This window comes from Bubalus kerabau, chromosome 16 (assembly GCF_029407905.1).
Source record: "Bubalus kerabau isolate K-KA32 ecotype Philippines breed swamp buffalo chromosome 16, PCC_UOA_SB_1v2, whole genome shotgun sequence".
Classification (NCBI taxonomy): Eukaryota; Metazoa; Chordata; class Mammalia; order Artiodactyla; family Bovidae; genus Bubalus; species Bubalus kerabau.
This window is the reverse complement of record NC_073639.1, coordinates 50454093-50526181: the sequence shown is the minus strand read 5'-3', so window position 1 is coordinate 50526181 and position 72089 is coordinate 50454093. Positions and strand designations below refer to the sequence as shown.

The following is a 72089-nucleotide window of genomic DNA, read 5'->3' as shown; positions in this document are numbered from 1 at the left end:
ATCCTGTAGAGTAAGAATATCACATAGACGGGAAAATTTCTGGGTTTTAGGGGTAGATCAGTTGACAGTAGCATTAAGTGCAGACCAACAGAGTGCAGGCCCATAAATCTGGCCTACCTATTGTTTTTGTAAATAAAGTTTTATTAGAACTCTCATTTGTTTACATATGTCTATGGGTGCTTCCATGCTATAATAGCAGAGGTGAGGAATTGCAACAGAAACTATACAGTCCGCAGAACCTAAAATATTTACTGTCTGACCCTTCACAGAAAAAAAAAATCTGCATCTCCTGGTGAAAGTTTTCCAAACTTTTTGATCAGATACCCCTACTGATAAAAGAAAGTTATGGAGCTGTCACAGGAGTGGGGGAAGGAAAGAAGGTACAATCTGTTTGTAGGACATATGTTAAGTTACCCTTAAAAATGCATTCCAATATACATTAGATGCAGACACATACTGTTTGATTCCACTTATAGGAGGTACCTAGAATAGTCAAATTCACAGAGTCAGAAAGTACATTGGTAGATGCCCGGGCTGGGGAGTGGGGAGGGGGATTGGGGAGTTAGCATTTAATTGGGACAGAGTTTCAGATTCAGTTCAGTTCAGTTCAGTCGCTCAGTCGTGTCCAACTCTTTGCGACCCCATGAATCGCAGCACGCTAGGCCTCCCTTTCCATCACCAACTCCCGGAGTTCACTCAGACTCACGTCCATCGAGTCAGTGATGCCATCCAGCCATCTCATCCTCTGTAGTCCCCTTCTCCTCCTGCCCCCAATCCCGCCCAACATCAGAGTCTTTTCCAATGAGTCAACTCTTCGCATGAGGTGGCCAAAGTACTGAAGTTTCAGCTTTAGCATCAGTCCTTTCAAAGAAATCCCAGGGCTGATCTCCTTTAGAATGGACTGGTTGGATCTCCTTGCAGTCCAAGGGACTCTCAAGAGTCTTCTCCAACACCACAGTTCAAAAGCATCAATTCTTCGGCGCTCAGCCTTCTTCGAAGTCCAACTCTCACATCCATATATGACGACAGGAAAAACCATAGCCTTGACTAGATGGACCTTTGATGGCAAAGTAATGTCTCTGCTTTTGAATATGCTATCTAGGTTGGTCATAACTTTCCTTCCAAGGAGTAAGCATCTTTTAATTTTATGGCTGCAGTCACCATCTGCAGTGATTTTGGAGCCCCCCAAAATAAAGTCTGACACTGTTTCCACTGTTTCCCCATCTATTTCCCATGAAGTGATGGGAGTTTCAGATTAGGAAAGTGAAAAATTCGGGAGAGGGATGGGAGAAGTGAACACCAATGTGAATGGACTCAGTGCCACTGAACAGCACAGTTACATATGGTTAATGTAGTATGCTTTATGTGACTTTCACCAATGTCTTTAAAAGATTGTTTTAAGTTATGGAGCATGTCGCCCTATTATATGGATGAGTTATGGGATGTGTATATAGCTTCAAAGTGCATGCATGCTAAGTTGCTTCAGCTGTGTCTGACTCTTTGCCACTCCCTGGACCATAGCCTGCCAGGCTCCTCTGTCCACGGGATTCTTCATATAAGAATCCTGGAGTGGGTTGCCATAGCCTCCTACAGAGGATCTTCCTGAGCCAGGAACAGAACCATGCCTCTTGTCTCCTGCATTGGCAGGTGGGTTCTTTACCACCAGTGCCACCTGGGAAGCCCAGCTTCAAAGTATCTCTCCACAAATTATTTACTAACCATAAAGGGGAGGATATTAATAGTAACCTTAATGTGAAAAATCTCCAACAGATATTGCCTTATCCAGGCAACCAAATTAACATCACCAGAAGCAGGACAAGTCAAAACCACACGTGTCCTGGATGATGCCCTAAGAAACCACATCAGCATTATGTGAGCAGCAACCACACCAAGAACACAAAACTGAATAGAATCTCGAGGAAACATCAGCAAACCTGAATCGAGGGAGAGTCTTCAGGGTCTGTCTGTCAAGGTCATGCAAGGCTGGGAGGGACTGGGGACTGTTTCACATTAAAGGAAGATCAAAAGATGCAATGGCAACCTACAACATGTGATCCTGGACTGGATGCTGGGCCAGGAAAGAACGTGACTGTTTAGGGTATTATGGGGCAATTGATCAAATCTGCATAGGGGCTGTGGATTAGACACTAGTGATTCATCAATGTTAAATCTTCACACCATTGCACTGTGGTCTTGGAACAGGATGTCTTTGTTCTTAGGAAAACACGCGCTAAAATAGTTTAGGATAAATAGACAATATATCTGCAATTTACTGTCATTTAGATGGTTCTGGGGGAAACCTTTCTCCCTGTCCCACCGTGTGTGTGAGTGTGTGTGTGTGTGTGTGTGTGTGTGTGTCTAAACAGATGATTGGTAGATGATAGAGAAAGAGAAATAATGATGGATGGAGGATAGATGGACAGGTAGCTGGACAGATAGGTATATAAAATGATAAAGAAATGGGGCAAAATATAAACAATTGGTGAATCTGAGTAAAGGATATGGGGCTTTCCAGATTGCAGTAGTGGTAAAGAATCTGCCTGCCGATGCAGGAGATGCTAAGAGATGCAGGTTCAATTCCTGGTTCGGGAAGATCCCCTGGAGGAGGAAATGGCACCCCACTCCAGCATTCTTGCTGGTAGAATCTCATGGACAGAGGAGCCTGATGTGTATGTGTGTGTGTGTGTGTGTGTGTGTGTGTGCGTGCATAAATAGATGACTAATAGATGATAGAGAAAGAGATGATGATCGATGGATAGACAGATGGAGAAATAGATAAAATGATAAAGAAATGGGAGCAAAATATAAACAATTGATGAATCTGAGTAACGGATATAAAAGCATTCTTTATGCTATTCTTGCTGCTTTTCTACAAATGTTAATTATGTCAAAATAAGAATTTTTTTAAATGCAGAACAAAAATCCCCCAAAGCACCCCCAAGGACAGAGCTCTTATTTTTGACTCATTCCTGGCAGCTCAGGCCCTCTGGGTTCATTTATTTTCCGGCCAGTAATACAAAGTGGATTTACCCTGAGGTCTCCATGCTGTTCCCTCAGGCGCCCCCTTCTCATCCCCCAGTTACTGATTTCTGGGTCCCCGCCCAGGATGGCCTCCCTGGGCACCTGCTGCAGGGAATGAGTTTCTCCATGGAATTCATGACTTTTGGAGTGGGTGGAAAGCAGGCTTGTAGAGTGTGTTGTCCTTTTCCCAGATGAGACGCAGCACGGCAGTTCTTCTAAAACAAAGGAAGAGAGATACTGAATGTTGTGCAAATTTTGGTTTCACCAGTGTGGCTTATGCTGCTAATCCTTTCTAATATCCATTCATCCCTTTTTTCTATATAAACAGGATACTGATTAATTTAGGTTGCAATGTACCTAGACTCTGTTGGAGGTAACCATGTTATACTGCTCAGACCAACAAGCAGTGCTGATTGGGGTCAGGAGGGAAGAGTTCTGGAAAAAACATTTGCTTTCCTCTTAAAGGGGAGTAGATGAGATTAGTGTTATCCTTCATTCTATTTCTAGTCCTGAATACAGATGATGGCTGGAGCAGTGGCAGCCATTTTACAATCATGAGGAAACCCCCAGGAAACTCAGAATGACCGTCCTGATAGCCTTGAGTCATTAAATCATGGCCAACAACTATCTACTTCTCATGTGAGAAAAAAATAAAGCCTTATTTGTTTAAAACACTGTTAGTTGTGTATTCTATCACTTTTTTCAAACCAATTTTTAATTGTCATAAAAATAAATCTTATTTTCCTTTTTGTATCTTAGGCTCCAGAGAAGAGCTATGATAAAATATACTGCATTCTATTCTCTTGGGGGTCCCTTCCTGTTCTCCCTCCCACAGTAATTTTCAGTTAAACTGTGGGCTTAATTCTTCAGTCCTGATTCAAACAAAGCTCCCACGGGGAGCGTTCTCTGCATAAAGCTGACGATTCTTACTTTTCTTCTCCAAACTGAACATTTTCACTTCTGCTTAATTATTAATATGCTGCATATATATTTAAGATGCGACCCCAGCATAAAGTATATTTAAAACTCGAGCAAGGATTTCCATTACACTGATAAATAAAGGATGAGTTGCCCCAGCCTGCCTTCCCCTGACTGCTCAGCTGCTCCCACATGCTTCTCACCTTGCCAGCAGCTCTTCCGCCTGTTTGTCCAACCAGCTGACAGGATCATCATAAGGATCACGCTCAGAGGAGTTATGAGCCCAGGACTCCACAGGGAATGGCAAATGTAAACAATAGCCAAGAGGCTATGTGTGAAGATTCATTTATCAAGACAGATCCAAAGAGGAAGACTAGTTCTGGAAATAGATTTTCCCCAGCCTGACTCAGGACACAGAAGAGTGTCCAGCCTCTGTTCAGAAACACTAGCAACCAGACTCCATAGGCTGGTATAGGACAAGCCAACAGATTCGTGGGAGCAGAAACGGCAAAGAGACACCGAGCACCAGAATAAAACATCAATGTGAATGTTGCTCAGTCAATAGCTAATTTCTTGTAGATCAAATACAGCTGCAAAGTATTCATCTGGGTTAAGATATTATGATACAAACGAACCTATCTACAGGACAGAACACATGCACAGACATAGAGAAAAGACTTGTGATTGCCAAGGAGGAGGAGAGTAGGGAGAGGGATAAACTGGGAGTTAGGGGCAATGGCATCCCACTCCAGTACTCTTGCCTGGAAAATCCCATGCATGGAGGAGCCTGGTGGGCTGCAGTCCATGGGGTCGCTAAGAGTCAGACATGACTGAGCAACTTCACTTTCACTTTTCACTTTAATGCATTGGAGAAGGAAATGGCAACCCACTCCAGTGTTCTTGCCTGGAGAATCCCAGGGACGGGGGAGCCTGGTGGGCTGCCGTCTATGGGGTCGCACAGAGTCGGACACAACTGAAGCGACTTAGCAGCAGCAGCAGCAGCAGACACAAACTATTAGTATTACATTTAGAATGGATAGACAACAAGGTCCCACTGTATAGCACAGGGAACTATATCCAGCCTCCAGGAATAAACTACAAAGGAAAAGAACATACAATAAAAATGTATACATGTGTATAATTGAGTCACCTTGCTATACAGTGAAAATTAGCACAACATTGTAAATCAACTATTGTTGTTGTTGTTTAGTCATTAAGGTGTGTAAAACTCTTTTGTGACCCCATGGACTACAGCCCACCAGGCTCTTCTGTCCATGGGACTTTCCAGGAAAGAAGATTGAAGCAGGTTGCCATTTGTTCCTCCAAGGGATTTTCTCTATCCAGAGATCAAAGCCATGTCTCTTATGTCTCCTGCATTGCAGGTGGATTCTTTACCACTAGCACCACCTGGGAAGCCCCAAACTGTACTTCAATTTTAAAAAGAATATATATTCTTGATTCATATATATATATATATATGTATACACACACATATATATGTAAATCACTTTTCTGTACACCTAAAAGTAACACAACATTGTAAATCAACTATATTTCAATAAAATTAAAAAAACAAAAAAACATTATAATTCCAAAACACCCAAACAATTGGACATTTCTCTAGATAGATTACAGAGGACAAGATGCCCCTGAAGCTTTGTAATGCTTTTATCATAGATTGCACAGAGATGGCCATGGAAGAGTGGGGGACAGAATAGGTAGCTCCCAGTAAAAGCAGAAAAAGAGCCCAGTGCATCGGGTAGAGCAGGTAACATTGCACAGAGATTCCTGTGGCACCAGGGAATGGGCGTCTCCACAGAGGTCTGGTGGTGGATGATGGATTAGGAGGACAGGTCTCACTGAAAGAGATCCAGGGCCACCAGGAGACGGGGATCGCTTAGCAAAATCTTGAGGACCCCAAGGAACAGGCATCACTTAGGGGAATCCTGGGGACACCAGGGGAATGGGCATCACTTTATCAGATCCTTGGACACCAGGGGAAAGACATCACTGACAGCAATCCTGGGAGGATCAGGAGGTATAACTGCATCAGATGCATGAAAGATATTTACACAGTTGGCCTTGGCCTTGTACAGCCTCTGCTCCATTATAAGACAACCATGCCCTTGGCAGTATCCTTTCCTTCAGCCCAAACCCCAGAGTGAGACACCTGCAGAACACCCCCTGAACCCTGAGCCTGAAGCAAAACTGTCCACACATGCCCAGTCCACTCTGCTGGGCTTCACTTGACCTGCATGCCCCAATATGAGAAGCCACTTGCAATCTTCTGTGACTTGGAGACCTGGGAGTGTTTGTTACGCAGCGGTTGCTGACTGCTAGCTCCCACCTGAAGACAGGCTACCCATGTAGTGGAGGGGAACGGAGAAGTTTATGACCTGTGCTCAAGAACAACAGTCAATTTGTGCAGCCTATTAATTGTATCTGCCTTTGGAGAGAAAGAAAATCATTATACAGTAACTTGAGAGATTTTATGCTTCACATCAGAGGGTATCCCATTATACTTTCATAGACTTGAATATCCATGTTTATCAACAACATTTGTCTACAAATGCAAGTTAACATAATAATGTGCTGTGAGCTGGTTTATCACAACCAAGTCAGTGCACACCCCAGCCTGCCTTGGTTGTTTCTCAGGGGGCCTGGGGGGTCTCAGTCCCACACAGAGTCCTGGTTAGCCCTTGCTTTATAAAATCAGACAGACAACCTTCAAAACACAGAGATGTGTATATTTTATTTCCTTTATTTGATGTCAAGGACTCAAGGAATTATTTTTCAACTGTAATATATACTCCATTCCATTGTACAAGCATTTTTCACTTAAAGTCTCAACAATACTGAAAAAAAATCAGAAGCTCAGTGGGAAATTGCTTTTCCGAATCCTATTTTCTACTATTTCAAACTGGAGAAGTTATTACACGTTACACATCCACCCAAATGCTCCAACCAATTTTATAAGTGTAGCTTAAAAAAAAAAGTAAAATCCCTATATATACATAACAACCTGTCCTGGGAGCAGGTAAAAATCTTACAGCATCATTTGCTGACTATAAGACAATTCATACAATTGTCACAAACAGTTGTTCTGGATGCTGTACCCCCAGGATATCTGAGATTCATGGCTCTTTGGTGGGCAAAAGGAAGCCTTTCCAAATATCTTGACTTTGAGGCTCTGCTGCTGCTGCTGCTGCTGCTAAGTCGCTTCAGTCGTGTCCGACTCTGTGCGACCCCATAGATGGCAGCCCACCAGGCTCCCCCATCCCTGGGATTCTCCAGGCAAGAACACTGGAGTGGGTTGCCATTTCCTTCTCCAATGCATTAAAGTGAAAAGTGAAAGTGAAGTTGCTCAGTCATGTCTGACTCTTAGCGACCCCATGGACTGCAGCCTACCAGGCTCCTCCGTCCATGGGATTTTCCAGGCAAGAGTACTGGAGTGGGGTGCCATTGCCTTCTCCGTTGAAGCTCTACCACTTGTATTTTGAGAGAAAGTAGAAACTTTGTCCATTTAGCAATTTGTTTAAAATGTCATCTTGAATTGTGGGGTCAAAAATGTGTATTTCTCTTTAAATACATATCTGAGAAGAGATCTATTTAATATCATATATGTGTGTTAAGTTATACATTATATATTAATATATGCATTGTTCCTGTTCTTTAGTTGCTAAATCACGTCCAACTCTTTGCAACCCCATGGACCCTAGCCCACCAGGCTCCTCTGTCCATGGGATTTCCCAGCAAGAAGAACGGAGTGGGTTGCCAGGCCCTCCTCCAGGGAATCTGTCCGACCTAGGGATCAAACCCAAGTCTCTTGTGTCTCCTACACTGGCAGGATTCTTTACCACTGTACCACCAGGGAAGCCCAGTATATGCATATGCATATATAATGAAGTTTGATATTAAAAACCAACAAATGTACTTCCAGTACATGTATATGTACCACTTCTTTACCCATTCACCTGTTGATGGACATTTAGGTTGCTTTCATGTCTTGGCTATTGTAAATAGTGCTTGATGGCACCTGAGTTCTCCAAGTACCTGAGACTTTCCCGGGTCAGGCTGTCTCTACCAGCGCTTGCTGCAGCTCGAGACACTAGCTACCCTCTGGCGCCACCTACTGGTTCTCTTCCCCCTTCATCCCAGAATTTCCTTGCATTCAAAAACAAGAAGAGATTTTGAGCCGGTGACATTCTCTTTATATTGATTGTAGGAATGTAGGGGTGATGTTCTGATTCCTAAGGTGGTACATTTGTGCTTGGGCTTCCCTGGTGGCTCAGACGGTAAAGAATCTGCCTGCAATGTGGGAGATATGGGTTCGATCCCTGGGTTGGGAAGATCCCCTGGCGAAGGGCATGGCACCCACTCCAGTATTCTTGTCTGGAGAATTCCTCCGACAGAGGAGTCTGGCAGTCCATGGGGTCGCAAAGAGGTGGACACGACTGGGCGACTTTCACTTTCACACATTTTTGCTGGACATTTGTAGAAAATACAAAAATAGCCCAAAGACAAGCCCCAACTATAAACAAGCCTCTCCCACCCATAAAGCCCCACTTTGAAAGAACCATTGTTCATATTTTTAGTACCAACCTTTCCAGTTTATCTTGTGATATTATTTTATTATGTGTATTTTATGTATATTATATTTACTATATGTATCTTCTCTATACATGTTACATTAGGGGAAGATTATTGTTACTTTATTCTGTTTTCCCTAGAGTCTATTCTGTAACCTGGTTGGTTCTACTTAATTCACACTTTCCCTTAATCCATGATGTTTGAATATTGTCATCGTTATAACCATCTGTAACTTATGTATTATCTGCCTCCCATTATTTGATATTTCACTTAATTCTGCATGATTTTCTTGGATATAAAGCTGCTTGCTCATCTTTCATGCTTTCACAGCAATTTATTCCTGGGAACAAAACACCTAGATCCACCAACTGTAGGCTTTTTCATGGGTTTGGATTCTCTTTGTCTAATAGCCTTCTGTGTGTGTGTGTGTGTGTGTGTGTGTGTGTGTTGTGCTTAGTCGCTCAGTCTTGTACTACTCTTTTGTGACCCTATGGACTGTAGACCACCAGGCTCCTCTGTCCATGGGATTCTCCAGGCAGCAAGAATACTGGAGTGGGTTGCCATTCCCTTCTCCAGGGGATCTTCCCAAACCAGGGATCGAACCCATATCGCTTATGTCTCTTGCGTTGCAGGAGGATTTACTGTCTGAGCCACCATGGTAAGCCCAATTGCCTTCTGCTGCTGCTGCTGCTAAGTCGCTTCAGTCGTGTCTGACTCTGTGCGACCCCATAGACGGCAGCCCACTAGGCTCCCCCGTCCCTAGGATTCTCTAGGCAAGAATACTGGAGTGGGTTGCCATTTCCTTCTCCAATGTATGAAAGTGAAAAGTGAAAGCGAAATTGCTCAGTGGTGTCCGACTCTTAGCAACCCCATGGACTGCAGCCTACCAGGCTCCTCCGTCCATGGGATTTTCCAGGCAAGAGTACTGGAGCGGAGTGCCATTGCCTTCTCTGAATTGCCTTCTAGGAAGTACCAATTTGCATTCCCACAAACAGCGCCTCTTTCCCTACATCCTTACCAATGTTTGGCAGTATCATTTGTTAAAAATCATAGCCAACATGGTATGTAAAACAATGGTAACTCATTGCTTTAATTTGCTGGGGTCAGGGTTGGGGAGGTAGTGAGTGCTGCTCAGCCACAAACCAGCTGTTTGACCCCAGGCCAGTCAACTAATTTTTCTGTGCCTCAATTTCTTTGATTGTACGGTAAGAATCAGATTGTACACTGGGACACCTCCTGGCTTGTGTGAGCTTGGGATGAGCCCATATGTGGAAAGCCCAGAGGACAGCGGCTTATATACAGGACAGTGTAAATATCAATGGGAAAGGGTGCACCTCTCAGGAGTTTGTTCATTTGGACCCAGTTTCATTACCCTGAGCTCATAGCAGCTCTATTGAAACAATGTTATTTAATTGTGAGCAACTTTGGTTGCTATGACTTTTACCATTAGGAAGATTTGATCTACATTTCACATTTTACCCAAATGGGTGTTTCCCTGGTAGCTCAGATGGCAAAGAATCCCCCTGCAATGCAGGGATCCAGGTTTGATTCCTGGTCAGGAAGGTCCCCTGGAAAAGGAAATGCCACTCCAGTAATCTTGCCTAGGAAATTCCATGGACAGAGGAGCCTTGCAGGCTACAGTCCATGGGGTCCCAAAGAGTCAGACGTGACTGAGCTACTAACACTTTCACTTTATCCAACAGAGTAGAAAAGACTTTAGGAGACTAACATGAGTGGGTAATTTTCAATTGTATGGTCTTTTGGAGTTTGAAAAGCTGCTTCCAATTTTAAAATAATAATAAGATTAATTGATAGATGGATAGTATAATGGATAAAATTATGTTAAACCAAACACAGCAAAATGCTAATTTTAGAATCTAGATGGTGGGCAGACCTATACTGGTGACACAACTTTTTCACATTTCTATGTGTTTGAAAAAATGTTTTAAAAGTTGTTGATGGGGAGAACTGCTTTTTTGACATTATTTCATTTTTTTCACTCTCTGACCAAGCAGATTTCTGAGTCTCTTTGTCTTGATCTGTCTTTCTTGTCCAAGTTCTGAGTGTCGGCGTCATGGGGTCTTGCCTGCAACTCTTCCCCTTTGTACATTAGGTTCCTCAAGCAAGACTCGTGGCTCTGGGGCTCAGTTACCCCTTCTCCCCTGGCACCTCCCCTCACTTCTCCAGCACCCGCTCCTTCAGTGAGGGCCACCCTGACTCGGACAGCCATCCACAACTCTCCCCCCACACACCTGGGCGGTAACTCAAGTTCAACCATTCAAACCCAGGGGCACAGTTACCATCAAGAATCCCAAGTTTTATACACACACACACACACACATACACACAATGGAATACTACTCAGTCATAAAAAAATGAAATATTGCCATTTTCAGGAACATGGATGGGCCTAGAGATTATCATACTCAGGGAAGTCAGTCAGAAAGAGAAAGACAAATATCATATCATATCATTTATATGTGGAATCTAAAAAATTATACAAATCAACCTATTTATAAAACAAAAACAGTCTCATGGACACAGAGAACAGACTTGTGGTTACTGAATGGAAAGGGGGAGGAGGAATAAATTAGGGGTTTGGGATTAGCAGATACACACTACCATATATAAAATAGGGGATCTTCCCAATCCAGGGGATGAACTTGGGTCTCCTGCATTGCAAGCAGATTCTTTACTGTCTGAACCACTAGCGAAGACTGAGATAAACAACAAAGGAACCATATGCAGTATCTTGTAATAACCTATGAGGGGGAGGAATCTGAAAAAGAACATATTCATGTGTACAGGGCTTCCCCATTGGCTCAGTGGTAAAGAATTCACCGGCAATGCAGGAACTGCGAGGGGTGCAGTTTCGGTTCCTGGGTCAGGAAGATCCCCTGGAGGAGGGCCATGGCAACCCAGTTTCCAGTATTCCTGCCTGGAAAATCCCATGGACAGAGGATTCTGGTGGCCTACAGTCGATAGGATTGTAAAGAACCGGACACGACTAAAGCGATTTAGCAAGCACACACACGTATGTATGTAGGTGAAGTGAAGTGAAAGTCACTCAGTCATGTCTGACTCTTTGTGACCCCATGGACTATATAGTTCAAGGAATTCTCCAGGCCAGAAGACTGGAGTGGGTAGCCTTTCCCTTTTTCAGGGGAACTTCCCAACCCAGGGATCGAATCCAGGCCTCCCGCATTGCAGGCGCATTCTTTACAAGCTGAGCCACGAGGTATGTACGTATAACTGAATCACTTGGCTAACAAGTGAAACACCTGAAACTAACAAGATATTGTAAATCAAGTGTAGTTACATTTTTAAAAAGAGCCTCAAGTTCTCCCCCATCCAGCCCCACTCCAACCCTCTCCTGCAGCTCATGTGCTGGAGTTATTTTATTTAGGTGGGCTGAGGGGCATCCCAGCGCTAGCATGGTCTGCGCTGCTGCTTCCCCAGACTACTTCCCCTCAGTCCACAAGAATAACATAACCCCGTCACACATCAGCACTGCAAGCACTGGGTCCAGTCTCTCAGGACATGATATCACTGAAGAATCCAGGTCACCCTCTTTCACTACCTGGCTGACCTCAGCTTCCCCCGAGGGAGAATTATTAACAAGACAGTGGCCAGGGCAGAGTGAGTCCAGAGCACAGGTGGTTTGTTTGTGTGGCTTGAATGTTGGGAATTCCGCAGGGGCTCAGACCCCCTCAGGGCCTGCGGACAAGCTCATCACTAAATCACTGGCTCTGCTTTGGTCACCTAGGTATCCCTTTCCCCATGGCCCCCCTCCCCATCTCCAATAGGATTAGGAGAAGCCACTAAGCATTGTGGGAAACTCCCTCCCGTTGCCTTCTCAGGAGGCCGCGATTATGAAAGCCCTAGCCCAGCGTTTTATTCCACCTATTGACCAAAGAGTCCCCTGCTGTCTTGGGATCCTTCACAGGGCTGAATAGACTCCAGTTTACAAAAGCGGTCGCGGCGGGGATGTTTTCCACGGTGCAGTCCTACAGGTAACCATTGTCTGCGGATTATTCATGTACTGCGAGCTTTGGAGGCCTGAAGTCGGAAGGGGCCCGCCTTCACAAACGATGATAAACAGCTCTTAAAGGGTCGCACAGGTCAGCGAGAAATGGGATTTGATTGACACAGATTCTATTGACCCAGGGTTTTTAAGAAAACAGTTGCCAAGGAGAAAAAGAAGCCACATTCCACAGCTGGGCAAAGAGCCTGGACTCAGGGATTGTGACAGAGCGCCCTCTGCTGCTCAGTCAGGGCTCTGCAGACCATGAGAGCAAATCGCAGCGAAAACCCAGGAAGACCCAGAGGCTTATGCTATATAGTAGTTTCTCACTAGTTATCAATTTTATATATAGTAGTGAGTATATGTCGATTCCAGTCTTCCAATTTATTCCTGCTTCTTTCCCTCCTGTAACCATAAGTTTTGTTTTCTACATCTGTGACTCTGTTTGGTAAATTTAGTTTATTTGTGCCATTTTTTAAAAAGTCCACATATAAGCAGCATCATATGATATTAGTCCTTCTCTGCCTAAGTGCATTTTTAAGACCACATGAGCTGTGGCTGTTCGACATCCCTGGAAGAGAAGTTCCTCTTGTTATTTCCCAGGACAGCGTGATGGGCCTGCTCCCAGGGCATTGAAGGTTTGAACAGGTTTCCCAAGGGTAACTTTTAGTCAAAAAAGTTGATCTGCAGGTGTTGTCATGAAGCTTCAATACCTTCAGCTTTTGAGATAAGCAACAAACGTGGAGTGTGACATGTCCTCCTGGAATGGACCCCCTGCCCCCACAGAGGGTCAGCTCCATGTCCTCCATGGGTACAGTGTCAGCACCCTAGAAGTTTCCCCGACTCCACAGGCACTGGGTAACCCAACATCCTTCTTACCCATGGAGAGACTAAGGCCCAGAGAAGAGAGCAGAGTCAAGGAAAGATACCATGGTTGAAGTGACAATGATGGAATGAAACACGTCTCAGAATTTATGAAAACTAATCATTCAACTGAACTCAATCAAGCTTATTCATCAATGGAGAAGGTAGTAAAAGAAGCAGGTGATGTCATCTGGAAGTGTATTGTTCAAGACTTGTTTCTTTGAGAGAAAGCCAGGCAATTCCCTGTTCAAATGAAAATACATCCCCAGGAGGGTTTTCAGCTCCACCGTAGCCCGGACCCCATCCCAGCATCTCCCTCAATGGAGACACCTGGTCCTTCATCCCCGATACCCAGCTGGTCCCCTGGTTCTGCCCAGTGCCTCCTTGTAAACACATCTGTATCTCTCCTTTCCCTCCAAGCCCATGAATTCATCTTTGGCAAGACCCTCCACAGCCGCAGAGGACAGGTTCCAGTCTCTGCTTTTACAGATCATACACAGAGACCTCAAAGGGGAGAGCCATCACTGAGAAGGTCAGCGGCATTGTCTGGAAGAGGGCAACATGGTCCCCCCATAAGGACCCAGGCTCCTCGTCAGCTTCTGAGTGTTGCTTCTCTGTTCAGTGGCTTCCCACGACCTGTCATGTGCACATCTCAGCTCCTCCCTCTGGCTTCTCTGTGAAGTGTGGGGCTAAGTGTGAAATGGAAGTGCAGAACAGAAAAACTGGCTGTTAGAGGCACTAAATTATAACACTGCCCCACCTGTGTGGTGTCCCTCTCAACCCGTCATGGTGTCTTATTTTTTAGTCTTTTAATTCATGATTATTATTTTTTAATTAAGGCTTGACAATGCTGGAGCTGCAGGAGACACGGATTTGGTCCCTGGATAGATAGATAAAGTGATAAAGAAATGGAGGCAAAATATAAACAGTCAGTGAATCCGAGTAAAGGATATAGGGCTTCCCAGGTGGCACTAGTGGGTAAAGAACCCACCTGCCAATGCAGGAGACATAGAAGATTCAAGTTCAATCCCGGGTCAGGAAGATACCCTGGAGGAGGAAATGTCAACCTGCTCCAGTATTCTTGCCTGGGAAATTCCATGGACAGAAAAGCCTAGTGGGCTACAGTCCATGGGGTCACAAACAGACACGACTGAGCACATACATTGCTATACATTGTTGTGCTAATTACTGCTGTCCAGCAAAGTGATTCAGTTATACAACATATACACATTCTTTATTATATTCTTTTCCATTATGATTTATCACAGGATATTGAATATAGTTCTTGTGCTGTACAGGACCTTGTTGTTGATCAGGGCATCTTTATTTGCTATTTAAGGTCATGCTTCCTGGGACATGAAAATACTCTCACGGTGAGAACAGGTCTGCACAGGTTTGGGAGGTCTTGTCCTGTGACTCAGCACGCAGCCCACTTTCTACCAGCCTCTAGACCTGGCCAGGTGCAGGAAACTCAGTCCCCCTTTCCACGGACCCAATGACCCAGCCTACTCTGGACGGTGACCCCTTAAATGTTGGCATCCTCCATGTTGGAGTGCACTTGGTACCCAGACAGGGGGCAGGTGAGGGCTCACCTGCCAGCCACTGCCAGGCCCCCCTGAGACCCTGCAGTGTGTGTGTGCCTGACCCTGACACTCTGTGCACAGCCCAGCCCCCAGGGGGCCACAGGGCAGCAGGCTGGGCATCACAGAGTGGGGGTCGGTAGGGAGGGGCCAGGTGTGCAGGGGCTTCCCTGGTAGTTCAGTTGTTAAAGAATCTGCCTGCAGTGCAGGAGACCTGGCTTCGATCCCTGCGGTGGGAATATCCTCTGGAGAAGGGAGTGGCTACCCACTCCAGCATTCTTGCCTGGAGAATTCCATGGATAGAAGAGCCTGGCAGGCTACAGTCCATGGGGTTGCTAAGAGTCGGACACAACTGAACGCACAGGTGTGCAGGGTGTTGAGGGTGAGGCGTGGCCATCTGAGAACCCATCCAGGGAGGCAGAGGGACCACCTGAGGGCACAGCAAGCCTGCGGCACGCACTCCATTGTCCCATCAGACCCCACAAGACACCCACTCAAGGACAAAATGACTACGAATTATAAGATGGCAAACGTTGTGAGCTAGGTTGTCCTCCTAGATTTCATACGTCAAAGCCCTAAAACTCAGGGCCCCAAAAATCTGATATTATTTGCAAATAGGGTTCTTGTGGATGGAATTAGTTAAGATGAGGTCAATCTGGAGTAGGGTGAGCCCCTAACCCAACATGACTGCTGTCCTTATGAAAATGGGGGAATTTGGGCACAAATAGGGTGCAGGAAGGAAACGCATGAAGACATAGGGAACACGGGGGTGGGGAGGGAATGGGCCATCTGTAGGCAGGGGAGAGAAGCTCGGGACAGTCTCCCTCGTGGCCCCAGTAGGAGCCAGCCCTGCAGCACCTGCACTGTGAGATGATTCATTCCTGCTAGTTAAGCCGCCTAGTCGGCAATGCTTTGTCACGGCTGCCCCAGGACAGACAAAGAGACTGTGGCGTGTTGAACCCCTAGTGCGGGGCCTTCTGGGTTTGGGGCCTCTGGTGACCACATGAGTCTTACCCAGGAGGCTGCTGGCTTTTGAGATTCCACTAGTGAAGGTCTCCTGATTTTTCCTCCTGAGCATGCATTTCCCCTTTTCTACTAATGGCCTTCTGATTTGAGGGAGAAAGCACCCCCAATATGCTGTGTGCATTTTGTGGGGGTTTCCCCAGCTCTGGGCACCAGGATGCCCAAGTGGCATCACCATCCCATCTCTCTAGCCAGCTTAGCAGGCACAGAGATGGGAAAGCGACCCATGACCTGGACAGTGCATGAATTCCTGGGAGTTTCTCTCTCTTTTTAAAAAAACTTTATTCATTTATTTTTGGTTGTACTGGATCTTTTGTTACTGTACATGGGCTTTCTCTAGTTGCAATGAGCAGGGCTTACTCTCTACTTGTGGTGTGCGGGCTTCTCACTGGGGTAACTTCTCTTGTGGCAGAGCCCGGGCTCTAGAGGACAGGCTTCAGTAGTTGTGGCACACGGGCTTAGCTGCCCCTCAACATGTGGGACCTCCCTGGACCAGGTGGATAAGAATCCACCTGCCAATGCAGGGGACACAGGTTCGATCCCTGGGCCTGAAAGATCCTATATGCTGTGGAGCAACTAACTCCATACACGGCAACTGCTGAGCCCTTGAGCCCGAGCTCTGCAACAAGAGAAGCCACCGTAATGAGAAACCCGTGCACCACAACTAAAGAGTAAGCCCTGCTCGCCACAACTAGAGAAAAAAAAAAAAAAACCCTCATGCAGTCAAAAATAAATAAATAATTTTTAAAAAATAAATTAAAAATTAAAATAAAGAAAATTATTTTTTTTTAAGTTTGTGCAAGATGGAGAGGAACTTAAGTAGAGTGGAAAAGAGAACACTTGTTGGATGCTTACTATCTGCACCCTTCCAAAGGATTCATATTTTCAAAATCAATCCCTGCCCCCTCAAGGAAGGGACTATTATTAATATCATTAGCTCTGATTCATGGATGGGTCAGTCTAAGGAAGGTCCACTCTAGTGGACTCAGGCTGGCACGGGGTTGGAAAGGAACAGGTTATCAAGTTCTGCTAACACTCTTTGCTGGAAAGTTCCATTCAGATTGATATCTTAGCAGCTCCCTATTCCCCACCATGGGTCTCATCAATCCTGCCACCAATACAGTATCTATTTTATTACTTTGTCACAACACACTTCAACGTTATTTATGGGAAATCCTTCCCTTATATTTCTTTTTTTGGCAGAAATGTCCTTTTTAATCTTCCTAGATGAATTTGAGATACATTGGGCAACATTTTCAGAACTAATTGGAGGAAAATTTACTCTTGAAATATTGAGTCTTTCCACCCAGAATTATGATGTCTATCTTCATTTATTTAAAAGGCCTTTTACATCCCTTGTGAGACCTCAGTTTTCTTTAAAGAAGCAAACCTCTCCCCTTGCATATTCAAAAAAAAAAAAAAGAAAACCTGTCTTAATACCTGTTATAAAGTCAAAATTGAAGATATTAACCTGTTAGAAATGAGCAATAATGAAAATTGAGATGAAGAACAATCATACCTATAAATTTTGAGCCCCATAAGTATCAATCCTTTGATTAAAAGGATAAATAAATGAGTCATTTCTGTTTATCTTAGGTAAATATGTCATTTCTGATAGGTTTTTTAGCATTCTGAAAAGGACTCCTGACAATTCCACATGACCCCCTCCCCAGGCAGGGACCACTCCCCTGGGCTATGTGACGTCACTAAAATGTGGGACAAGCTGTGGCCTGACAGCAACCCAGCAACCAGGACCCTCAGCAAACTCACTCAGCTCCCAGGCTCTTCCTTGAGGCCATGATAGGCTTCCGTTCCTTTCTTAAGGGACAGAGGACCTGCACCCAAGCCTGGGGCTGTCTGCCATCCCCTACCATGGCCAACACTCAGTGTGCCCTGTAAGAAACTAGTAGACAGATGAATGGATAAAGAAGATGTGGTACATATATACAATGGAATATTACTCAGTCATTAAAAAGGAACAAAACTGGGTCATTTGTAGAGATGTGGATGGACCTAGAGACTGTCAAACAGAATGGAGTAAGACAGAAAGAGAAAAACAAATATCGTACATTAATGTATGTATGGGGCTTCCCAGATGGCTTAGTGATAAAGGATCCACCTGCTAGGCAGCAGACACCGGTTCAATCCCTGGGTCATGAAAATCCCCTGGAGAAGGAAATAGCAACCCACTCCAGTATTCTTTCGTGGGAAATTCCATGGACAGAGGAACCTGGTGGGCTACAGTCCATGGGGTCACAAAGAGTCAGAAACAACTGAAGCAACTGAGCACACACACACCACCATGTGTAAGATAGCTAGCTAGTGGGAAGCTTAGCACAGGGAGCTCAGCTCGGTGCTCTGTGATGACCGAGAGGGGTGAGTCATGTCCTCAGACAGCCCTGCCCTGGCGTCTGTGGCCTTGGCTCTGACCTTCAGCATACCTGGCCACTCTCCCTCCCAGCGCCAGGTTTCCATTTCCCTGCAGCCCCTGTCCCGCTCTGAAAGGGTGTTGCTCTGGCTGACTTGCCCACAGTCAGCCTCCCTCTCTGGACCCCCAGATCAAGGGCAGAAGCTCCGTCCACCTTGCCCGGGGCTACAGCCCTGCGTCCAGAGCCAGGGTTGGAAGTACTGCTGGCTGAGCACCACCAGCGAGCAGCCCCCTTGGTCATTTCAGTCCCGGAAGGGATGCACATTGTCTCTGCCGACAGCCTTCCTCTATCTGGGCTTGAAACCAGGGGTAATGATTCATCAAATCCACTTCACTTGCCTTCACCGATCAAGGTCATGCGTCTCCTCCAAACATCATGTAGCCTGAACAGTAAGATGCTGCCCTGAATGGTGCCCCAGGAATTTGGAGTCAGCTGTATCCAATTTCGAGCTGAATCTGGTTAAGACTGGCTGGAACCAACCACCCTCCAGCTGGGCATGTGTGAGTGTCGCTTTGTGACCTTTTGACATCGAGGGCTGAAAACTCTGTCCTCAGATTGTGCTATCTTGTTCAGTTGCTCAGTTGTGTCCAATTCTTTGTGACCCCATGGACTGTAGCCTGCCAGGGTCTTCTGTCCATGGGATTCTCTAGGCAAGAATACTGTGGTGGGTTTCCATTTCCTCCTCAAGGGGATCTTCCCGACCTAGAGATCAAACCCATGTCCCTGCTTGGCAGGCTGATCGTTTACCACTAAGCCACCTGGGCAGCCTGATGGTGCTAGGAGCATCTGTTTTTGAATGTTGCTTAGCTTTGCCTGCACAGAACCACGATAATGCCCATCTTTTCAATCACCTTTCCCCACACTCCCCACACCTGGTACCACCCAGCTGCTTTATTCTTCATTCCTTAAGGGCTCCAGTCCCTCACCTTCCGGGAGGAGGATCTGAGACTTGTTCTCTTGTCCCCTCATTTAGCTGCCTTGCAAACACACCCCTTCTTTGCCGCAAACCTCAGGGCTCGTGTTTTGACTGCTGCACATCGGGCGATGGGCTCTTTGCCATCAGGCAGCACATGTTTTGTTCCCGGCACAGTGCTGGGTGCTGGGTAATGGGAACTGGCGACATGACAATGGCCACAGAGAGAAGCAAAAGGGACTTGCCCCACGAAGGCCAGGACGGTGGCCCTGCAGGCAGGAGTGAGTGTGTGCGGACTCCTCCAAGTAGGGTCTGCGCCCATCCACTGGCCTCACCTGGGTCCCACTGCTCTCGGTGGTTTACAGCTCTCTCCCGAGGTCTTCAGGCCCATGTGCATCCCTAACCCAGAGTGAGGACGGGAGACGTGGCCTCTGAAAGGTGATTCCCAGAGAGACTGTGAGGGAATTTCAAGGTGCCTGGGAAAGATCTGGGAGGAGGTAAGGTCACTTCCAAATACCTCCAATTATGGTGAGACAGACCCGGGTGGTGCCTCCAGAAAGACTCAGGACAGGGGAAAATGTTGGGTGTCACGTGTAGCTACAAATATGTGGGAAGATTCAGAGACAAAGAAATTTTAAACCAGTTCCTACTGTAAGAAGAAAACATATATATATACACACACAAGCATATACATACATATAAACATATATATGCATATACATACATATAAATACACATGTATACATACACAAACATAATACCATACACATAAATGTGTACCTATACATATAAATACATATGCAATATGTATATACTATATGTAAAGAAAAGAGGTTGGGTTTTCACCAGTAATCCCATTCCTGGGCGTATATCCAGAGAAAACTCTTAATTTGAAAAGATACACACAACTTTATATTCATAGAAGCACTATTCACAATAGTAAAGATATGGAAGTAACCTAAGTGTCCATCAAAAGAGGAATGGATATTATGATGGAATATTACTCAGCCATAAAAAGGATGAAATAATGCAGCAACATGGGTGGACTAGAAACGATCATAGTATTTCAGATAAGACAAATATCATATGATATCATTTATATACAGAATCTAAATAAATGACACAAATTTATTTATTTATGAAAAACAAATAGATTCACAGACATAAAAAAAAATTATGGTTACCAAAAGGGACTTGGCAGGAGGGATAAATTAGGAGTTTAGGATTAGCAGATAGACACTACTATATATAAAATAGATAAACAAGGATCTTACTGTATAGTGTAGGGAACTGTGTGTTATAGTAAACTCTAATGGAGAAGAATATGAAAAAGAATATATACATACATGAATTATTTTGTGGTTCACCAGAGACTAACACAATGTTGTAAAGGCAAGGATACTTTTCTCTCTCACAGGAAATCCTGTCCAGTGGCCCTTCATGCAGCCCTAGGGAGCCAACATTTAATTCAGACCCCACCTGAGTGGGCTTTCATGGAACTGGGAAGGAGAGTGATGAGACTCAGATGCTGTGTTTCAGGGTATCCTGGGCCAGTTCCCTGAGCTGAGCCCATATTAATGCATTTACGTAGAAAGCCCATCTATTCACAGGCATGATTCTGATGTCTATGTGTGCCCAAACAAGAAATTCCTCCCAAACTGAGAACAATCATACTTGGATTTTTTTGTTTGTTAGAACTCAATGGGAGAGAAAGTACAAGACAGCAAGAGGTTAAGAGAGGCCTGTTTACAACCTGAAAGTAGAGAGTTATTTTATTTGGTGGGAATGTTTAGGACTCCAAGCCCGGGAGACAACATCTCAGTAACTCTGAGAAAACTGCTTCAAGGAGGCAGGAGGCTATACACAAGTTTGCAACAAGGGGAGCAGGCAGTGAACATCAAAGATCAGGTATCAAGTTAAGGAATTTAGCATTCTATGTATGGGAAGATGGAAGCCTCTGGGCTCCCTGAATTCACTCCTTTCCTATGCACCTCAGCTACCTGGGGCCAATCATGTTTCCTTGTTCACCTTGCTTCATGCAAGGCTGCTTGTTCACCAGCTCCTCAGCAATCACTGTGAGGGGTGGAAGCATCTGCTGGATCGCAGTTTGGGTAGCCCCCATTCACATTTGGAGGCCAGAAATCGCTGATGGTTGTGACATTTCTTGTTTATTGATGCGGTGGGAGATATTTTCATTTCACAAGCCTAAGGGTTTCCCTCCCCCTTTGATGTCTTGCAAGACAAGATACTGCCCAGGCATTGATGCTCAGGCTGTCAGTCCTTTGAAGAGGTGGAGAAGAAGATGTTTCCTGTGCTCTTTTTTTGTTTGCTGTCTTTTTTATTGAAGTATAATTGATTTACAATGTTAATTTCTGCTCTAAAGCAAACTGATTCAGTAATACATATATATATATGTATGTATGTATTTTCCATATTCTTTTCCATTAGGGTTCCATAGACACTGAATATAGTTCCCTGTACTATACAGAAGGAGGACCTTGTTGTTGATCCATCCTATATAATAGTTTGCACCTGCTAGCCCCCAACACCCAGTCCTTCCCTCCTCCCAATCCCTTGGCAACCATAAGTCTGTTCTCTGTGTCCACGAATCTGTTTCTTCTGTGTCAATAGGTTCATTTGCTTTTCTAAAACTGACACAGACTTGTAATTAACATAATACCATGTCTGTGTCACATCCAACAAAATTAATCATCATCTCACAGGCACTCCATAGTCAAATTTATCTGATTAGCTCAAAAACATTTACCTTTGATTTTGCTCAAATGAGGACCACAGGTTACACTGATGTTTATTTCTCTGAACTGTTCCTTTCCTACAGATGCATCAGCCTTCATTAATCAGAAATATATCCAAAGAGGGACTTCCTGTTGGTCCAGTGGCTGGGACTCCAAGCTCCCAATGCAGGAGGCCTGGGTTTGATCCCTGATCAGGGAACTAGATCCCACATGACACAACTAAGAGTTGGAATGCCACAACTGAGACCAGGTACAGCCAAATAAATAAACAACGCAAAAAGAGAGAGAGAGAGAAATGCCTCAGAGAGCAAGCAAGCAGGATTTTAAACAAATGAGGGTCCTAGCAGGGTGAGGGGAGTGGGATTAGAAGCCACTGCCTGCCCCCCATTTCCCCTTTCTTCTTTGCAAATAAATAAACCATCCCTTGGAGGGTCACAAAGACCTTGGTGAATCTTGCTTACAAGCAATGGTCATAGACTAGCAATAGATTATCAATCCCCTCTGTAGCTGGGAGATGGATAATTATCACGACTCTGCCCAGATTATCATGGCTCTGCTGACTCCTTGGGGGACCTCCCCCAGGTATCACAGGGGTAAAAAGATGAGTAGGATGTGCTGCAGTGAGGAGACTGGGATGTACACCCCACAGCCCCACTCCCCAGTCCCCCTGCATGTGTCCCTAGGCCTTGGGGTTTATCCTTAAATCAGTTCATTCATTCTTCCACAATGCAAATATAAAGTCGTGTGTGGCAAATCATAGAAAAAGAAATGCATTAACTGTTCTGTGAATTCAGAGAATTAAGTGTAACCTAGGGCTTCCCAGGCGGCCCTATTGGTAAAGAACCCACCTGCCAATGCAAGAGACGTCAGAGATGTGGGTTCAATCCCTGGGTTCAGAAGATCCCCTGGAGGAGGGCACAGCAACCCACTCCAGTATTCTCGCCTGAAGAACCCCATGGACAGAGGAGCCTGGCGGGCTTTGGTCTATAGGGTCACAAAGAGCTGGACATGACTGAAGGGACTTAGCCTAGCCTAGTGTAACCTATGTGGGTGCCAGGGCCCTCGTGGAAGATGCTCCTCATGAACCAGGCAGAATAAAAAGGAATACCAATCTTTAGTCATGCTTCTAGAAAAAGATTTCAGGCATTTCATTCATAAACCATAATAATCTTGTTGAATTACTTGTTAAATCTACTGTTTATTCTGGAAGAGTTTCAGATTTGGAGACATTGTGGCTATTCCTGGGAGCACCTTCTTTGCTTCTGAACCCAATTCTCCACACTTAGAAACCTCTCACTGACTCCCCACCCCAGCCCACCTCCCCTGGAAAATATCCTTTCTGTTACAGCAAAAACAGAACTGAGTGAACAGCCTTTGGCACATACCAGCCAAACAGTCGGAGAAGGCAATGGCACCCCACTCCAGTACTCTTGCCTGGAAAATCCTATGGACGGAGGAGCCTAGTAGGCTGCAGTCCATGGGGTCGCTAAGAGTCGGACACGACTGAGCGACTTCACTTTCACTTTTCACTTTCATGCATAGGAGAAGGAAATGGCAACCCACTCCAGTGTTCTTGCCTGGAGAATCCCATGGACAGAGGAGCCTGGTGGGCTGCCGTCTATGGGGTCGCACAGAGTCGGACGCGACTGAAGCGACTTAGCAGCAGCAGCAGCAGCAGCCGCCAAACAGTCCTGGAAGAGTTATGCAATCTTGGTTACTACTACTAACACACACTTGTAGCTGGACTTGTCCATCATAAAGCTAATTACTCTGACTCCATTTAGATTATACACTGCACCTGGCATCCTTCTCCCCCTACCCTCTCTTGTAGCATTCTGCATTTCAGAAAGTCACCGGCTGATAACTTTAGGATACCAGACCTGGCTGCTGAGTTGCCCGATGCCAGCTGTGGTTGTTTTGAAATCTTGAAAAAGAAAAAAAAAAATGCAAAACCTTCATGAAGATATAAAACCTCTCCCTCTTCCCCAGAGAGGGGGGCACAGTTCTTGAGGCGCCAGCCTGCTGTGTTCTCCACCTTGCCTGGCAAAAAGAAAAAAGCCACTCATATTTCCTCCAAATGCTGTCTCCATATTTCTATTCGCCATCAGTGGACAGGGAGTCACCATTTTGGCAGCCTTCCTAGCACCCAGCTTCCAGAAATTGCCAGTCCCTCTTTCTTGGTTTACTCTCCTGTTCAACTACTGCAGCAGCCTCTGGGTCTGTTTTCTATCCTGTTTCTTCACCAGTTTCACCCTAGTTTTCCCTCCATGGAATGTGCTAGAATCAGCTCAGCACACAAGCCCCTCCCCCTCTCTTCCTGTCTCTTCCCTTCTCTCCACCCATTGCCCTGACTCTGTTCTGCATCATGAAAAAATGACAACCCAACAGGAAGGCACATCCTCTTAGAGGTGGAGGAAGCCAGCAGTCAAATTCTCCCCTGTGGGTGGCATGGTGGGTGGTCTGACTGCTGCAAGCACTCACTTTTTGGCGGATTGTGTCTGTTCATGAAAAATGCCCAGTCTGAACAGCCCCGGAGATGCCCACGGCTGGAGGGATCGTCCCAATTCCACACGTCACGGCCCTAGGAACTGGACAGGGAAATTCTGCCGTGAGGTTAGATCTGCCGGAGACCTCTCCCCAAAACGAGGATGTCTGCATGGCTGATGCTACCTCTGTGGAGATGTTGCCCAAAATACTCTGCTCACTACTCTGCTTTGCAATCTGACTACCAGAGGAAGGGCTTCTGACGAGCGTCAAGTGGGTGTGCGTGAAGCGTGTCACCGTATTTTGAACAAAGCAGCTGTGGCCACAGGAAGCTGTTCACTGTGGAACACTGGTCTCCTCACTGAGGGCAGAAACCTCTTAGCAGTTGCCCTTCAACCAAAGCATCAGAGCCACCCCCAGTTTCCTGGGTCCTGTGGCAAGCACTTCTATTTATTTATCCAGGGATCTCCAGTTTATATCAGACACGGCTTTCTGATAAAAACATCCCTACTAACAGACATTTCTCCAAGGAAGACATACAGATGGCCAACAGGCACATGAAAAGACGCTCAATGTCACCAATTATTAGAGAAATGCAAATCAAAACCACAGAGAAGTATCACCTCACACGAGTCAAAATGGCTATCATTGAAGTCTACAAACGAAAAATGCTGGATGGGGTGTGGAGAAAAGGGAACCCTCCTACACTGTTGGTGCAGCCACTGTGGAGAGTAGCATGCAGGTTCCTCAAAACACTAAAAATGGAATTACCATATGATTCTGCAATCCCACTCCTGGGCATATTATCCAGAGAAAACTTTAATTCAAAATGATACAGGCACCCCTATGTTCACAGCAATAGCCAAGATGCGGAAACAAGCTAAGTATTCATCGACAGAAGAGTGGATAAAGATGTGGTGCAGGCATACAATGGAAGATTGCTGCTGCTGCTGAGTCACTTCAGTCGTGTCCGACTCTGTGGGACCCCATATACAGCAGCCCACCAGGCTCCCCCGTCCCTGGGATTCTCCAGGCAAGAACACTGGAGTGGGTTGCCATTTCCTTCTCCAATGCATGAAAGTGAAAAATGAAAGTGAAGTCGCCCAGTCGTGTCCAACTCTTAGCGACCCCATGGACTGCAGCCCACCAGGCTCCTCCATCCATGGGATTTTCCAGGCAAGAGTACTGGAGTGGGGTGCCATTGCCTTCTCCGACAATGGAAGATACTCAGCCCTTAAAAAGAATGAAACACTGTCATTTGCAGCAACATGCATGCAACTAGAGATTATCTTACAAAGTCAAGTAAGTCAGACAAATACCGTATGACATCACTTATATGTGGAATCTAAAATAAGACACAAACAATCCACAAAACAGAAACAGACTCACATAGAGACAGACTCGTGGTGGCCAAGGTAGAGGGTCTGGGGAAGGAGGGACTGCAAGCGTGGGGTCAGCAGATGCAAACTAGTGTATGTAAGACAGATAAACAACAAGGTCCTGCTGTGCAGCACAGGCAACGACAGTCAATATCCTTGAGAAACCATGTGAAAGAACATTTTTTAAAAATGTATATATGTGCATATACTAAGTCACTTTGCTGTACAGCAGAAACTAATGGAACATCATACATCAACTATGCTTCAGTTAAAAATACATACTGCCTGCCACTCTAGTAAACAATGAATGTTGCCCACAATCAAGGCATCAGCCACTCAGCCTGAGGGGACTCGGATGGAGAAAAGCAGGATACTGGGCCTAGATGGTTAAGGTGCATATTAAAGGAATAATTTCACTGAGCCCCGACTCTTTCATCTTCCCATCCCTAGAAAATCACTAAGATCATTGAGATGTCTGGTTTTGTAATGAGCATTAACCTTTCAGCGTCGGACTACATGTTTTTTAGCGAAAACTCATATACATCCTGGCTGCTCCCCGACCTCTTTAGAGCAGTCCCTCAGAGCGATCTAAGAGGCTGTACCCAGCTTACATCCTCGGTAAAGCCACCAAATAAAACATCATTCTCAACTTTCAGGTTGTGTGTTTTTTTGTTGTTGCAGTTGACATAAGTCCCAGGCTTGCAGGCTGAACCTACTAACGCATGGCCCTGCCCTCGATCATGCCACCTTTTCTGGAACTTACCCCTTTCTCACAACCAGACCTGTAACCATCTTCCTGGTTTAGGAATCTGCTCGTTCAGGGGATGCGAGTCAGAAGATGACAACTGGATGTTGCCTCAAAGGAAAACAAAATGGCTCGCTGTCCATACGGCACTCTCTCTGGAAACACGGGCACATCTTCACCCTGACTGCGGCTAGGACATGGGATGCCTCTACGGAGCTCCTGCTGCACTGAAACCCCAAAATGTGCTGTCTCATCCACACTGAACACTGGATCTTGTCTTAACAAAGGCGGGAACCAGGGTTGGATGAGGTCAAGACTGTGTCCAGTGTCCTGTGCGTACCATGTCGGTTTCACACTTTAAAACCAAGCAAAGCCCCAGGCTTTGCTCAGCTGCCCTCCAGAGGCTGGTTCTGGACTTTTTTCCCTCTGGAGTCAATTCTTCTCACTGATGTTCTTCGTGTAGGGGAGGGGGAGGAGGGGGAGGTGGGTTGGGGGGTGTACTGCTGTGTTCACTGAAATAGTAACCTAGAAAGAGGGGGCAGCAGGGCACACGGCTGGGGAGACCTCAGCTGTCACAGGGGGTCCTTGCCAAGCACACGAGTCATTGCCATGAGAAGATGCGGACTGACTCCTGGCCTTCCCCACTACCCTTTCCCAGGCCCTCCTGACCTCCTTGGAGCCCCTGAACCAGGCCCCAACCCACAACCGGGACAAAATCCCTGGGCAACCCTGACCCCTGAGCCCCCCAGGGTCCCTCCTATGACCCAGGCTCTTCCAACCCAAGCCCCCTGACCTGGGGGCCCCACCATTTAAACTCATGAAAGTATGTGCGCTTAGATTTATTGAAGAAATTAACAAAAACTGTTGGAAGAGGTCCTGGAAAGGATGCGACTGCTCATTGACCCACAAGGTGGCCCCCGGGCATCAGAGGCCCGGCAACCCAGCCCTGTCCTTGGACGTCTGCTCTGCCCACCCCCCAGCACCCCCGTGTCCACTGTGGGAGCCGTTTCAAGAACACCCCTTGACAGAGCCAGTGTGGAGACCTTGGAGCGGTGTGGGTGTCTGAACCTCAGGAAGATCTCTCTCTCAACTCGAAGGTGCAGCGGGCGGGTGAGTGGTGATCATGCCCTGCGGAAACCCAGACAAACCTCCGAGGGAAGTTGGGGGGCTGCCTCCTCCTCAGCCTCCCTGGGAAACTCCCCAGGGTGTAAACCTAAGAAACTCAGGTGATAAACTTCATAGTCTTTAAAAAATATAAACCAAGGCACTAAATTACTGAGTGTGCATGTCAAGACTTCAGCTTGAAAGGAAAGAAAGAGAGGAGGTTAGAGGTAATACACGAGTGGGGGTGGAGAGGTGTCCAATCTTCATGAACTGATGTTCTCCAGAACTAGCTTATTTTTCTTTCTTTTACATGCCAGATTTTGAACACCACTTTTCAACATGATTAGAATTCAGTAAGGATTATGGATTAGGGAAATTCCAGTTAATAAGTGGATTCCAGTTAATAAGTGGAGGGGGGTGCCCTGTTAATAACTGTCAATGTGAACATGTCAAATTGGCAGAAGCATGCAAAGCCAAATTCCCTAAATTAGCATTTGTTGTCAACAGTAAGAACCCAGGTGGGTTTCTTAATATGTGACAGCCCAACCACAGAAGTTGGTAACAACAAATCATAAAAAACTTACCAAAAACACCTAAAATTATTAACTTACATTGTGTCATTACACATAGTAACAGACATAGGTAATATTCTTTTAACAATTTATTTATGGATATGCAATAAAATATCTCCCCCCAAATCTTTCCAGAAATGAACAAGGCAGAAAGTAAAATACTTCTTTTTTGGGTTCTCGAGTTTTTTTTTTTTTTTAATGTAAACATGAAATTTCAAGAAATGATTTAAAAAGTAACAAGTGAACCTGGATATGTATTTTTAAAAATCCGACGTCAAATAGGTACATTAGGCTTAGACATACAAAATGGGTTACCTGGTGAATGACTTAAACACATTAAGTAGAAATCAAGAAGCGGTTTCATAACTTCAACTATAAAACACAGATTCAGTAGGTGTTTCAAATCCAGGAAGAATGTCTTGAAGAGATACAATAAGAATTGCTATGAGGAGTGGGGGCTAAAAAGACTTCACTTGAAGCGACAGCGGGACACGTGGGGAGCATTAAATGTCTCCACACGTGCACATAATCATATGGACAACGGACGTACAAAAGTCACACTGACACAAGCATGATCTCTGGATAGTTAAATTCCCTCAGGACAAGTCATGCCATCAACATAAGCACCAACCAGGGAGCCTGTCCCACTGACAGGCTGATTTAAGAAACATATATGTTGGAGCCAGAAGACTCCTAAAGGAATCCTGACTGCACAGTGATGACCAGAAAGAAAATAAAATGCACACATACAGACTTGGCTCTGAGCTAAGCAGTCAGATGTATAAAGTATGAACGCATCAAATTTGTAACTGTATTCAAGAGGGACCACAGCTTCTAAACGGTTCTGTAATTCACACTTACAGGTTGCAATCAGGCGTGTCTATATATTAGTTTTCAAGCCAGACAATGTTAAATTACAGTCACGAGCTTACACAATCACATATAGAAGTAACAAGAGATAACTATATTTTGAATATCCTTCACATATTCATTTAAAGTTTTGACTACTTGCTATCATATAGATGCCCATTCGCTAATGAGATTTCGTACATTTTACAGTCTAAATATAAAGCATATTATAATTTTAAAAAATTAAGAAGTAATACAAATGTTAATTACAGATTCCTGTAAACTTTGAGAATTAACTTTTAAAGTTCAGCAGAATAGTAGGTATGTAACAAGAACATTCAGGTGATCTGTACATGTAAGAATGACTTAATGTCTGGGAATGATCCCCTTGAGTTTAAAATCTGATTTTATCACCACCTTAAATTCAGACTTTATTAGTGTGAACAGGGAAACACAAACCTTATTTTGTAAAGAATGAAAGCAGAGACCATTGTCTTTACAGTGTAGTAACTAATTTATTATCTTGGGTAATGGAACAGGTAGAAAGGAAGCTGAGTACAATAATCAAGCTTTTCCTGGAGGGTACTGGGCAGATTTGAACCTTATAAATCAATTTCAACAGAAGGAACTAGAAAGGCTTTTTGGGGTACTTTGCACCCAATGTTTTCTATGCCGATGGCAGACTGTGTGAACAACTGTGCAAAGATGGCTCTGATATCATGAAGTTTCTTTCCTATTTCTTTTAAAAGGCAATAGTTAATACATAAAATTGGAGTAAATTAAGATGTTAATATATTAAACAATTAATTTATAAACATTTAAACTTATAGATATCTTACAAAACAGCTCTGTGATAATAAAAATAATTTTTGCAAACATAAACAGACATGAGTGAAACATAGTACAAAAACGTCTCTTAATGAGCATGTTAGCTGGGAGAGGGAAGAAAGTCTCAGACCTGAAATCTAATAACTTCATAACATAAGATATTCCTAATTCACATACATATTTTTAACACTGAAATATATTAAAAAAATTGAAAATTTCAATAATTCCTTATTTTAAGGCCATTGAAACAAGTCTCACATTGTTAAATGTTTGTGCTGTGTTATTTAGAGTCCAAGGATGTCTGGGTTAACGCATCACATCCATTCTGTTTTTCCCACTGAACAATACATTCTGTTGTGCTCTCTCCTTGAATTCACTAATAAAATATCAGCACTCAATGCCACATGTCACAGTGTCTAGGATTCATTCATGAAATGGGAGGATGCTGATTTGCTGCAGATGTGGTCTGACTCCAAGGACAAATGGCTCTTGGGATACGGTTGCTATGACAATGTTGTTGCTAGGATAATTCCAAGGATCACAAGCAAAATAACTACACAGATAATAATGAACATCATTTTCTGCAAGATAAAGAAAAACATTTATTAATTTGCAAGATAGCAAAGGAAAGAAATCACTGATGTCATTTCCTAACAAAATTCTCTTGGAATTTGAGATGGTTTAAAATCCATCATCAAGAAAGAACCCCTACAGGTCATAGAAAAGGGAGGAGTGGGGAAGGGAAGTTCCAGAGGCATAGCACAAAGTTACAGACACATATACATTAAATTAAGTGAATTTAGTAATTTAAAATACATATTATTAAAACAATAACCATTGACTCCTGGAGGTAAAACACAATGCCTACTTGACACTATGTGGGTTCTTAACGAACACTTTCTATTGATCACAGTAAAATCCCAACTATTGTTTCTTGGATGCATTGTACATCTTATAATTTTAAATGGATTTATTTCTCATTTGCTGAAAAAAATCTTATTTATGCTTTTTTTTTTTACATTGAGGTAAGACGCATGTAAAAAATCAACACACCATTAACTCAGTCTTCTACTGCATCCTTGGCTCAGAGGAAGGCAATACAACATTTAACTTTTTGCTTCCAGTTAACAAGCATCCTTGCACAGGATGCTTGAACAGCTAAACAACCTCTGGCTTGAGAAATCTAGTCTCTCTAGGAATACCATCTATGGGAGAAGGTGAGGAATTCACAAAGATGAGAGGCATATCATACAGCCTGACTTCGAGTTCTCTTGGTAAACAGCAGAGATGCGTCATTTTAAATCACGGTTACCAAACACACGGCACACTTTCACCTGAGAAATCACACCTGCCGTAACTGGTCAGTGCCGAGAACGCCATCAGTTACTGCATGATTTATGAAGGCAAGTATGGCCAGGCCCCTCAGGAAACTTCCCTGTCGATTACTCAGAACCTAGGAACCACTGCCTGCAGGACATCACACCCTCAAATTTCAGGTCACTTATTAATATTATGCACATTTCCTGGAAAGCAAGGCCTTGGTCCCAACCATCCTGGCATCTCCTCGTGTGTCTTCCTGCAAGCCTCTCTCAACATCTTTCTAGACACACCTTTTCCCTCTGGTCTATCACACCTTCCTTCCCATCAGCACCACCCTTCAGCTCCAGAAACTGCTCCATATGCCCGTTAACCTCAGCCACCAGGCGGCTCTGCATCTCGCTGCCATCCAGGCATCTGCCAGGTCTCTGGGTACCATGCATGGGTGTGTGCTTGCACATCTGGCTTTTGGAAATGCCTCCTGAATCCCACCATGACTGGGTTCCTGCACCCTTAATACCACAGATGGAATGACCATTCTCGTCCAACATTCTGCTCACAGCTCCAGTCAAATGCCTGGACTTCTCCTTGGTGGCCCATGCACACTCCGAGTCAAGCTGCCTCCTACTACACCTAAATCACAGCCACGTGCCCTCTCAGCCATGTCCTCAGATAGAAAGCTGGGCATCTGGCCCTTGCTGCAAGGTTAAAGGGACCAAGATTCCCTCCACATGGTACCTACAGGCTCAGAAAAGGCTGTGCTGAACTACTTGCCGAAAGAATAAATTAGTTTTTCAAAAGCATAATTAAAGACACCAAGCACTGCATTTGTATTAAAAAAAAAATTGTTGGTAAGCACTCTGATGTGTTTTGTGTTCACACGTGCTTAAAGGCATGAAGGTACAGCAGCCCCCCAGGCCCAGGGCACAGAGCAAGCCTGGGGCTCCCCAGAACCACGCTGGGAGGAGCCTGCCCTCGTTCAACGGCATCGTCACAGCATTTGATCTCAAATTCTGTTTATCTTTAGCGGAAACACATCCAACTAACCATATTATGGCCACTAGGAAAAGCTAAGAAAATGCAGAGTTTATACACAGTTCATAAAGAATTCTAAAAATAGTTTTTAAATACATTATTATTAGTGAAGGACAATCACATGTATCTTTAGTTCAGCAGAGGTAACAGGAAAGCATGGAGAGATACATAAATGTCCTGCCTGATGAAGAGTGCTCAGAGCTCCTTCTGCCTCCTGAAAAAAATGGCTTGCTAACAAACTCAACATCCTGGAGCTTCCGAGTGCAAGCCCATGCTTCCGTGAATGTCCGGAGCCTCACCTGCTAACTGCGTGCTCAGCACATAGATGCTTACACCAAGAAACACCTCTTCTTTAATAAGGTGCTAAGTGTTTATCAAGCCAGCAGCTGCTTTCACAATAAAATAATTAATTGATCAAGGACTAGTTGTCACAATCTAGATACAATAAATTCCAATGATTATGCCAAACAAACATTTTAAAATAAACAACTAGTATGTCCAACTCTGAGACACTAGACAGCACGCTAGCTTAAGAGTTGAAAGAAGGATGATTCCAAACGCATAAAGAGACGAAAAGCACAAATCTCCCAAAGTCTGCTGAAAGGTGACACTCGTACAGTGAATAAAAATAAAGGTGCTATAAATAAATAATATCTTTTGAGTATCTTTTGTATTCCAAACCCTTTAAATGAGAATATCTTTTGAGTATCTTTTGTATTCCAAACCCTTTAAACTGAGAATATCTTTGGAGTATTTTTTGTATTCCAAACCCTTTAAATTGAGAATTAACAGCCATGCTACTCAGTACAAGTTCTCATTTTAATGTGGACACATTTAAAACAAGCTCAATGATGCCAGTGGAAACAAGTGAGACGAAGTCTCTTGGTTCCACTGAGTGTTCTTCATAGCTTTCGTCCCATTCCCTCTAATTCCATAGTAAAATGGTGAGCAAATAAATACAGCTCACAAAGCACGTTCGGTTGTTGCACTTATTCTAAGAATTAAAACTTATGAGACAAATTATTAAATGTTAGTTTTTTCATTGAGAATTAATCCTCATTACTAAAGTTGTTCCACTAATGAAGGGCTTCAATAAGGAGGAAGCGTCTTCCTGGATCAAAAACAAAAGCCTGAAGAGTCAGGAGCGGCTGCCACCCCTACTATCACATCCAAACAAATCCAGAGGTTTCAGAAAACAGCAGGAAGACAACCCTGGTTTAGAAATGGACAGCAACCCAGCAAATGCTTATTCTCAGCACACGATGACTAGAGACTTGAATTCAGAAGTCAACTCCGCTGGCAGGCTTTTGTTACTTTCCAGTATTTCTGAATTGGGTGAGCACCACTATTAGCTAATTGGGCGAGTGGGTAAGCAGATTAGTTGATTAGTTACTTACTGCCGTGCTGGCAGAGACATGCATGCTGCCGTTATCCACATCATCACTTGCCAACTGATAAACCAATAATTAGAGCAATCACAGCCAACAGAACCAGTGACACAGCCACAATTATCCACTTTTTCTGTCAAAGAAAAGCAAGCTGATTATATCATGGTTAATTCCACATTGCCGTATTAGAAGATATCATTCGTTTAAAAATCAAATAATCCATTGGAATGTGTTTTAAAATCTAAATTATGGGCCATCGATTAACTGTTTGACAATTTTCAAAGTTGTCCAAAAGAGGGATTTTTAATTTAATGAGGTCAGACTATTTGGAGATATACTATTATAGAACTTGAAATATTAGGTTTTATCAATGAGAAAGCACATGACCACATTCTTTTGATAAATTCCTAATGAACTGAGACATACAGCTGATTTATTTTTTCATGTATAGAGAGCTGTGTGGCCAGGTCAGTGAATGAGGAAATCAGTGACCTAAGCCCCTACACTTTTCTTCTTATTTGCGATTGGCAGGTAAGTCCTTCACTTAACCGCCACCCCAAATAAAACAGACCATTCCACTAGCATCATCCAGTCTCTCAGGGGCTAACCCGGCTGCCCTGGGAATGGAACCGGGACACCACAAGCGGGGATGGCCAACATCTCAAGGACCACACACCCAACAGCAGAGTGAGAGATGAACAAGCTGTGGGTGGTTTCAGATGTCAGGCACTGAGTTGGAGAAGTTGTGATGAATTTCGAAATGAGCCTCAGGTTCTGACCAGTGGCCACTCCAGGTAATATACTGACCCAGCCACCTGCTAGAGCGAGGCCTTCTCTGCCAGATCAGGATGAGATGGGAATGTCTCATGGAAACGTTCACTGATCTGCTGTTCAGGTCATGGAGAAAGGATGGGACCTGTCCTTTTTTAGTGACTGCTTTAAAGTGTAAGTCCATTTTGTGCCTGAACCAGAGCACTTCACACCCAGACCTCACCACCTCACTTTAGTTTAAGGCTCAATATTTCAAAATCTGGTAACACAGAATAATGTAAGAAACCATCTTTTACATCTCAAAGATAATTAATACACAGATATTCCCAAGAGAAAGCAGGGTGAGATGCTTTGCAGGCTGACATGAAAGCCCTGATGTGTCTCATATTTGAGAACATCTATGGACCATTGTCACAGGTGAATCTGACTCTTAGTTTTTCCTGAACATTCTGAAACTCCCTCTTTACTAGGCCTTTATGACATCGCATGGAAATCTCCCCTGACAGGCACCGAGAAAGGCCTCTGCCAGGAGGAGGGAGGGCGACAGGCACTGAAGGCGGGGGTCTGACGCCTTGTGTCGCTCTCGTCTACACTGGGGAGAAAGAAGTGGTGGGCCAGGTCACACGGGGAGACACACTGTTTTCCAGTCCCTGAATCAGAACTGAATTCTGTAGTTTTGCTGTTTCCTTAGAAAGCTTTCACTATGAAGATACTAAAACTCCTTTACAAAGTTTCATGGTGAGTGCTACATAACATCTGAGGTCCATGGTCAAGCAATTCTCTTTCCTCCAATCCAAAGGATTAGCAAATAACCTAACGAATAAAGTGTTCACTGCATAAAGTGTGTAACCAATGATTTTTAGGAGAATTTCCAGTCCCATGAGTTTTATATATCCCTCCAAATAATGACCCAAGAAACAGAGAACTCTGGAACTGAAACCCATTCAACCGAGGAAAGGGAGGTGGGGCCAACTTTGGCAACCCTAAGTAAGGGTTATCATTACTTAGAACTGACAGGGTTCACCGTCAATATAACTTATCTGATACACTTCAAACGTTTCAGCAAAAAGAATTATTTCAGTTTTCAAATGCAAGATTAATGTAAGAAGTTTTTATTTCCCGGAATACATTTAAAGTAGGCTTGCATCAGTGTATGACCATGCGAAACCAAATCCAGAGGAAAATGTACTTTAACTCTGAAAGACCAAACTCACCCTTCTTGCTTTGCTTTGATATTTAATAGCTTTCTTCGTTTCTTCTTTTGCATGTTCTACATAGTCTGCGGCATTCATAACATTTTTTTCTATGTTGTTGATCATTTCACCCTTAAAACGAAAAGTTTCAAACTTAGAGGACACTTTCAAATGACTTAATTGTGCCTCTTAAGACAGTCACAGAGCAGCAGTAAAGTTTCCACAGGAACGTAATGTGCATGGAATGGACACTGAAATATTTTTCACATTTACAAAAAGATGAGACCATTATAAATGCGCCAATATGAAAAGTAATCAAAATCCAACTTACATTACAAAAAGAACTAAAAGGGATGGGCAACAATGCTGACAATTAAAGGCATATCAAGTAGGCTTTGAGATGTGCTTTAATATAGGAACACTCTCTTAAAATGGGCACAGTGAGTGAGAGGCAGCTGGCTTTAGGCTAAGCTAACATTTACTATTACGCACAAACATACGACGTCCCAAGAGTGACCTCTTTTCTAATGGGTAGACAATATTTGTCATTTCTTTAAAATACCAGTAAACTAGAAATAGTTTATGTCTCCCATTAAATTGACTAGATTAATGAGCAAAAAAATGTAAAGTGAGGTGAACCCAGTGAAGCGTCAGGGGAGAAAAGCACATTACCTGGTTTTCTGTCCACCAGCAGACATAATCTGCAGCAGTGAATAGTAAAGCATTGGAAAGTGACGCAGAGTTAACTTACTCATTCACACATTTCAACATACTAGTCAGTTTTGACTAAACATATTTTGAATTAGATGAGTCAATACAATGCAATACTAACAGACTTCTGAAAGGAAACAATGCAATGAAGCTAAGAATACATTGATATATCGATTTTTCTAGTAGAGATTAACACATCTGGCATAGAACAATCCTAAAAGTCCAAGGTACTCTAAAATCTTTAGATTTTAGACTGAGCAACTTCACTTTCACGCATTGGAGAAGGAAATGGCAACCCACTCCAGTATTCTTGCCTGGAGAATCCCAGGGACGGGGGAGCCTGGTGGGCTGCTGTCTCAGGGGTCGCACCGAGTCGGACACAACTGAAGTGACTTAGCAGCAGCAGCAGCAGCAGCAGCAGCAGACACTAAGTTGGAGAAGGCAATGGCACCCCACTCCAGTACTCTTGCCTGGCAAATCCCATGGACAGAGGGGCCTGGTAGGCTGCAGTCCACGGGGTCGTGAAGAGTCGGACATGACTGAGCGACTTCACTTTCACTTTTCACTTTCATACATTGGAGAAGGAAATGGCAACCCACTCCAGAGTTCTTGCCTGGAGAATTCCAGGGACGGGGGAGCCTGGTAGGCTGCCGTCTATGGGGTCGCACAGAGTCAGACACGACTGAAGTGACTTAGCAGTAGCAGCAGTAGCAGTAATGACAAAAGTACTCAGATTGGTCTAACTGTCTCACTGGTTTCCTTCGTGAAAACAAAGGCTGGCAGCAGCCAGACTCCCAGTTCTCCCTTTCGGCACCATGAGTGGCAACGGGCACCCCCAAATCAGAAAGGAGTGAACCTGCCCCATCCCCATCCCATCTGCAAATTCATAGCATCTCAGCTCCGCACACATTTTTATGGCAAAGTTCCTCAAGCTAAATCTTCAAAAGGCTGCTGGCTATATGGAGGATGAATCTGGTACCCAGAGGGACTTCCCAGTGCTCCTTACATAACCCAGGAAACCAGCAAACAGGCCCATCAGAGGACCACTCCTGCCACAACAGATCCTGAATGCAGCCTCCGTGGGAGGGAGGACATGACTGTGATGTGAATCCCAAGATGCTCTGGTATGAAGGCTTTGCCTTCACAGGGCAGTCAGCTGGACTCAATGGCCCATCGACCCATGAGTGACCAAGTGTGAGCCTCACACACTTGAAAAGTCTCAGAGGACATTATTCACCATCACAAGAGGAGGGGCAAGCACCCCCACACACCTAACTGGAACCAATGGCTTTATTTTACATTGAATTTTATGTTCTTTTTTTGTGTATGTGTGTGTTCTTTTTTTTTGTTTTTAATTGGAGGAAAACTGCTTAACAATGATGCTTTGGTTTCTGCCATACAACAATGCAATAATCAGTCATAATTTTATATATATGCGTGTGTGTGTGTGTATCCCCTCCCTCTTGAGTAAATTTATCTTCTTAAAAAACTGCATTAACTTCTGCAGTCCCTCATACCTGTGGACTTTAAATACCTGCCCCCTTCTGCTTGTGGTACTGAACACTGTGGTAAGTATAAGCTTCTATTTATGTCACAGTCTATCCCCTCTGGTGCTTATTCTTTTATATATTTCTCCAAATTGTTACTCTAATATCTGCTCCTTGTAGAAAACTTGAAAATATATTTTAGAGAAGAAAACTAAAATTCCCATAGTCCCACTGTCGCTATACTGCTTGGAATATTTCTTTCCTTCTGTGAGTACTGTTTCATGTAGCTGACTTTATGCCACACACACTATATATAGGAGTATAAGGGTGTATGCTCCATATATATTTACATTTATACATAGAGGTGTATATACACATATGAAGTGACATGAAGTGTTAAGCTGCTCAGTCATGTCTGACTCTTTGCAACCCCATGGACTGCAGCCCACCAGGCTCCTCTGTTCATGGAATTCTCCAGGCAAGAATACTGGAGTGGGTAGCCATTCCCTTCTCCTGGAGATCTCCCTGACCCAGGGAGCAAATCTGAGTCTCCTGCATTGCAGGCAGACTGTTTACCATCTGAGCCAATAGGGAAGCCCCATATATATATACACACATACACATATACATATAAGGTTTAATATCGCCCTGTCAACTTAAATTCCAACACATACATTTACACATTTCATTCAAAATCTTCCATGAACAAAGTTTAAGTTGTCTATCTATGGTTGTCTACTTATGGTTCCTTATCCTATGGACACACCATATCTTAAATCAGTCCCCTACTGTTGAAGATTTAAGGTGCTTCGAACATTTGAGCCTTACATGGCAGTAACGGTATCATCAGTTTTTGAATTACAAGACTGGATCCAGAATAATGGCTTTCCCAATAGATTGGAGTCAAATATCAGATTTTACAAACCATAGCTCTCTGTTTCAGAGAAGCAAAGATGCATGAGATTACCTGAGTCTCGACGAACATGGCCATGTCCATGAACATCTCATGTAGCTCGCGGATGCTCGTCTCCAGCTTCATGATGTCTTTATGACGGGACTCAATTTCATTGAGAGCCTGTCTAGTAATTTGTGAATCTGATATAATCTTTGAAAAACAAAAACAGAGGAGAAATATTGATGAACTTAAGATCTTTCTAGAGGTTAAAGAAAAAAAAAATCTGTATAAATACAAACACACAGGCCACACAGCCGCCCGGCACTCACATCTGACGTGAAGATGGAGGGATTCCCACTTTCCAGCATCTCTTCCAGCTCATCATCGGTGGTAGTTTTTCCAGCTAAAATATCAACAAGGGAAAACTCCACTCAGTATGCAGCAGTATTTTTAAATTACCTTTGCATCCATAAGTTAGCAGGTAAAATCTGAGTTGCTAACATTTTAACCAGTGTTTTTCTAACTTTTCCAATATATTTTTTTGGCAAGTGTTAATGATGAGAGAAATTAACATAAGCCCTTAAGAAGTAGGAAGAACTGGAAAACACTCATGAAAAACCTTGTACCTGGAATGACTAATAAAAATCCAAGTTTAGTATGGATGAGAAACAACTATAAAAAGAAAATTGATAGATACAAATTTTTGGCATATCAGTTTTCCTAAAAGTTTAACTGGCTTATAGGAAAGGAGGGTACGCTAGACTTAGCATATGTTAACTGGAAATAATAAAGATTGTATAACTGGAATCAGAGGCTCTAATACTTTCTGTATTTTGGTTATTAATATATTTTCTTGAGTTAAATGTATTAATGTTTCCTATGAACAAGTTCACAGGATTTTGGAAAAACCCAATTGATAATTCCTATTTTCATACTCTGTGCCACAAAGACAAAATTAAATGAATAAACATCATAATAATTAAAATATAATTTAATGTGAACATTCACAGCAGTATTATTCATAATTATCAAAAGTAGAAACCACCCAAATGTTCATCACCTGATGATGTATAAACATAATGTTAATGTGGTCCATCCACACAATGGAACCTGATCCAACCATAAAAAGAGATGTAATACTGATGTTTGCTGCGGTATGGCTGAACCTTGAAAACCCTGTGCCAAGTGAAAGGGCCAGTCACAAGAGACCATATATTGTATTACTCCATTTATATGGATGCCCAAATGGGCAAATTCATAGACAGAAGAGTAAACTGGTGGGTGCCTAGGGATCTGGGGATGGACGTGCCTGACAACGGGTGCTGAGTTTCCTTTTGGAGGGATTAAAATGGTCTGAAATTGATTGTGCTAATTTACATACTAAAGACTACCGGACTATACACTTTGAGCACCTGTTTACATGGTATGTCAATTACATGTCAACAAAGTCAAAATGTCACTGAATGAGGTTCAAGTTCACAGCTGCTCCCTTCTCTCCAAGCCCACGGGAGATGCAGAGCAGTCCTGGTGGACAGTGCACCCACCCGAGGCTTGTGTCACAGCTGAGGGACCCTGAACTTTCACAGCAGGGAGTAAGCAAGCCTGCCTGACCTTTGTTCAGCAAGCAAACAGCTTTCTGCCCAGAGGAAAACCTGAGTTCCATCCTCCAAGGCTGCACAGACAAACATCCTAGGAAGAAAGTCTGGAGCAAAAGGGCAGGAAGTGTCTGCTCACCAGACATGCAGAATCATGAGAACCATGGAGACTGTGCCCTGAGATGGGGCAGGAAGTGGTGCGGACACAAAAATTACATGAGGACGGCTGGAAGCTTTCCAGATCCGATCAACACTTTATAGGTAATGGTCACCAGAAAGTAATTTAAAGTCCACTCACTCAGAATCTGAAGGATGTAAGTAAGTAATAGGTTGGTTGATTCAATGAATGGGAAGCTATGAAAGGGCTTTACGCTTTACAATACTGATAAAAAACAGAGATGAAATTACTTTTTTGATGGTACATACTTTCATGTCAGACCTTAAGGGAAAAAAACACGTTTTTAACAAAAACAGCATGCTCACTGACTCACTTATTTCTAGCTGACGCTGTATACGGCCTTTGCTTCGCTCCCGAAATAGAGTCTGTGCTTCGTTATATTCTGTCATGACTTCCACAAACTTTCGAGATAGCACTGAATGCTGTTAACATAGAAAAAAAATAGACCAATATATAATGGTCATTTCTTCTACTAAAAGAGAAGGCTTTTCACTTACATATAAAAACATTACATTCTATAAATTCAAACTAACACGCTTACTCCTTCAAATGGGAAATAAGAATAACAGCAGCTTACTGTATACTGTATAACAGAATCTATGCTAAGAACTTTACATGCTTTGTCTTATTTGATTTTCACAGTAACCCTCCTGTACTATTACTGTCCCTCACTCTACAGAAGGGATGAAAACCATCATTACGAGAAGTCAATTAGCGACTGGTGTCAGGCTGACTGGGATCAGGCTGGCACTCAAACAAGGTGTCCCCATAGTCTGAATCCATAATCTTCATTTGTCAAGTAGAGATAAGTGGACTAAATTCCACTTTGCTGTACCATCAGCCTCTAAAAGATAAGGAGTTCATCATGAACACTAAAATGACTCAGATAATTCTCTGCTCTTCAGAAGAGATTTCTGCTGATGGGCTGAAGAGACTTTTTTTCTTCATCATCTAGAAAGGGAATCTATAAATACTGTCTTTATGCAGAAACGCTGTGAGCATTAATGTGACAGTAAGGATGTAATTATTCTGAATTTTCAAGAAGGAAGTAAAAAGACTTCTTAGTCTTCAACATTGCTTCACACAAGAAAAGGCTGATTATCAAACCTGGGTTCTTCGTATCCGAAGCTCCACAGAAGTTCGGTTTCCACCCTCATCCTGATCAAAACTCTGTTCAATAGCTAGAAGCAAAGACGAAGAAGTTACATTTTAATCTTAAAAAAAAATGAAAGGTTTTCAAGCCTAAACTCAAACATATTTTATCTTTTCAACTCCTAATAAATGTGTGAGTTTTGGTAAGCATCAGTTGTTGATAATGTCACAAAATAAAACCACATGTTACAGCTTCACATTTCAAAGCAGATAACCTGAATTTGATTCAGTTTTGAGAATTTAACTGTCCATCCACAGGAAATACAGAGCATAGTGGAACCTGTTGAGTGACATTAAAGGGGTAAAATCATCAAAACTCTGCAACAGGGCAACTTCTGATGAACTAATGTCCTGGTTTCTCCAACCAAGAGGGAAACGTGCTGGGGGTGGGCAAAGATGGAAGAACCTGACCTGAAAAAAAAGCCTTAAGTGACATAACAACCAGTCATAGTGTATGGTCCAAACAAGAAAGTGGAGTCACTCAGTCGTGTCCGACTCTTTGTGACCCCATGGACTGTATCCTACCAGGCTCCTCTGTCCATGGGATTTTCCAGGCAAGAGTACTGGAGTGGATAGCCATTTCCTTCTCCAGGGGATCTTCCCAACCTAGGGATAGAACCCAGGCCTCCCGCATTGTAGACAGATGCTTTACCATCTGAGCCACCAAGGAAGTCAAACCAAGTCTGGTCTAAACAAGAAAGCCAATTTAAATAAACTGTTGAAGAAAAATTAAAAGATCACTGGGGAAGTGTGAATTCTGACTAGTTTATAATAAATAATAACAACTAAGGTGACTTAGATATATATAAGAGCATTGTAGTTGTGTTTGGGGGAGGGGATCCTTGTTTTAGAAATACACACTGAAAACTATATGCTGATGAAGTCCTAGATATCTGCCATTGACTGTGAAACCAGTTGGGTGGGGTGGGGGCCACTGAGACCTGCAGAGCTGATGAGTATGGACCCTGGGCTTGTGGTAGTAACCCCTTTCCCCCATGTATGTCCGAAATTTTCCGTAATAAAGGTTCCCTTTGATCTTTAGATATGTTCTTGATTTGTACGTTATTTTGTAAAAATTAAACACAGTGTGTCTTTCTACCACATCAAGAACCACCACATCTGTTTAAGTCCCGCAGGGAGGCCGTGGGTACTATCAGCTGACTTGAACTGTAGGAAAGGCTCACAGGACCTCACCAGCTACCTGACTATTCAAGAAGAACCTGGCAATTCATGTTTAAGGCTACTTACCTTCTCAAGTATCTACAATTTAGCCCCAAATGTCATAACGATATAAGAGATAAACAGTTTATAAGCAAGTGCTCACTCCTGTGGAACATGAATGAGTGCCTCACTCCAAAATTTAAGCATTAATAGCCCTTAGCTCTAGCTCCTCATGTGTGATCCTTAGAGCTGGTAGCTTAATAATTCTAGAATAGTGAGGAACTTAAGCAAGGGTCACTATTCCAAGTACATACAAACGATTTATTTTACAGTGGTCAGAATCTTAACTTTGAAATGTAAAAGAATAAAAAGTTATAAAGAAGAAAATAATAATACCCACATTCCCACCATCAATGATTATATGTAATTAAAGCTTTAACTCACACTTCAACTTAGTCCGTATTTTATTAGCAGTTTTCTTGATTTCTTTGTTCAGATCTTCAAGCTCTTCCTTTATTTCTATAAATTAGAAATAAAAAAGACATGTGAGTTATAATATCCAACATCAATAATGTCCAACAAATGTAAACGGAACAATATTCTCGGTAAATATTCAAGTTTGTTGGGTTTTTCTTTAGAGAAACTATTGATCACACCAGTGGTCCTCAGAGGGTGAGTCCTGGACCAGCAGCTTCAGTATCAGGTGGGTGTTTAGCAGAAATGCAAGTTCCTGGGCCCCACCCCTGACCTCCCCATAGGAACCGTCACCGGATGGGCACAGGAATGTGACTGAAGCCCCCCAGGTGATGCTGGTGCACACCCAAGCTTGAGGAAGGCTGGTTTATACCAATCAACTGATGAAACAGTGCCCTGAATCCACTGCTAACACCTAGACCTGAAAAAAGAAAGCAGAAATGTAACCATATTCTTGTGGGGAGGGGGAGCCTGCCACGTGTTTGCTTTCTTTCCTGCTATCCTAATCAAAGCAGGCTCCAGGCGGGAGTGTGGATTCCTGCACTGAGGGAACAAACCCAGAAGCCCCACCACTGCATGTGGGGAAGAAACGTCGAGGAAGGTGCCCAAGAGGAAGAGTGCATGAGCAGGAGGGTCTGCCCTGCTGAGGACACAGAGTCAGGGGAGCAAGCATTCCAAAGCATGGCTCACCTCTCTAGAAAAGAAAGCCCCTGGGTTGGGGGGGCCATTCAGGACAGAATCACTGGACCTTCCTGCCAGCACAGGTACACAGGGGCTCAAGCATTAATTAGAGAAATAAAAGAGGCATTACTGTACTTAGCCCTTCAAGCTACAGAAGCAGACCATGAGGTTATACTTGTTAAAGGCAGGATTTCAATAGACAGAAAAGAAGGCAAAGATGGGAAACGTCCTTATCCAGTGGACTAGGTCATTCCGATCAGTTCTCCTGATGAGAACAGTCAGAAGAGCTGGACAAAACATTTTTTAAAAATCTGCTTAAAGGCATCATAAACCTACAAAAGCAGAAAAAGAAGAAGATTCAAGAGAAGGAAACCCAGAGATGTGAGCCCAGCGAATGGAGCGGCTTGACACTGAGGCAGCCAAGGCTTTGAGCAGCTGAGAAAATGCTGAGCTGACACAAGGCCACGCCCCAGGAGAAAGGGGAGCCAGGTCCAGAATGCTGGCGCCCCCAGCTGTCCATCAGAAATGTTAAAAAATCATCTCTCAAAAAAAAAAAACTATCCTAGGACTCACACTGTGGCCCCGAGCCTTCAGATACAAAGCCCAGGGCTCAACCAAAAACAACCAGCAAGACAGAGAAAATAAACCCCAGGAAAACAACAGAGCTGTCTTAACAGAGTTATTAGACACAGACCTTCAAATAAGTATGTTCAAAGAGGTAAAAACAAGGTTGAGGATTTTGTCGGAAAAACAGGACAGGAGAAAAAGGAGCCCAGCGAAATTCTAGGACTGAAAACTATTTTAACCAAAAATAACTCTCCATGAGTTAAGAGAGATTCCCTGATCTGAAAGGTAATCACTAAAGAGAGGTCAGGAGACAAATCAGAAATTAGAAATTATTTCAAAATAAAACACAAGACAAAATGATGAGAACAGAGGGCAAGCGGCATAAAAGATACAGTGAAAAGGTCTAAAACTCATATAATTCAAGTCTCAAAATAAGAAATGACAGAAAGGGGAGGAAAGATGACTTATGAAGAGAAAATAGCCAATTTCCAAAACTGCCAGAAAATGTCAACCCACAGATCCAAGAAGCCTTATAAAAGCAGTCTAAATAAATTAAAAAAAAAACCGTATCTGGAAACATGAACACAGCATTGATAAATCCAAAGGCTAAAAATCAAATCTCTTATAAGCTATAATTAGATAGGTGACAAAAAAAGACATTGAAAATTTATTTTCAAATTTTCAAAGTGGTGAAAGAAAACAATTTATGAACTAGACTCCTATGCTCACTGAAAATATCCTTGAAGAACGAAATCAAGTAAGGACAATTTCAGACAATGGCATAACCCTAGTAAAAGAAAGAACAGTAGTTTTTAGAAAGAAAAAAAAATCTCGGATGAAAGTTTAAAGATACAGAATAATGAGGAGCACTGGTACAGGTAAATATGTGGATAGCTCCAAATCTGTATTAATTGTATAAAATAAAAATATATATTATTTTTATCTAGTACAATACATATATATGATGATGATGATAGCAATAAGAAGGGACAGAGTTAAAGGTTCCTGCTAAGGTCCTCCTATTACTTGGAAGTAGTAAAAACATAAATTTATATTAGATTTCAACAAGTAAAGGATGCATACCACGACCTATAAGACAACGAATAAAACAACAGCAAACAGAATATAGGAAAGAGATAAGGAGGCAGGGTAAAATTCTTAAAAACCAATCCAAAAGACAGCATAGAGAGAGAGAAAAAGTAACAGAACAAGCAAGGAAAATATAAAGCAAACAAGATCATGAATGTTAGCCCCAATGTATCAATAATTCCAGTAAACAAACAGACTACAAGAGTTAATGACAGACAAAAAAAAATGATCAAAGGGACTAAGAAGACAAAACCCAACTATATTTTATATATAAAAGATGAGAGAAACATCTAAAGTATAAGGATACAGAAAGATAAAAAGAAAATGATGGGCAAATATCCATCATGCACACACCAGAGAAACTGGTCGAGCTCCGTTGGCTGATATCTGGCCATGGCCAGGAAGGCACCACGCGTCACTAGAGCAGAGAGGGGCCTTTCACGCGGGAAAAGGCTCAATGTGCCACCGAGACAGGACAGTTCCAAAGGCATTTATGTCCAGGGCTTTAACTGCCTCGCTGTCTAGAATGGACCCTGGAAAGAGGGGGAAACAGCTAAAGGATATCAACTCGACAATTCTTGACTGAGAATGCGGACTGTGGATCCAATAGCATTTCATCCACATTAAATATTCTGCATTAGATAATTATACTGTCTGTTTATAAGAAAATATTCTTCTTAGGAGATAAATGCTGGAGTAATTAGGGGTAGATGGTCACAAAGTGTGCAACTCACTCTAAAATGAGTCAGCAAAAATAACATGTATGTGCATACACATGTGCAATGTGTGTATGTATATGTACTCACATGTACACAAATACACACACACACACACACACACAGAGATAAAGCAAAAGTGGTGAAATGGTAACAACTGGTGAAGCTAGGTGAAGGAAATATGAGTTTTCACTGCACCAAAACTGCAACTTGCACACAGATTTGAAAAGTTTCAAACTAAAAATGGGCTTCCCTTGTGGCTCAGCTGATCAAGAATCCACCTGAAATGTGGGACACCTGGGTTCGATCCCTGGGTTGGGAAGATCCCCTGGAGAAGGGGAAGGCTACCCACTCCAGTGTTCTTGCTTAGAGAATTCTACGGACTATATGGGTCTCAAGAGTCAGACTAATGAAAAGAACGTTGCATGCGATGAGTCCCTTGACACAGCACAACGTTTCCAGGACTGCTGGCCCGGGAGACAAGCTACCGAGTACTCAGGGACACACAGCTGGGTCAGGATGCCCGGGCCGAGTGGGGTGTAACCATGAAACCCTAATGGACGCTTGGTGAGCCCGTGGCCCCATTTCGGAACAGCAGCAGGGACAGGAGAGCCGGCTTACAGGTCAGGGTGCTTGAGACCGCACTAACTCCCCATCCTCCCAATCCGCAACACCCTCAGCTCCCAGACACACCCGAGGAGAGCACCCGCCTCCCAAGGCCATCTCAAAGCATACACGAGCCTCCACCTGTCCAGTGCTCAGCAGTCCCTGCCGCTCAATGCAGCAGCAGGTCTAAGGTCATAGACCACTGTGACAGCATAGCAACGCGAGATCCCTGCACTGACCCTCACACACTGCGAGGGAGGCACCTGTCAACAGTGAAGGGCTGCCATCTCACCCAAGGTGTTTGGTCCCAAAACACTCTGCTCCCACATAAACACCAAAAGTGAAAATGCTACTGCTAGGCAGCCATTAAGAAAAGGGTGCTGTAGGGACTTGCCTGGCGGTCCAGTGATTAACACTGAGCACTCCCAATGTAGGGGGTGCAGGTTCAAATCCCGGCCACGGAGCTAGAATCCTGCAAGTGGTATGGCCAAAAAAAAAAAGGCGGATGGGCCTGTAACTGTACATTCATCAACAAAAAGAGCATGCTGTAAGACAACAAGCACTGTGTGATCCAAATTCTACACTTTTTAGACATTATTTGTTTTTAATACATGTTTTTGCTAGAAAAATATATACCAAAACATTAATATACATATATATACACCAATGGACAAAATTATGAGTGTTTTTTTCCTCTTCCTTTCTGCTTTCTTCCAAAATGAGCACAACAAGCACGTACTGGCTTTGGTAACACAAAGCAGGTGAACTTTAAAAGATGAAGAGGCTGGGGTGGGGGAGGGGAGCTGACCAACAGGGTCAGGCTAAGGAGGGAGCACAAGGGCCAGGGCGGGGCCCGCAGCAGGATTGGGGGTGAGCGGGCAGAGACCACTCTTTCAAGAAAGAAACAGCCACTAGAGGGTCAGGCAGGGCTGTGGGGAAGGTGTGGTTGTAAGGGGGGGAAATGGACAGCCTTCTGGCTGACAAGAAGCAGGAAAAAACACCCAGAGGAGGGTTCAAGGTCACACACCACAGTCTACCCTTAAAAGGGAGACATATGCCTCTCACTCTGAAACAGAAGCAAGGATGGGATGGAAACGAGGAGATGACGAAGAAACACGAGGACAGCAGCAGTTGGCATTTTACAGGATGATCGGTGATCTGTCCAAGGCCAACAGTGAATTCATGGTGCAACGGGGGTTCGAACCCACAGCTCGCCTGAGCAGAGGCTGCTACACCAAGGCAGGTAAGCAGTGATGGCCACGTGGTTCTCAAGAGCCTGAAACGCGTACTGAGGGCATCACTCCAGCAGAAGAGGGGAGGAGGAGGGGGAATGAGAGATGGAATGCAATGAGGACGCAACTGCTCAGACAGAGGACAACCCAGAATGACAGTGGGCTGGAAAAGAAGGAAAGATGAAGTGTTAGCAACAGGTGCGACTGTTTAGGAGGCCACACCTGAAACGGGCTGAGGAGAGGGACTATGACTCCCAATTAAAGGAACCACAAGCCCCATCACTGATGAATAAAATCCCCACCCTTCTCTGATGGTCATGTCAGTCAAAATCCTATCACCAGTAGGAACCAAAAAGTTCAATCCTGTACATTTATTTCAGAGTTCTGCCAGGTGGATCCATGTTTTGGAGAGCCTGAAACTTGCACGTTTTCAATGACCTTCTTTCAAAAAAAAAAAAATACGTAAGTGTAAGGTCAATAAAGACAAGTGCAAGTAAAGGTGCCCTCTGTTAGCTTTGTAGCAAACCTTCCTCTGGGATCTTGTTACTGAGGTTAATGAAACGGCCTGGCCACCCAGCCAACTCTGCATCCAAAGCAGAAGCTAATGGGCCAGGGCAGGGTAGCGCCACCTGGTGGCCACATGCTCTGGACTCCTTCTGCATGTCCACCCAGGAGCCTGGGCAGCGAAGGCCCTGAGGAGCTGGAGCTCCGATTTGCACCCTCCCCTTCCCCCTGCACGGACAAAGGGCAGGGGACGGCAGCCCACTGCCCTCTGCAGCACCTGGGGCACTCCCTAGAGCCCAGCAGCATGGGGCGGGAGCCACTGCATCTGTCTTACAGAGACCAACCAAGGAAGCAGTGAGACGCTACTTCCTACACTCTGGTTCACATCTGTTGTGAAACTAAAAGCAGCAGTTTTCTTCAGAGACCAAAGGCACGACTGTGAAGCACTAGAGCTCTAAATTTACTCAAACAATTGTTGTGCCTGCTATTACTGGGGAGCAAAGTTTTTTGGAGGTAAATTTCTCAAAAGAAAAAATATACGAGCACGAATTCAAATCTTCACCAAGAATTAAGCAATATGTTAATAACTGTTACATAAAAAGTCCTGCGGGCAAATGTGTTTGTGAAACACTTCACTAAGCAAAGTTAAGCAGGTTTCTTCATCTCAGGGCCTTTATTGCTCTAAGTACACTGAAATCATCCAAGTGGGGATGTGCTGTAAAGATGACCCCAAATGTATCTGGCCACAGAACTCCCGTTTAATACAATAGCTGCTGAGAGTCAAGCTTCTGGGAAACATTTTTCTAAATCATGAGACAAGGCATCTGCAGACATGCAAAGCATTATTTTACAAGACACACATAATCTCCAAAATGAGTAAAAGAGTTCTTTTTCAATTTAAAATCAAGTTATTTTTTAAAAGTGAGGCCACATCAAATAACCTTCTAACAAAGTTGCTTTCAACTTTCCTCTGAGACTGAGAATAACATGTTCCCATCACCACTTCCATTCAATGCTGTATAGAAGGTCAGTAAAAAAAGTCAACTGAAAATAAAAAGCCTAAGAGCGGAGGCACAACTGTCATTATTCACAGATAACATGACTGGCTACAGAGACAATCCAAAGGGATCCACAGAGAAATTATTAAAAATAATTAACTGGGCCAGAGAGTGAGATAAAAGCTCAACATACAAAACCTACTGTGTTTCTATATATGGAAACAAGTAGAAAACAAAATTTACAGCAGATACTATTCACATCAAGATCAAAAGCATCGACTGCCATAAAAGGTGTGTGAGACCTCTACACAGAGCCCTACATACATCACTGGGAGCAAGCAAGAAGATGTAAGCAGAGGGATGAACCATTTCCAAGGATTAAAAGACTCAATATGGTAAAGGTATCAGTTATTCCCCCAAAAGACATATGGATTCCAATTAGCAGTCTTCTGGCTTATCCAGATCTATTTACCTTTTAAAGTTTTCAAAATTTATCACTGCAGCTCAAGGAAATACTTCCTTAAAACTGCCAACACTGTGATGTTCAGTTCATTTTAAATCACTTGTTCACATGCTGCCCTCCACAGACACTGAGAACAGTACACTCCACACAAAAGCCTTTGCTAAAGACGTAAAACTACCTGTTTTCATCTTTAAAACTGCTCCATCCTGCTCTATTGTTTTCCAGATCAACCTCTCGTTAACTTTCATCTAAACACAAAATTCTATCACTACTGTTTAGCTGTGAACATAGCACGGCTCTACTCATCTCACACGCTAGTAAAGTAATGCTCAAAATTCTCCAAGCAAGGCTTCAGCAACACGTGAACCTTTTAGAAAAGGCAGAGGAACCAGAGATCAAATAGCCAACATCTGCTGGATCATCGAAAAAGCAAGAGAGTTCCAGAAAAACATCTATTTCTGCTTTATTGACTATGCCAAAGCCTTTGACTGTGTGGATCTCTATAAACTGTGGAAAAGTCTGAAGGAGATGGGAATACCAGACCACCTGACCTGCCTCTTGAGAAACCTGTATGCAGGTCAGGAAGCAACAGTTAGAACTGGACATGGAACAACAGACTGGTTCCAAATAGGAAAAGGAGTACGTCAAGGCTGTATATTGTCACCCTGCTTATTTAACTTCTATGCAGAGTACATCATGAGAAACGCTGGGCTGGAAGAAGCACAAGCTGAAATCAAGATTGCTGGGAGAAATATCAATAACCTGAGATATGCAGATGACACCACCCTTATGGCAGAAAGTGAAGAGGAACTAAAAACTCTCTTGATGAAAGTGAAAGAGGAGAGTGAAAAAGTTGGCTTAAAGATCAACATTCAGAAAACTAAGATCATTGCACCTGGTCCCATCACTTCATGGGAAATAGATGGGGAAACAGTGGAAACAATGTCAGACTTTATTTTTCTGGGCTCCAAAATCACTGCAGATGGTGATTGCAGCCATAAAATTAAAAGATGCTTACTCCTTGGAAGGAAAGTTATGACCAACCTAGATAGCATATTCAAAAGCAGAGACATTACTTTGCCAACAAAGGTCTGTCTAGTCAAGGCTATGGTTTTTCCAGTGGTCATGTGTGGATGTGAGAGTTGGACTGTGAAGAAAGCTGAGTGCTGAAGAATTGATGCTTTTGAACTGTGGTGTTGGAGAAGCCTCTTGAGAGTCCCTTGGACTGCAAGGAGATCCAACCAGTCCATTCTAAAGATCAGTCCTTGGTGTTCATTAGAAGGACTGATGCTGAAACTGAAACTCCAATACTATGGCCATCTCATGTGCAGAGCTGACTCATTGGAAAAGACCCTGATGCTGGGAGGGATTGAGGGCAGGAGGAGAAGGGGACAAAAGAGGATGAGATGGCTGGATGGCATCAATGACTCGATGGACATGAGTTTGGGTAAACTCAGGGAGTTGGTGATGGACAGGGAGGCCTGGCGTGCTGCGATTCATGGGGTCGCAAAGAGTCAGACATGACTGAGCGACTGAACTGAACTGAACTGAAGACCCCATCAATCACTGATGTGGCCCCAAAGTCCTGCAAAGTCATGTCCGTGTATTCTCATGGCTGTCATGCATCAGTTGTCCTCACCCAGGCTGAAGAGCAGATCCCATGGAAGCTGTAAAAAAAAAACCACATCGAGGCCTTGGCTTACCCAGACCAGACATGAGAATGGAGAGGGTGGGCTGCCAGCCTCCAGCACTTTTTACAGGCTTCCAGCTTAAGCTCACAGTTTCTGGGCTGAGGCTGTGTTATGGACAGCAAGACAGGCAGATCAGACAGACAGACACACTTCTTTTTAAAACCAACAACTTACTTCCTTCTGGGTTTGGTGCAGAAAGAATGATGCTGTGGTTTTTCTTCACTTCTTCGACATACTGAGCTATTTTCGCTATACTGTTTCTGATCTCCTCGACCTAGGAGAGAGAGAAAAAGTCATCACCACTGTGGCAAATTCAGATTTGCTTTTCATTATCTAAAGAGGGAAGGATAAAAGAGGGAAATAAGTGAATAAGTACCACATAAAGAAATAACCTTTCCCCACTCAACTTAAAAAAAATAAAGGGAAATGATATATGTATGTATATGGCTGAGTCACTTTGCTATCCACCTAAAACAAGCACAACATTGTTAATCATCTATACTCCTATATGTATACATATAGAATAAAATATTTTAAAAAGTAAAATATATAAAATTAAGAAGTTTCAAAATAAAGGGAAATAAGGCAGCATCAATCCCCAGGAAAACCTAGTTGGCTATAAGAAGTTTTACAATCACGACCCAGTATTAGCACAGACAGTGGCAGCTGTTATAGAAGCACCTGCTCTCTGTGTTATAGAAGCACCAGTTCTCTGTGCGGTCAAGAAGGGAACTCACTCGGTAGGCCAGGCCAGCGATAACATTCTCATGTGGGGAGGCATGGACAGCTGGTAAGACCAAGCCTTCTTAGTCATTATTTTTTGCCTCTGATTATCTGAAGTATTCAACACTTGCTTCAAAATGTAATGTACTCATTAGAAAGATTTGTCCGGATGGATTCTTAACAAGGGTGGCAGCATGAATACTGTCCCCCCAAAATGTCCAGGCCCTAACCCCTGTGACCTCTGATGGTTACCTTATATGGCAAAAGAAAGTGCAGATGTGACCTAAACAAAGGATCCTGAGATGGGGAGATGGACGATCCTGGATCCTCCAGGTGGACCCCCAACATCATCTCAAGTGTACTTGTAAGGGGGAACAGAGGACGATGTGGCTACAGAAGAAGGCCACGCGACCCAGTGAAGCAAGATGCTGGGCTGCTGGCCTGGAAGAAGGTGGGGGGCGGGGGGGCGGGGGACGGGGACACAGCTCGGGAGAGGCAGGTTCTCCAGGGAGCCTCCCAGGAGCGCGTGCGATCCTGCTGACACCACGGTTCATCCCAGTGGAACCAGGGTGGACTTCTTGCCTTCAGAAATAAGGAGGATAAATCTGCGCTGTTTCAAGCCACGAAATGTGTGTAGCCCCAGGAAACTAAGCACAATTTCTATACCTAAAACCTCAGGGAGACTTCCCTGGCAGTGCAGTGGTTAAGACTCCCCCTTCCAATGAAGAAAGTATTTCGATCCCTGGTCAGGGAGCTAAGACCCCACATGCCTCATGGCCAAAAAACCGAAACATAAAACAGAAATGATACTGTAACAAATTCAATAAAGACTTTAAAAATGGTCATATAATATATATATATATATATATATATCTTTCTTTTAAAAAAAAAATTAAGAAAATCCTGCTGCTGCTGCTGCTGCTAAGTCGCTTCAGTCGTGTCCGACTCTGTGCAACCCCATAGACGGCAGCCCACCAGGCTCCCCCATCCCTGGGATTCTCCAGGCAAGAACACTGGAGCGGGTTGCCATGTCCTTCTCCAATGCATGGAAGTGAAAACTGAAAGTGAAGTAGCTCAGTTGTGCCCAACTCTTAGCGACCCCATGGACTGCAACCCACCAGGCTCCTCTGTCCATGGAATTTTCCAGGCAAGAGTACTAGAGTGGGTTGCCATTGACTTCTCCAAGGAAAATCCTAAAGCCCAGCAAAAGGAGGCTTGTAAGGTTACATTATGGAACTATAACAAAAGGCATAAAAAGATACTCAGGATATATTACATATATTACCCAGTTAAAATCACAGGGGGAAAAAATACCTTCGAGTTGCAGAATACTGTATATACGTGTTAACAATGATGAATAAAGCCAAAACAAACAGATTAATGGGCAGATGTTAACATTTACAGGAAGAAACGCTGGGACGTCTCAAAAAGAAACTTAAAAAAGGACCCCTCTCGAGGTGAGAGGTGAGAAGACAAGCAGATGAAGATGGGGGTGGGGCGAGGCCTCTCCTAGGAGTGCGTCCTCTCTCATCATCCTGATTTCTGAGCAATGGGGACGCGCCTCTGTGTGGAGAGGAGAGGTGTCTGCTTTGGCTCATGTAGGCTGCAGCTCCTTCCGATCTAAGTGCCACAGCGGAGACACACCTTTAACACGTGTGAGTTCTCTTACTACAGTCATCATAAACCCACGGCATGCTGTGCTGGGCGTCCACATCTTAATCCCCTGCACGTGACCTTACAGGGCGAAAGGCACTTGGCAGGTGTGGTTAGTTAAGGCTTGAGACAGGCGATTATCCTGGATTATCTGAATATCCAAAATAACCACAAGAGTCCTCATAAAACGGAAGCCATGGGATCAAATTTAGAAACAAGCAGAGATGTGCTTTAGATGGAGGAACGGGCCACGAGCCAAGGATGGAGGAGGCTCCAGAAGCTGGAACAGCAAGAACGCAGATATTCCCTCGAGCCTATAGGAGGACACGACCCTGCAAGCACCCTGACGTGTGCCCCAGCTCGTTCCAGACTTCTGACCTCTGGAACTGTGAGACGATAAATGCATGCTCTGTTAAAACTACTGTATTCCTGGCAATTTGTTACTGCAGCAGCAGGACACTAAAAATACATGTTAACATAAATAACGTATTTTTATGGAAAAAAGGCAGTATTTTCCCCCAAAATCAGTGACAGTAAGAGCAGTGATTTACATTTCTCTGCAAATCTAGCTTCTAGCTTAACGGAAGGCGCCTTGATTCTGATGCCTGTTTCTGTGTTCAGTCTGTTGTGATGTGGCCTCTGAAAACTGCCCCCACCCCCATGGTCATTCATGACAGAGGGAGAGGAAACAGGTGAACATCTTCGTATTGTAATGAAAATGGTTTCAGCCACACGAACTCCTTGGAAGGGTCTCAGGGATCCCAGGGACACTGGGTCCAAGCCCCACAGCACATTTTGAAAAGTGGCGTATTAGAGGACAGTCTGACACAGAATTCTGCTTTCATAGAGCAGTGAACGGCTATTTCATTAGTCCTGAGTGTTATTTCCATCTATACATGATTTCTACAGAACTTCACATACTTATAATTTAATTTTATTAATCAGGTAAAAACCACACAAAAAATTACAACAGAACCTTTTTAAATTTTTGTTACTTTATCACACAGGCTTAAGCACAAATGATTTTGTAGGTATAGTGCACAGATTTACATTTCAGTTAGCCATCTTTAAAGCACCATTTCTGAAGTAAAGTCAGTGAGATGCATCTGTCACAAAGTAGAAAAGATACTCCTTTGCCTCTTGGAAAGTTCTACACACACCAACATTATCTGTGCAGCAGAAGCACCAGTGTGACCCAAAAAGAAAAGGAAACTGCTGAGCCACCAACTCGGTACCAGGAGGGAAGTGCCATCCTCACGGTGGCGCCAGGCCCGTTGACGCCTATGAATTACACCACATGGGCTCTCTCGGACAGCCACAAATTCACAAAAAGGGGATCTCCTGGCCGCCTATTACAGCATTATTTTAGTTTCAACCAACACTGGACATGTGCAAAATTCCTATCTTTTGCAATATTCTATGTGATACTTAAGACCTAAATGTCATTTTCTAAAGAAAGAGCTTGTATTAACAAACATCATTTGCTTCTCTATTTGTTTCAGAAGTCATTTCGGGATGTCCCTGGTGGTCCAGTGGTTAAGACCTCAGGCTTCCACTGCAGTGCACACAGGTTCAGTCCCTAGTTGGGGAACTAAGATCCCACACGCAGCATGGCACAGCCAAAAAAAAAGTCATTTCACAGAAGTCAACTGCAAAATAAGTCAACTATTTAACAAATGAAACTGGAACTTAAGTTAGAATCGATGGCTCTCAAACCTCCCTCACACCACTCACCCATTTTTGTATGCGTCTCTAACACCTGCAGCCAAAATGGATTAGTGCTAAGTACAGCTTAATGACACAGAGATTATAATTCTTCTATGAAATACATCATTTACTGCTAAAATATTCTTAAAATAAAAAATATGGGTTTTTCTGGAGAACTGATATGGAAGAACTAAGCATCTAGGTAAAAGGGGTAAAATCAGAGAAATAATGATTTTACAAAGTGGGCAGGTAAACTAATCAGGATGAAAAGCATCTTGTTTGCAAAGTGAAATCCAGAAATCCAGTAACTTAACTCCAGTAAAGTAAGCTCCTATAGGTAATGATTTAATTTCATGTTTTTCTCAACTAGAAAAGACTAGGAACTAACATAAATATATTTGAAACCCAATGAACTACGTATTCAATAAATTCTGGCTGGAAAGTTGGTAACTTGTAATACATTTTTAATTAACATATTACATATTTTCAAATGCATGTATTGATCCATGTATCTTCCAGTTTACACTGCCAACAGATTTAAGAATCAACTCAAACTCAGACTCGATTCAGCATAATCAAAACAAGTCCTTGCAAATGAAGTTTCCATTGTTAAAAAGTTATACTGACCATGTTTCTTTTCTTAATGCTTAACAAAGTCAAAATATCTGTTCTCAGACTCAATTTCAAAATTTGAAATTATGCAAAATTTGATCAACTATGATTTAGGGTTAAGAATTTAAACATGCTGTCATGTTTAAATTCTAGAAAAAAACACTGGGGAGTTGCGAAGGAGAGGGAAAGGCCTTAGGGGGAAGTCTGGGAGACAGACAGGTTCGAGGGAAGACCCAAGGGCACGGGTCCAGAGGCTTCGCCCCTGTACGGACAGTCCAGAGAAAGGCCAGGCTCACCAAGGCAGAGCAGAGTTGCCACAATCACATCTTTGCTCAAGGATAAGATCTCTCAGGAGTGAGCAAAGTCCCATATGACCTAGAGACTCATGCTTTGATATATGGGAAACTTCTCAGAAGAATTTAAAATTTAATCAAAGATTTTAGAAAATGCACAGTATGAGCGAGCCCTCTGATACACGGGGCTCACGGGCACTCAACAGGAGAAGACGGGAGAGGCCTCGCCGTGTGCACTGTGCATGCCTGACTGCCAGCTGAGGGACATCACCGCCACCAGGCCCTCCACTCCCAGGTCCCAGGCTCCCTTCGTCTGGAGGACCCCGCTGGCCACGGGTGTGGCAGGGCCTCCCCGCAGGACCCTGTGCTTGGAGGAGGTCCCTTCTCCCAGCACAAGCCCGTGGGCAGCAGGCCCACCTTGCTGGCCACCCCCAGCCCGTGGGCTTCAGTCTCCTCAGAGGCCCTCGGCCCCCAGTCACCGTTCTCACCCACCCTCCCCCCTGCCCCAAGTCAGTCACCAGGAAGAAGGGCTCAACAGCAACAAATGTGCTAAAAGCACTAAAAAGTCTACAGCACTTTTTGTCATTCAAACGTCAATTTTTTAAAATATTTAGTTTGGGTATTATTTCAAATACGACAAATGCACAGTTACATTAATTTAATTATGTTTAAAGAAAAATGACAGACTGGCTTTCACAAAACGACTCTTACCTGATGGAAGAAATCATCCATAAAATGGTCCTTTTCAACAACAACAGTTGTGTCCCCATCATCATTTTTCCTACACTGAAATGGAAAAATATGAAATGTAAAATTCTGGTTTTAAAAGTTTTCACAGAGGCACCAACAGTGAACTGAAAGACAAGGGCAGCTGGGTACCTACATGATCTCAGCTCACTAAGAGCACCAAAGCCTAAGAAGCCCGCCACCCACCAAGGCCGTGACATCCACCAGGCCAGTCAGGGCCGGCGCACACAGCCAATCAGCCAGGAGAAGCAGCCACGTCAGGGGGAATCAACAGCTAGATCTCCGAGAACTGAGCGCCAGAGGATCGATCATTCATTCTCACTGAGTACGTCCATGTGACACAGGCCAGGTTTATCTTCCACAAGTGAATCTGCTTACATTGCACACTGTCTATAAGGATTAAAAATACTGACACCACTAGTCAGTTTTTCTAGTTGATGTTGCTTAGTCGCTCAGTCGTGTCCGACCCTTTGCAACCCCATGGACTGCAGCACGCCAGGCTTCTCTGTCCCTACCATCTCCCAGAATTTGCCCAAGTTCAGGTCCACAGAATCGGTGACGTCTTTCAGCCATCTCATCCTCTGTAACCTTCTTTTCCAGACTTTTGGGCCCAACTTTTCTGGATTAGGTAATAATTTTCAAAGAACTTTCACATATGTTAGCCAGTGTTTATCATTTTTCTCTAAGTAAGTAATTCCCAGTTATGGCCACACTCGTATAATCAATAAACATTTTACTAAAGACAGACTCAGTGAAGAAGACCTGAGTGAACTGTGGAACTGGAGGAGACTCTTGAGAGTCCCTTGGACAGCAAGGAGATCAAACCAGTCAATCCTAAAGGAAATCAACCCAGAATATTCTTTGGAAGGACTGATGCTGAAGCTGAAGTTCCAATACTTTGGCCACCTGATATGAAGAGCCAGCTCATTGGAAAAGACCCTGATGCTAGGAAAAATTGAGGGCAGAAGGAGAAGGGGACAACAGAGGATGAGATGGTTGGATGGCATCACCAACTCAATGGAGTTTGAGCAAACTCTGGGAGACAGTGAAGGACAGAGAAACCTGGCGTGCTGTAGCCCAGGGGATTACAGAGTTGGACACAACTTCGCAAATGAACAACAAAGGAACACTGAGGAAGAAAGCAACCCACCACTGGAAAGGCCAGGATGACACTGTACTTTACAAATCAAGTGCCGTCAGTTTAAAATAACATTGAAGAGATGTTCTAGACCAGGGGTTCTCACACTTGAGGGACATCAGGACCGCCTGGAGGGCTGGGTCTCTGGCTGAGTGGGACGAGAGTGGGGCATTCCATGACTTGAGACTACCCTAGAACATCCAGAACCTCATCACACTGTAACCCTAACCCACCCCTCAAGGGAGGCAAAAGAATGAAACAGTGAAAAGTCTTGGCAGTAAGTCCCCTACACACGAACCTTCAAGTTGCAAGCTTTCAAAGACATGAACGTGCACTCCCATGTCCAATCACGTAAGTTTGCATGCCTGGTGTACACTGTCACGTGTACATCCTCTACAAGCAGTTGTGCTTTTGTATACTTTACTGTATAGTAATGCAGTTTTATTTCAAGCCCAGGATGTCTGGAAGCAAATGCAAAAGCAGTGACGATGTAGTTGGTAACTGGTATGATGAGAAAAAAAGAACTACTACCCAGACATCACTGGACTGTTTTTCCGAGAGGGAAGATAGAATTGAAGCCAGCAAGGAACCAGTGTCGTCAGCGTCAGGCGTGAGTGAAATTGCAGCTTGCCCTCCGTCTCCTATCGTTGACGATCCTTCAGCTCTGCCATCTCCCACCTCCACTCCCCACTCCAGTCAGTAACTCTTCTTGTCTGTTCACTCGATGCCAGCCCTGTTCGCCAGCTGTTGTACTACACTACTATACTTCTCAAGGTACTGTAAGATTTTAAATGTTTAATTTTCTATGTTTGTTTTTTATGTATTATTTGTGTGCAGGGCTTCCCTTGTGGCTCAGTTGATAAAGAATCTGCCTGCAATGAGGGAGACCTGGGTTCGATCCCTGGGTTGGGAAGATCCCCTGGAGAAGGGAATGGTTAGCCACTCCAGTATTCTGGCCTGCAGAATTCCATGGACTGCATAGTCCATGGGGTCGCCAAGAGTTGGACCCGACTAAGTGGCTTTCACTTCACTTCACGCTACAGTACTATACAGCTGATTGTGTTAGTTGGGTACCTAAGCTAACTTTGTTGGACTTACAAACAAACCAGACTTGTGAACATGCTCTCAGAATGGAACTCGTTTGTATGTAGGGAACTTACTATATTGGGAAGAAAGCAACCTCTGTCTACAGCTACAGGGGAGAGGAGACAATGTCAGACCCCAGGACCTGGCATCTGAGTCACACAATATTTATCAAGGACATGTGCCACAGGATCTACCAGTGAGAGCTGTGGATTCGAAAGGAGAAAGGAAAGACGCCTGGCAGCATACAGAGGAGGGAACTGTTTGGAACCATCTCCCTGCAGGCGCGCTGGGCGGCCAGTTCAGCTCTAACTGCGAAAGCTGAGGCAGCCACAGATTTCAGGAATTCTGGACCCTCAGGAAAATCAGAGTCATTAAGCACTAAAAGTCTTAAGTGTAGCTTTACAGATCTGCAACCAGGAATGATGTGGAAACAAAATTCCACTAAATTTAGTTACAAAAGATCTGCCAAATGTAATAAATGTGGTAAGAAAACACAATGCAGCCTCCCTCTGCAGCTTCCAGGGCCCACGCTGAGGCAAATCGATCTGGCCTAAACTTCAACAGGAATCTCTCGCCACCCCATGGAAGGCTTCTGCACCTCCCTTGCCCTGGGGCCGCTTCTGGGTGCAGATAAGACAATCTACGAGGGCTAAGGAAGAAGAAATGTGCTTCTCCAAGATAGAGAGGCATGAGCTCCCTCAGACAAGGGGTTTTTATGAGAGCCATAAAGAGTATTTTATCACCAAGTGACACACACACTGGACAGCCATGGGGCGGTCTCGAGGGAAAAGCACACCCACCTCCACAGGGTTCTGGGAGAAGCTCACTGAGCTGCAGGCGGGGGTCAGCAGGCGCCTCTCAGGGCTGTAGGCTGAGCTCTCTGCACACCATTGCTTCTGTTTACACTGACTCCCCAGGGCATCCGCCTGGAGTGGTTTCCCCAGCAGGGCCCTTACTTTGAGCTACCACCCTGCTCTCACGTGACTCCGGTCACGGAGGAAGATGCCCGCACTTAGGCAGCGCTGCTACTGAGAATGTTTCATTTGTGCTCTGCTAACAGGGCAGGTATCATGGGTTGAACTGTCCCCCTAAAAATAAATGTTGCAAACCCCCAAGACCCGTACTTGGAGAAAGGGTCTGGGAAGACGTAATTAGTTAAGATGAGGTCATGCTGGAGCAGGATGGGCCCTTAACCCCACATGACTCTGTCCTTATAAGAGACAGAGACACAGGGGAGGCGGCCACGTGGCGAGCAAGGCAGAGAGGGTAGTGAAGGGTCTATGAGCCAAAGAGAGCCAAGGACTGCCGCCACTCCCGGAAGACATGAGCAGCAAGGCAGGACTCCCCCCAGGTTTGGGGGAGCGTTGCCCTGCGACATCCTGACTTCAGGCTTTGGCCTCCGGGGCCAGACGTGACAGCATGTCTGTGACCCCATCTGTGGTCTTCTGTCACGAGAGCCCAAGGACACACTAACACCAAGGACTGAAGCATGCCGACCCCGATCCTTTCTTTAACCAACCGTGCTAACTAACCAAGACACCGCTCTGGACCCAAGCAGACAGTCTCAACTAGAGAGAATACTGTCTTGGGAGTCGCACGTCTGGCTTCTAACCTGCTTACCAGCTGGGCACTACCAACTTCTCCTAGTCTGTCTCCTGGTCTCTAAAGTGAAGATGACATCCGTTTCCTCCTCCAAAGGTGGGGCTGCAGGAAAACTGCCCACTCGGGGCTTCATAAGGCACGTGATTTTCACAGGGTGTGCACACACCAACAAAGGCTTTTAAAATCATTTCAGGTCCATGCTCTTAATTCCCAGCAAAAGAGCACTTAAAGGCTGATCAGCAATCAGCTAACTGCAATAAAAGTGATGTTCAGGCAAACCCGCCAATGGCGTAGAGCTCTTCTCCAGGCTCCCGCATCATTTGAAGTGAAAGAGGGCTGCTAATGGGCACGACTGAGTGACTGAACTGAACAGGCATCACGGGCCAGGGCACTGGGGCAGCAGGAGGACTTGATGTTGTGTTGGTCCTCCAGCACCACCTGAAGCCTTGGGAAGATCCCCTGGAGAAGGGAATAGCTACCCACTCCAGTAGCCACTGGAGGGGGGCAAGCACCCCCGTTTCACACACAGAACACCCCAGGACAGCTGAGCACCGTGCTCACAGCCTCAAGCCTCTCTGGGAACCAGGAGGGTTCAACCTCACAAACCCACAACTGTGCTGACTCACCAATGGCAGGAGCACCAGGAAACTTAACATGCCTTCCACACCTGCTCCCCCAACTCTGCGACAAGCAGCTAAGGCAGGAGGGGTGAGGGGCTGCCTTGGACACTCAGAGCTGAGACCACCTTATCCATCTGACTCCAGAGGCCCTCGCTCTTGACCACACACCACGGACCTCCTCCTGGAGGAGGGGATTTCACATGGGTCCTCCAGGCACAGCCTGGCTCCCAGGCTCCCTTCTGAGCTCCCGGGGCAGCTTCCCTGGCCTTCACAATCATGTCCTCTTTGAATGACCCTGCATGTCACTGTCCCCCCATGGCTGACTTCTTTTCACAGATGCGGGAAGGGGACATTTCAGGGGCCACGGACACTGGAGTGAACTAAATTAAGTCCCCATGAATTTACCAAATAAGAATGGGGGAAGGGTAGAGAATGAACTTGAACGTGGCTGAGCAGGGCTGGGATTCCCCTGTGGCCCAGAGGATGAGTGATGACAACCCACCTGCCCCCACTGTGGCTTTCCTGGGGCAGAGGGCACCCATCTCACCCCTCTGACAGCTACTCGAGGTTCTCAGAGGCCTCAGTGTCTGTCTTACTTTTTGTTGTGGAAAATGACAAAACATGTACAGAAGTAGAAGGAATAATATAGGGAGCCCTCGATGAATCCACTGCATGGGTTCCACAATGGTCAGTTCACAGACTGTCTCACTCCACCTGCACGCTCCCTGCCCCCGAGCCCGGCAACACTACTCCATCTCGTGGCAAAGCCCACACACAGGCTGCCTGCCACGCGTGACACAGCCGAGAACCTAAGCTCCCTACTCCACCTGCTCCAGGACAGAAACTTAGTTATTTCTGGCTCAGGGGAGACGGTGTCCAACATGACACTCTCCCTAAGGGAAGTCAGTCCTTTTACCACTACATTATACATGGACCACTCTCCTTGCAGGAGGCAGTGAATAAACAACCAACCACCAAAAAACTCAACTCTTCCTGGATGCTGAGACCCACATGTCACCACACGTGATCTCTATTCACAGTCATTCACTCACTGGTAAATCGTTCATTTCTCTACCTGCAGACCAAGAGGCAGCCAATGACTGGAATCTGTTTCCTCTACTGTCTTTTTTCCTTCCTTTTTTTTTGGCTACTGGTTTTACTATTATGTTTCAGTGCCTTAGAGAAAGATCAGCAAAACAATGATACTGTGTGAAATTTTAACACAATTTTTGCAGATTAGAGATTATTAAAATTATTTCTATTCATTAGGGCATGGTATTCTTATGTCATAAACAGATAAAACATATAAAATCAGTTGTGAAGATATTTTTTCTTTTTTAACTTTTTATTTTATGTTGGAGTAAAGCCTATTTCCTACTTATATTTCTTAGGTCTATCTAGAATTCTCAAAACTATTAGACATGAGAAAATAGACCCAGTAATACTATCTTAGCTTTTCCATTCACTGAAAAAAACAAAGAATGACTACCTAACAATGCTATTTAAGCTACACAATTGCCCCCCACGTCCATGAAGCCCATGTTCCATCTTTCCAGCTGAGATGGTGTAACCTCTGTACAACAGCTGTTGTTTATAACAGTGTACTTATCGTAAATAACAAAATGATTGGTGGCATTCACTAAGAGCAGTGGGAATAGCCTCCAACTTGATTTCCAAAGTGTCAAAGTGCAAGATAAGCACCCAAATATCAACATTCCATTTCTGTTAAATTTTAAAAGAATTCTCCTTAAAAGGAGCATTATATTAAAATACAATTCTCTCTGTGAAAAGTATTGTGAGGAAGAGATAGTAAGGAGCTTCCCTGTTTAGAAACTATTTAACAAAGATGAATTATCTGTCACTGGAATGCTCTCTGTTGAGATAATTCAGAAGCTGAATTATTGCAAACTAAAAGAATCCAAAGTTGGATAAGATACTGAATTTTTCTCCATGTTATTCTCCATATACATGTACACTAGGGCCTTCCATGCAAATGCTAATTGTGGGGAAACAATTATCTTGAAATATGCCCAATGCTGGCAATAGCTTTATTGCTAGAATATGGTGATTTTTCAAAATTACATTACTTCAGTTAAAAAAAAAAAAGAATACTTGTAATTAAAAATAGGTAAAAGCTGACTGCTGGCCAGTTGGTAATCATGTTGCCAGATGTATCATTTCTTTCCCATATTTTTATATAATCAGTTATAGTTTTATGCCCTAGGTAGAATACTACTGTTTCATGCTTTACATTTTCACTTCATGTTTATCTCCATTATATTATTATAAATACTACAGGTCCTTACACTTTACATAAATAGCATTGTACTGCATAAATGCTTCTGGTTTTTTCCTCTCAAAGGTATGTTTAAAGATTTTTCCTCATCTCTCATTTTCACTCACCACTATCAAACTCATCATCCTTCTGTCCTTAAGAGCAGAGCCTTGGCTGGCCGTGCCCACTGCCCAGCTTATACCCAGCTGGCTCCTCCTTCTCATCACATCTCAGCTCAGAGACCTCCCTGATGAAGACCCCTGATCACCCAGCCCAAAGCAGCCAACCCATACCCACTCACCGTTTTATATGCTCCCCAGCAGTTACTGCTCACTGACTTAACTGTTCCTTGTCCCCTCCCCCCAGGACACATTTCAGGGGAGCAAGGACTTCAAGGGTCTTGCTGCAACTTACGCCTGAAACAGTGCCTGGCACGTAGCAGCCACTCAGTTGAGACCAGCTAAAGGAATGAATGAAGGGCAGAGAGATGAGATGGAGGTGGTGGTGGAGAGGAGAGAAAGCACATACAGAAGGACAGGGAAACCAGGAAACAAAGACGCAGACACACACAGCACGAAGCAGCACAGTGGGAAGGACTGGAGACAGAGGCAGTCTTGGTTGCTCGCTAGCCCCTGGTTCCATCCCCTCGTGAGGTCTGACAGCACATCGCGCTGTTGAGTCTGAAGCCCCATTCTACCATTGCATCAGTCTCCCTTTTCTGTTTTTGCGAAGGGGTTTCTGTCCCTTGCAACCCAAAGAGCCTGAAGACAACAGTCCATTGTCATCTGCATTTTCCTAACTAACCATGGGCGTGCTCAGAAGCAAACGCACTCAAACCACACCTAGCAGGTGCTCCATGCAGAGTCCTGAGCCCTCAGAGCAAACCTGACAGCACCCATCTGCCCTGGAAGGGCGCAGAGTCTGCGGGAGGGCGCAGAAAACAGGACCACGTGTGTGTTCAGATGGGCAGAGACGGGAGATCGCTGGGGACACAAGAGGGAAGACTTCCCGGTAGCAGTGCTTGCACTGAGGCCAAAAGAAAACGTGGGGCCAGAAAAGGGGAGGGGGCAAGAGACATACAAAGTGAGTAGCTCACGAAGACCCAGAGAGGAGGGCACGTGGGAACAGCGGACTGGGCCAGGGGACCTGCCAGAGTGAGGTGCTGGTTCTCTCTTGGTTCTCCATCCCTTATATTCAGAATGAACAGACTTGAAATTAAAAACAAGTAATTAACCTGTGGAAATGTAGAGACTTTGCTTTTTTATTTTGTATACAAACAGTATTTATTGTGGTTCCCAGAGAAATATCAAGGGCTTCCCAGGAGGCGCAGTGGTCAAGAATCTGCCTGCCAATGCAGATCGACACGGGTTCTATCCCTGGGGTTGGGAAGATTCCCTGGAGGAGGAAATGCAATCCATCTTGCCTATACAGAGAGAAACTATAGATCTGGGTTGCAAAGATCCCAACTGTCTGTAGAATGACACAGGAGTCAGTAAATCATGAAATCCTCAACATATTCAAATATTATAGACAATTCATATATTAAAGTACACATGTATTATGAAATCCTCAGTGTTTTAAATTTCAGTGACATACTTAGAAAAAACTGTTTTTACTTTCTAAGTTGGAACCTGAATCTTTACCACGTAACAATCTGCACTCTGTGTCCCCATCTGAGCTGCCAAAACAGAACCTTAAAAATATGCAGGCAGCTTCTCTTGCCCTTTAAAAAATTTTAAGTGCAATTCATCACCATGAACCCAAGTATTAAAAATAGTAATTTTCAAAAAATAAAAAATAAAAATAAAAATAGTAATTTTCTCAATAAACAAAGTCCTACTGTATAGACAGGGAACTATATTCAATACCCTGTGAAAACTCTAATAGAAAAGATTATGAAAAAAAAAATATATATATAACTGAATCACTTTGTCCAGCAGAAATAGAACATTGTAAATCAACTACATTTCAATATAATTTTCCTTAAAAAATGTAATTTTCTCATATGTCTACTAATGAATACCATCTAAGTATGTGTATTTACGTCTATTACTCTGCAAATTCCCACAGCTGAAATTTGCAATTTTTCTGTTTTTAACTATCATAAATACAGTCTTTTGCATTCACAAACTTTTTTTAAAAGGTAATCAAAATATATTTGGGGTCATTATCTCGAAGGACAGCAATCCCACTTTGACTTACTTCCTAAACCTATTTCCTTCTGCTTCTGCACACTTCCTTACCCGGTGATGCACATTCACAGCACACACCCAGTTCATTTCTGTGCCCTCTGCACTTAGCACATAACCTCACAGAGATCCAGTGCTCAGAATCTACTGTATGGATGGTCCTTTTATTTTTTAAAAAACCAGAAACATCCTTCTGGATTTAGAGTTTAGGAAATCTTGGGCAAGTCACTCAAACTTTCTATACCCAAATGAACTAACTGGCTGCTCAAAAAGAGAATTCTTGCTTAGAAGCAGTTAAATCTGTATTTGACAAACTGTATTGGACAAACTAACTTTTAAGTCCTTTCCGAGTAGTTATTGGTGGGAATCTTTTTCTCAGGAGGAATCACTAACAGCTAATAAAGGAAACTTGTAGAAGGCATCAAGAACATTTTGTCAATGTGGACAACACAGGCATTTTGACTAGTAAAATTAAATATTCACGTTTGCCTAGGAAAAAACACCAGCCACTTAGAAACATGGTTGTGAAAGGTCATTTTACTACTCCAAGAGCTACCTGGAAAAGACACATTTCCTGAAAAAAAAAAAATTAGCTATGATAGCTGATAATTTTCAGATGAGTTTTCAAATATTAAAAGTTAAACTTTAAGTATGTCAGATTCAATTTTGAGTTAATATGCCAGGGAGAAGGTTGCTTTTTATAACTGCTTGAAAACATTTTAAAAACTAGTACATATTAATAGCACTTGTAATTACAAAGCATTTTTCTCTCTCCCACCCTCTCCCAGAGTGTCACACGCAGGAGATAATTCTATGATTCAGTGCTTCTTCCGTAAGAGTACACAAAAAAAAATCTTATTATCCTCATTATACATACAGGAAAACTGAGGTTTTGAGAGGTTCAGAAATTTTCTGCCCAAGATTCAACAACTCCAGACATAGAAACAGCTGCTCAATCTTCATCTACAGCACATGGTACTGGATCAGAAAAGATCACTTCTTCCTCTAGAATTCTAGATTAAAACATGTTCTTACCAACACTGTTGCCATAAGAGCTGAAATACACATACACTTAAGAGTGATAAAGAACTGCCTTCTTTGTTTTTTGCTTTTTTTGCTAAACAAGCCAAGAAAAGCTTCTCACATATTCCACTAACACATTTTCTACTGTTCTCCAACATTCATAAATCTGTCTATTCTTTCATAATGCATTCTTCATTTCTTCACTTAACAAATATCTGAGCTTCTAACAAGGAACGATACTCCACTGAGTGCGATAACAGAACAGCAATTTGCCGTTTAACATGTTGCTAACCTGTAAACACAAACATCAAAATATCTAACCGTTAATAAAAAGGGAAGCAAAGAAAAATCACTATGAAGAAACTTTCTGGGTAAGAGTGTAAAAGCCTAATTTTCATAATCTGAAGAATCAATCATTCATTGCTTCTCTAAACTAAGATTCCTCATCTGGCCAACAGAATCTGAGGGACTATTCTCTCTACTTCCTAAGCCTGGGACAGGGCTGGATCCATTCTAGAAGCCGAGGAGAGAGTTAATTCATTACATTCAATGGGTGCTTTAGTGCAGTGGGCCTTGCTCTGTTCTGAGGCTGTTCAGAGTACTGGGAAATGAAATACAAACATTCGACACTATTTTAGTACTTGTATTTTTCCAGAAAAAAGTCAGAATTAATTCTGTTCACCTAAAACGTTTCAACTCTTCTACATTCTATAAACCACTACCGTTTCAATGTCATCATCTCATTCACAGTATTGTCTGTGGAATGCATCAAACACGACTCCATTTCCTAAGGGAACAAAACACTGTTCTCTTAGTAAAGTTATTGGTAATTTGCTGAGCACCTATGTACTCCATCAGCGGGGTTTACTGGGAGTAAACAAACACAAAGCAAACTATTTACAGGGGAAACAAAAGGCGCCCCTCGGTACCTGCCTCACCGCTCCCTTCCAGCATCCAGTCCGGCAAGGCGCCCACTGGCATGTGGCATCAGATGCATCCGTTCCCACCTATCCACTGAGCTCCTACTGCGCGCGGGGTCCCACCCAAAACCCCAGATATAAGACAGGGAGCAAGGGAACAAGTCCCTGCTCTCAGGGAACTGACGCATACTAGGATGGAACAGTCCATAATTCAACAAATAATTTCTGGTCATAAGTGCTCTGCAAGGATTTAAACCGGGCGAAGGAATGGACCGCCTCTAGGGAAGGAAGTCACCTGAAGAAGCAGCAGAGCCCAGCTCAGAGGTTCGAGGCCCCGCCGGGCCCCGAGATGCCAGCTCAAAAGCTATTCCCTGTCCCAACGCCCAGTGCAGAAGCGAGGGCAGAAGAGTGCCTTCGGGGCGTTAGGGAGATAGTGGGACGGTGGTGCTGCGGGCTGGGGAAACCGTGCGCCCCCTCCAACCCCGCACAGAGGCCGCCCCGCCCGGCCTGAGCGCCGGGACCTGGACTCCCCTTCCCCGCTCACCCTGTGACCCCGCACCCTGAGCCCCCAGCCCACTCCTGCACCTCCCCGCCCCCGCCCATCCTCGCGCCCCCAGGGCTCCCGGCCCGAACCGCTACACTCCAGCTCGCCCGCCCGCGGCTCACCGCCGTCAGGTCCGGCAGCCGGTCCCGCATCCCCACGGGCCGGGCGCCGCGCCCCGCCGCTCAGGCCTGCCCGGCGCCGCCTCCGGCTGGCCGCGGGCTCTCGGTGTCCCCGCCGCCGCCTCAGCCCGCCAGTCGCCCTCCCCTCGACCGGCGCTGCCACGGCAACCGCGCCCTCGCGCTCTGCGCATGCCCGGCCCGCGCCGCGCCCAGACCCACGCAGACAGCGGGAGCCTTCCTGAGGGAATGCCGAAACCCAAGGGGCAGGGTCCGCCGGGGAGGGGCGGGGTCTGGCTTGGGTAGGCGGGGACTATCGGGGAGGGAAGGGGCCCGCCCAAAAGGCGCGGCAGAGGAACAGGCGCGGTCTGGTGGGGGAAGGAGCGCCTTGACTGAATGACTGAAAGGGGAGGGGCGGGGCCTGCTGAGGGGAGGCGGGGCTGGCCGCGAAGGGGCGGGGCTCGGCTGAGTTGTGTTCGGGCGGTCATTTATCCTGGTCGGTTAGATATGACTTTTGCTCTTCTTGATTTGCTTTTGGTTTTGTGCTTTCACATTCATTTGATTTACTTTAAAAACTCGTGGAAAATTTGGTGACGAATTTAGCAAGTGTATGGAGATAGGTTAGGTGCAGCTTTGCATATGCATATTCCGAACAAAGACCATCTCTTCAAGGATTCTTGGGGCTTCCCTGGTGGCTCCTGCCTGCCATGCTGGAGAGCATTCAATCCCTGGGTCGGGAAGCTCCCCTGGAGGAGGGAATGGCAACCCACTCCAGTATTCTTGCTTGGAGAATTCCATGGACAGAGGAGCCTGAGGAGCCACAGTCCATGAGGTCGCAAAGAGTCAGACAGGAGTGAGTGACTAACACACTTTTATGGATTCTTATCCTTTTTTGTGTGACTAAGGCCTAGTCAATCCTAAAGGAAATTAGTCCTGAATATTCATTCCAAGGACTGATGCTGAAGCTGAAGCTCCAATGCTTTGGCCACCTGATGTGAAGAACTGACTGATTGGAAAAGACTCTAATGCTGGGCAAGATTGAAGGCAGGAGGAGAAGGGGAAACCAGAGGATGAGATGGTTGGATGACATCACTGACTCCATGGACATGAGTTTGAGCAAGCTCTGGGAGTTGGTGATGGACAGGGAAGCCTGGTGTGCTGCAGTCCATGGGGTCGCAAAGAGTTGGACATGACTGAGCTGCCTGAACTGAACTGAAGGCCCGTAATGATTAACTGCTGCTGCTGCTGCTAAATCGCTTCAGTCGTGTCCGACTCTGTGCGACCCCATAGACGGCAGCCCACCAGGCTCCTCTGTCCATGGGATTCTCCAGGCAAGAACACTGGAGTGGGTTGCCATTTCCTCCTCCAATGCATGAAAGTAAAAAGTCAAAGTGAAGTCGCTCAGTCATGTCCGACTCCTAGCGACCCCATGGACTGCAGCCTATCAGGCTCCTCCGTCCATGGGATTTTCCAGGCAAGAGTACTGGAGTGGGGTGCCGTTGCCTTCTCCAAATGATTAACTAACATAATTTAAAGAATGTAATCTAAAATGGCATGAAATGGTAATATGCAGAGACTCAGGCCTTGGAATACAGTTCTAGTGTGAGAAATAGACAATACAGAAGCAGACAAATAAATAAGAAAATGGGGCATGGACTTGGAGAAGGGCTGAAAGAGAGGTGGCTACATCAGATAGTGGTCATGGGAGGCACCAGAGTTTAGGCCAAAAAAAGTTAGAGGGAACAGTCTCCAAGACCACTCTGACTTCTGACACCAACTACAAGTTCAGTAACTCACTGGAGGGACTCACAGAATTCACTAAAAACTGCAATGCTCACAGTTGGGGTTTAACACAGGGAATGGATACAGATTAATGTCAGCAAAGGGCAGACATGCTTGGTGGTGGGGCAGTGGGGGGTGGGGGGAGGACATCCTGGTTGTACCAAATGTGAAGCTTCTGATGTCTTCTCCTTGGATAGTCCAGACACATTACTTTCACAGCCCTGATGGGTGTCAGAATACATGAAGTTGCCAACAAGGAAAGTTCACCCAGGCCATCAAATTCTGAGTTTTTATTGGGGCTCCATTGCACAAGCTTGATTGATTGATTAATTGCCCTCCTAGTTGATCTAAGACTCCAGATTAGCTGGTACCTATGAAGTGGGGTGATCCCAGGAGTAGGAAATGGCAACTCACTCCAGTATTCTTGCCTGAAAAATTCCATGGACAGAGGCACCTGAAGGACTACAGTCTATGGGGTCACAAAGAGTTGGACATGACTGATCGACTTCACTTTTCAAACTTGGGTGAACTAGAGGCAAACTTGTCTCTTCTTAATTTATGACTTTGATATGTTTTTCATAATTTAAATCAAAATCAGTAAATTGATGGATATGGATTGAACAAAAATTTTCCATTTTGACTAAGCAATTAAAACAAGGTGTTGGCAGGGGAAGAGTGGGCAATTGTACAGAGATTTTCTAAGAATGAGGTTAATATAAAGGAAGTGAAACTGAGAGAGGCTAGACAAAAAAACACTTGGTCCTGTACACAGCATTTGAGCTCCTCTGTCAAGCAGTACCTGAAACAAGCACACTCCAGGACTTTCATGAGCCAATGAAATCTTTTTCAGTTTCTTCACTTAGAATAAAAAAGCCTTAATATATTGCTAGGAGAATTAAAATAGACAGATTACAGGCTAGGAGCTAGGTTACTTTTAAAATACAAGGTCTTAGGGAATAGGGGCTTTAGTCTTTCTTGTTCACCACTGTCTTGTAGCTCCAATCCCTACAAAATTTCTGGCAAGCTGGAGGCACTCAATACATAATTTGTAAAATAAAATAATAGATGTCCAAAAA

At 44.2% G+C, this 72089-nt stretch overlaps 1 protein-coding gene across 2 annotated transcripts; it reads right to left on the bottom strand.

Annotated features, from left to right (window-relative positions):
• Positions 1-28793: 28793 nt before the first annotated feature.
• STX2 (syntaxin 2) lies at positions 28794-69435 on the bottom strand. Of its 2 annotated transcripts, XM_055551002.1 has the most exons (11): positions 69238-69433; positions 57683-57757; positions 52158-52257; positions 43407-43481; positions 41757-41830; positions 40963-41071; positions 39206-39279; positions 38949-39086; positions 35805-35915; positions 33829-33952; positions 28794-30660 (listed from the first exon to the last, which is right to left on the bottom strand). In XM_055551002.1, exons 1-10 carry the CDS (start codon positions 69265-69267, stop codon positions 33872-33874), a joined length of 867 nt encoding a protein of 288 aa, XP_055406977.1. In that variant the 5' UTR covers positions 69268-69433; the 3' UTR covers positions 28794-30660; positions 33829-33871. The 2 variants fall into 2 exon arrangements, with proteins under 2 accessions (XP_055406977.1, XP_055406978.1); XM_055551003.1 differs by lacking the exon at positions 33829-33952 and having other exon boundaries at positions 69238-69435.
• Between the last annotated feature and the right edge of the window lie 2654 nt (positions 69436-72089).

Coding starts and splice junctions, on each gene's coding strand:
- STX2 (XM_055551002.1), bottom strand. CDS start 69,267: ATGCGGGACCGGCTGCCGGACCTGACGGCG. Junction 57,758..69,237: donor GGCTGCCGGACCTGACGGCG/GTGAGCCGCGGG, acceptor TTTCCATTTCAG/TGTAGGAAAAATGATGATGG. Junction 33,953..35,804: donor ATCAAAGCAAAGCAAGAAGG/GTGAGTTTGGTC, acceptor TTTCTTTGACAG/AAAAAGTGGATAATTGTGGC.